The following is a 60,948-nucleotide window of genomic DNA, read 5'->3' on the forward strand; positions in this document are numbered from 1 at the left end:
GTTTCAGTGTAAACAGTTGTAGTTTTTTGTTGTCCATTTTTCCATTACTTGGACACCTTTTGTTATAATAAACTTTTTGTTACGAATTGCTTGTTCTCTGCATTGGAATTCAGTTCACAGCGGTGCCGTTCCTTAACAGAACAATCTGGCCATTTACATGGATTCCGCGGAGTTCGAGCATTTCCGCTTCGCTTTATCTCATCAGGGGCAAATGCAATCTCTGAAGGAGATAAAAGCGTCACTGGCTGCGCTATCAACCAGTGTACCCGCTATTAGCGGGGTTAACTTGGCTTAAGTTACATAACCCCAGTATTGACTGGAGAAGTAGTCAGGTAATTAGTTGGGGTACCTTTTGCTATCAGAGTTGTTTACGGTCAGCGGTACCTCAGGGGTCAGCGGTGCAGCCACCCACTGAAAGGATTGACTTATCCAGAGTTCCTGAAGTATACCATGATTTGCAGAGTGTTCAGCAAGGATAGAGCACAGAGCCTTCCGCCCCATCGACCATATGACTGCTACTGCTATCAAGCTGCTACCGGAGGCACCTCTGCCTAACGCTAAATTATACAATGTGTCAGGTCCGGAACAGCAGGCTATGAAGGATTATATTACCTCAGCACTTGCAGCAGGTCTTATCGTCGCCACTAGGGGCAGGATTTTTTTTCGTGGACAAGAAGGACGGGTCCTTACGACCCTGTATAGATTATTGTTGGTTAAATGACATTACTGTTAAGAACCGCTACCCTTTACCATTGATGGACTCTACATTTTCCTCTTTACAGTCTGCTAAATTCTTTTCGAAACTCGACCTGAGAAACGCTTACCATTAGGTTCGCATTAAGGAGGGGGACGAGTGGAAGACGGCATTCAATATGCCTTTGGGTCACTTTGAGTACCTTGTGATGCCATTTGGGCTTACTAACGCGCCAGCTGTTTTTCAGTGTCTTATAAATTATGTTCTTAAAGATATGATTAATACTTTTGGCTTTGTGTATTTAGATGATATTCGACTGTATTTTTTTCCTACTATCTGCAGGTACACATACAACACGTGCGTCAAGTTCTCCAGCAACTTTTGGAGAACCGGCTATTTGTGAAAGCTGAAAAATCTGAGTTCCACGCCTCTTCAGTCACCTTTTTGGGGTACATTGTGGAGAAGGACAAACTTAGAGCCGATCCCGCTAAGATTCAGGCGGTGGTCGATTGGCCTACTCTGACAACAAGAAAGCACTTGTAGAGGTTTCTGGGCTTTGCGAATTTCTACAGGAGATTCATTCGCAATTATAGCATTAAAGTTGAACCTCTGACAAGGCTGACATCTATTAAAGTTCCGTTCAAATGGACCCCAGAGGCTGAAAAGGCTTTTACTAAACTGAAAGTATTATTTACCACAGCACCTGTTCTTACTCATCCTGACCCTTCATTACAACTTGTTGTAGAAGTTGACGCATCAGATACAGGAGTGGGGGCCATCCTGTCTCAGAGATCCCCGATCAACCAGAAACTTCACCCATGTGCTTTTTTCTCTCGACGCCTCACCCCTGCCGAGGGAAATTATAACGTGGGAAATCGGGAATTGCTGGCCATCGTCCTGGCGCTGTGGGAGTGGAGACGTTGGCTGGAGGGCACCTCACATCCATTCATCGTCATGACTGACCATAAGAACCTGGCATACATCCGTTCAGCCCAGAGACTCAATTCCAGACAAGCACGTTGGGCATTATTCCTGACGCATTTCGATTTCTCTATTACTTACAGACCCGTATCTCGGAGCACCAAGCCCGACGCTTTGTCTGGAGTTTTGGCCCGGCGGAGAGAGAGAGAGAAGTCTGGAGTGCATTGTACCTGTAGCCAGAGTGCTGGGGGCGCTCCAGTGGAAGGTGGAGAGGAGAGTCACTGAAGCTACGACTGGTGTGGACCCTCCAGAGGGATTCCCCGAGGGCAGGCTTTTCGTGGTGCCACGGGAGCCGGGAGCCCGTCATACACAGTTCCTGGTGTCACAGAGATTCTGGTGGCTTACACTCACAGCGGACGTTAAGGAGTTCGTAGCAGCCTGCTCTGTGTGCGCCAGGAGTAAGTCCTCCCATCGCCCTCCGTCTGGACTACTACACCCGCTCCCGATACCATCCCGCCCTTGGTCACACATTGCACTGGATTTCATTACTGGACTACCTTCATCACATTGTGGACAGATTTTTCAAGATGACTCATTTCGTGGCTTTACCCAAACTACCATCCTCTTTAGAGACTGCTCGGCTGTTAGTCCGACATATTTTTCGCCTTCACGACATCCCGTCCGACATATCCGTGTTGGATAGAGGACCTCAATTTTCCTCTCAAGAGATTCAAGAGTTTTATTGTCATATGCATAGTAAAAAAGGCAGTTATACTAAGCAATGAAATTCTTATTCTATTCATTCTCCCAAGAAAAAGAATAAGAACATAAGAAACATAAATAACAATAAATTAAGCAACAACAACAGAAGAGACATTAATACAGATAAATAATACAAATAAATAAATAAATAAATTGCTATGAGTGTGTGCATGTGCGGTGTGTGTGAGTGCTTCGTTGAGAAGCCTGATGGCCTGTGGGTAAAAGCTGTTTGCCAGCCTTGTAGTCCTGGACTTCAAACTCCTGTAGCGTCTGCCTGACGGTAGGAGTTGAATGAGTTCTATGCCTGCTTTGACACCCAAACTCCTGATGAGCAGAGAGGGTGGCTGAACCTGGGGAGCACACAGGACTCACCTCTCATGGTGACATCAGCTGATGTGCGCAGGGTTCTGAACAAAACAAACCCACGAAAAGCAGCAGGGCCAGACAACATCTCAGGACGTGCACTTCGGGTTTGCTCATCAGAGCTAGCTGATGTGCTTGCTGACATATTTAACCTGTCGCTTGCACAAGCATCTGTACCGACCTGCTTTAAGTCCACCACCATAGTGCCCGTACCCAAGAAGAGCAACGTGACCTGCTTGAATGACTATCGCCCTATAGCACTCACTCCTATTGTTATGAAGTGCTTTGAAAGAATAGTCATGACCCACATCAAAAAGAGCATCCCGGCGGCAACTGTGGACCCTCTACAGTTTGCATATCGCCAGAACCGGTCCACGGATGATGCAGTCAACACTGCCATCCACACAGCCCTTTCTCACCTACAGGGCCAGGACACATTTGTCAGAATGCTATTTATAGACTATAGCTCTGCTTTTAATACAGTCAGCCCCCACAAACTCACAGATAAGCTCCTCACACTTGGCCTGTCTCCCTCCCTCTGTAACTGGGTGTTTAACTTTCTAACAGGCAGGCCCCAGTCAGTCAGAGTCCACAATCGCACATCCAGCTCAAGAATTGTGAGCACTGGGACCCCACAGGGGTGTGTGCTGAGTCCGCTCCTCTACACGCTCTTCACCTACGATTGCGTGGCCTCCCAGAACAACACCAGCATCATTAAATTTGCGGATGACACTACAGTCATTGGACTGATCACTGGTGGTGTTAAAACATCATACAGAAGAAAGGTGGCGGACCTCATATCTTGGTGTCGTGATAACAATCTCCTTCTCAATACAGATAAAACTAAAGAGATGATCATCGACCCAAGAACAAGGGAAAAGGAGCCGCATAGACCCCTGTTTATTGATGAGACTGAGGTGGAGAGGGTGAAAACCTTCAAGTTCCTTGGCACACACATCAGCGAGGACCTCAACTGGTCTCACAACACCCAACAAATTATGAAGAAGTCCCAAAGGAGACTGTACTTCCTGAGAAGACTGAGGAAATTTGGCATGTCCATCACAATCCTGAGTTGCTTCTACAGATGCACTATCGAAAGTGTTCTTACTGCCTCCATCACTGTTTGGTACGGTAACTGTACAACACGTGATAGGAAGGCACTCCAGCGGGTGATCAAGACCTCACAGAACATTGTTGGGGCAGCCCTCCCCTCACTGCAAGACATTTATAAATCTAGAGTCCTACGCAGAACACACAACCTCATCATGGACAGCACACATCCACAACACTCATTATTCACACTCCTACCGTCAGGCAGACGCTACAGGAGTTTGAAGTCCAGGACCACAAGGCTGGCAAACAGCTTTTACCCACAGGCCATCAGGCTTCTCAACGAAGCACTCACACACGCCGCACGCAACACGCAATTTATTTATTTATTTACTTATTTATTTGTATATTTATTTGTATTAATGTCTCTTCTTTTGTTGTTGCTTAATTTATTGGTATATATGTTTATGTTTCTTATGTTGTTATTCTTATTCTTTCTTGTGTTTTCTTTCTTTTCTTGGGAGAATGAACAGAATAAGATTTTCATTGCATAGTATAACTGCTGTTTTACCATGCACATGACAATAAAACTCTCTTGAATCTTGAATCTTGAGTGTGAATAATGAGTGTTGTGGGTGTGTGCTGTCCTTGATGAGGTTGTGTGTTCTTCGTAGGACTCTAGATTTATAAATGTCTTGCAGTGAGGGGAGGGCTGCCCCAACAATGTTCTGTGAGGTCTTGATCACCCGCTGGAGTGCCTTCCTATCACGTGTTGTGCAGTTACCGTACCAAACAGTGATGGAGGCTGTAAGGACACTTTCGATCGTGTTTGGAAGTGTTTTTGTAGGGCGTTGGGAGCGACGGCAAGCCTGTCATCCGGCTACCACCCTCAGTCAAACGGCCAGACAGAGCGGGCCAACCAGGACTTGGAGGCACCTCTACGGTGCGTCTGTCATCGACATCCTTCCGCTTGGTCCATCCACCTCCCCTGGATCGAATACGCCCACAACTCACTCCTTTGTTCGGCTACAGGTATGTCACCATTTAAAGCTGCATATGCGTACCGGCCTCCGCTTTTTCCCTCTCAGGAGTCCGAGGTCGACATCCGGAGAGAAACCCTTTCATTGCTCAGTTTGTGGTAAAGTGTTCTCTGAAAGGTCCAACATGGTGTCATGTTCCTGTGGTTTCCCCTCAGACAAGGGGGAAACCCTTCATGTATTCACAAGGAAGGGTTTCCCCTCAGACAAGGGGGAAACCTCTCCTGTATTCACAAGGAAGGGTTTCCCCTCAGACCCATTGTCTGTAGCATTGACTCTACCACGTACAATGTAGCTAAATATGTAAAAACAGTCTTATCCCATTGGTAGGCAACACTGATCATCATATAGAGAACACAAAAGGGTTTGTGGCGAGCATCAAAGACCTCAGATTGGAGCCAGAGGAAACGTTGGTGTCTTATGATGTGACTTCACTTTTCACATCTGTCCCCACCTCAGCAGCAGTCTCGGTGGTGAGGAAGAGACTGCTCGAGGACTCAACTCTGCATCGGAGAACAAAACTTAGTGCTGACCACATCTGCCAATTATTGGAAATTTGCCTTAACACTACATATTTTCAGTATAGAGAGAAATTTTACAGACAAATTCATGGTTGTGCTATGGGCTAACCAGTCTCACCCATAGTGGCGAATCTGTACATGGAAGAGATGGAGAAACAGGCTCTCACATCCTTCTCAGGGACAAAACCAAGGCACTGGTTTAGACAGGTGGATGACACCTTTGTCATAATCAAAAAACAAGAAATTCAGTCTTTCACAGATCACATCAATGCGGTGGACACCAATATCAAATTTACTCGCGAGGACACTAAAGAGAACCTACTAGCCTTCTTAGACTGCAAGGTAATTATAGGAGAGGACAGACAGCTACTTACAGAGGTCTTTAGAAAGGCCACACACACTGACCAATACCTGCTTTTTGAATCAAACCATCCACTACAACATAAACTAGGGGTTATTAGGACCCTCCAACATAGAGCGGAACAAATACCAACCAGTGCTGAGGGAAAGAAAAAGGAGACACAACATGTCCAGAGAGCGCTCCCAACCTGTGGGTACCCACGGTGGGCTTTTAACAAATGTCAAAAGAAGAGAGTAGGGAAAGAAACCCAAAAGCCCACAGAAGCAAAAAGGAGAGGAGTGGTAGTCCCTTATGTAGCGGGGGTCTCCGAAAAACTCCAGAGGATCTTATGGCAACACAAAATTCCTACCTATTTCAAACCAGTAAATACCCTGAGACAAAAATTAGTGCATCGTAAAGACAAGGCTCCAAACCAAAAACAGAGCAATGTGGTCTATTCCATCCACTGTAAAGATGAGGAATGCAAAGAGCACTACATTGGGGAAACTAAGCAAATGCTCCAAAAAAGGCTTTATCAACATCGCAGGGACAATTCTAGTGGTCCTCAATCAGCAGTACATCTACACCTTAAAGCAACCAATCACTCTTTTGAGGACAGCGAGGTAAAGATTTTGGCCAAAGAAAACAGATGGTTTGAAAGAGGAGTAAAGGAAGCTATTTTTGTCAAACAACAGAACCCATCATTGAATCGGAATGGTAGTTTGAGGTTTAATTTGGACCCTGTGTTCAGCAGGTTACTGAGACCAAAACCCACAGCTCTTAGTCTTGCAAATGAGGTGAAGCCAGGGCCGAGCCAGAACAATAGATGCTAACGAGCCAGTATCAGAGTCGTTCATACCCAACTCAGGGAGCGACACTTCCCTTTTATCGGAGGTGTTAATAGCAGGAAAGGATTATACCACTACTCCGCCCAGGCTTAGTGTAAGGAACCAATAGGAGGAGGGTGTTGGCACACCATTTCCGCCCACTCTTACTGTATTTAAGGCCTAGGCTACCAGCACTTATTAGTTCGCTGACGAAGCTCTTCGGATGAGGAGCGAAACGTCCGACACTTTCTTCACAGAAGTACAGATGACGTCTCAAGAAGCCTTTTCCTCGATGGACAACTCCTTTACGACTGAGAGCCTACACAGACGCGTTTCATTTGGGAATCAAGGTCCAAGGGTTTGGAGGAAGACGGGTGAGGAACAGAACCCAAGCTGCCTGAGGTCCAGTGTGAAATATCCACAGTCCATCATGATTTGGGGTGCAATGTCCGGTGCAGGTGTTGGTAAACTCTGCTTTCTTAAATCCAAGGTTACCGCAACAGTCTACCAGAATGTTTTAGAGGACTTCATGATTCCTTCTGCTGAGGATCTGTATGGAGATGCAGATTTCATCCTCCAGCAGGACCTGGCCCCTGCCCATACCGCCAGAAGCACCAAAACCTGGTTTGATGCCCATGCCATCACAGTGCTTGACTGGCCAGCCAACTCACCGGACCTAAACCCCATTGAGAATCTATGGGGTATTCTCAAGAGGAAAATGAGGGGCACCAGACCCAACAACAAAGAAGAGCTGACAGCAAGCATCAAGGAAATCTGGGCTTCCATAACTCCCAGGCAATGCCACAGGCTGATTGCCTCAATGCTACGTCGCATCGAGGCAGTGATTAAGGCAAAGGGATTCCCAACCAAGTATTGAAGATTGACATATTGTTTTGAAAGTACCATATTTTGATTGATTTTATGTGATCCTAATTTCTTTCTTTTTTTTTCCTGCAAAAACAGAGAAGTAAATGGTGATTTCTTCACAGTATTCTAATTTTTCGAATTCCTGTTTTTGTGGGTTTTATGAGCTGGAAGCCCAAATTACGTAAAAATAAACAAATAAACACTTCAAATCATTAAAATTGTGGGCCCTGAATCTATAATCTATGAAAGTTTAACTTTTTGAATGCAATTATGGAAATTAAACAACTTTTCCAGACATTCAAATTTTTTGGAAAGGGTCTGTACTGTATGTGCCCTGCGATTGGCTGGCGTCCAGTCCAGGGTGTACCCCGCTTGTCGCCTGAAGTCAGCTGGGATAGGCTCCAGCATACCCCCGTGACCCTAATGAGGAGAAAGCGGTATAGAAAATGGATGGATGGAACTTATTGAATGATTACAAGTAGTTTATAGAAATAATGCTTTATTAAATAATTAGCGGACTAGGTGAACAGCCGTTTAAGGTTAAACATGTCACGGCTGGCTTTAGCCAAAGTGCTGGATTCCAATAAGCAGAGAGGAGAAAAAGTCTACGCAAAAAGGTTTAATAACAAAAGGAGGCTCACAGGGAGTGCAATACAAAAACAGAACACAAAAGGCAAAAGTACAACAAAAAAATCCTCCGGGCAAGCCACGGGAAAAAATACAAAAACGAAGCGCTGCTAGCACAGATAGCAGGAAACTGTGATACAACACAACAAAAAACCACACTGCTGGAATTGCCAAGCAGGAGAGAAATACTCACAGGATGTAACAAAAGAACACTGCTGGAAATAACCAAGCAGGAAACACGAGGCACGAGATGACCAGAAGGTATGGCGATACGGGAGGTACGAGAAGCCAGCAAGAACATGGAACTAGAGAGTTGCATGAAACAATCTGGCAACGAAGGACAGAGTGTGCTGTGTGTGCTGCTTATAAGGTGGCCTGGGGAATTAGCTTGCAGGTGTGCGTGAATGGCTCCTCCCAGGCCAGCCGGTCTTGCACTGAAACCAAAACACAAATAGGGGACAGCATAGCAGCACCACAGATCATGACAAAACAACCAGAGACAAAACTCCCTTGACATAGGAAAAGAATGTTTTGTTTATGTCAACAACTACAGTAAGTCTTATCGGGGCAGCGAAGAAGCCAGCTATGATCTGCCGGCGTCACAAGCTTTGTCAAGTTATCTTTGGAAGGACTGCACCAATGGTCTGAGCAAACAAGTATAAAAATGACTATGGGACGATCGGGGGCGACTCTCTTTCTTTTTCAGACAGGAGATGGGTACAGGTGAAATGAAACGGGGGTCCAGTTACCTGTAGACTGCGGAAACTCTCCTGTCTGACTTATCTGTCAATGATTATGTCTGACTTATTCTTCAATACATTTGAAAAAAATCAAATGTTTTGGCAGAGTCTTTCTTCCTTCTCATAACTGGAGATGAAAGGGCACCCACGGGGGATATGAAATTGGCTCAATTAATTTTCCAAAGTGGTCCTTTGACCTTTAGGAGGTTGTGGAGAATTTCATCTCCAACAAAGTCCAGTCTGGGGGCCTTAGGATGTGGTCTCTGCTAATTGCAGACAATTTGGTCCTGATGGCCTCATCGGGCTGTGACTGGGGCGGTTTGGCATCTGAGTGTGAAGCTTCTGGGATGAGACTCAGCACCTCCAAATCTGAGGCCATGGTTCTCAGTCGGAAAAGGGTGGGTGGATTGCTCCTTCCGGGTTGGGAATGAGGACCTACCCCAGGTGGAGGAGTTCAAGTATCTCGGGATCTTGTTCACGAGTGACTGAAGGTTGGAGCGTGAGGTCGATAGGCATATCGGCTCAGCGTCTGCAGTCATGTGTTCGCTGTACCAGACCGTCGTGGTGAGGACATAGCTGAGCAGGAAGACAAAGCTCTCAGTTTACCCCCCCCCCATCTGTGTTCCCACCCTCACCTATGGTCATGAGCTTTGGGTCGTGACCAAAATAAGGAGATGGCGGATACAAGCGGCTGAAAGGAATTTCCTCTGTAGGGTGGCTGTACTCACCCCCCTAAGAGATAGGGTGAGGAGCTCGCTCATCCCAGAGGGGCTCAGAGTAGAGCCGCTGCTCCTTCACATCGAGAGGAGCCAGTTGAGGTGGCTCGAGCATCTAGTCCGGATGCCTCCCGGGCGCCTCCCTAGTGAGGTGTTCCGGGCATGCCCGACCGGGAGAAGGCCCCGGAACAGACCTAGGACACGCTGAAGGGATTATGTCTCACAGATGGCCTGGGAATGCCTCGGTGTCCTTCTGGTGGAGCTGGAAGAAGTGGCGGAGGACCAGGAAGTCTGGACTTCCCTACTGAGACTGCTGCTCCCACGACCTGGACACGGATAAACGGAAGAAAATGGAATGGCAGCTAAAATAAATAGACAATATTTTTTCCTCATAATATTACAACTTTATTCTTGTAAAATTACTGCTGATTTTTCCATTTTTGCCGTTTTTTTAAGTTGTCTTGTTAAATTTTTTAAATCAACATCAGTCTTTGTTCTTTTTTTGTCCCCATTTTTGCTGTTGTGTTTTTTTTTTTCCAAATATTTAAACTTTCTCCTCCAATAATCTTTGTGTCATATTTTGTCTTTATTCCCATAATATTAGAACTTTTCCCCAACCTAATTTTCAAAAAATGATAACTTTAATTTGTTTAGTTTGTTTCTCGTAATATTACGACTTTAGAAAAATTATGTATTTTTTCTTTAGTATTTCAACTAAAATTATGTTATTTCCATCCATCCATCCATTGTTTTTCATTGTATGTGTGTTATATTTAATATATATTTTACATTTCAGTCAGCCTGGGAAAGGCCGTGTTTGCCACTTCTCCAGAGCCATGCTTATGAGTGAGTGAGGTGTTTGTCATGTCATTAAAGAAATATCGATCCAGATGATGTTGTAGTGTAGAGGTTTGGCGTTAATAGTTATTTTTGTTGTAGTAATAATTGCATTTATGGCAAATTATGTAATGCCATAATGGTTGTTTGTCTATATGTGCCCTGTGATTGGCTGGCGACCAGCCAGGGGCGTACCCCGCCTCCCGCCGGTAGTCCAAATAAAAAAATGCTGCAATCAGATTTTTTTTTTTAATACAAAAGAAAAATTCTGCAAATGCCCAAAACACACACAAACCGACAAAACACATGCGAGTGAAATGCTCCAACTTGCACTATCAAACAGCATTATTAGCATTATTAGCATTACAGTGAATGACGCGAATTCCAGGAGCTCTTCTTTCGTCACCGCCGCTTTTACTTGAGCCGTCTTCCACATCGCCGCAAGATGGCAGCAGTGTAACGTCATGGCTGCGCCTAAAACGTCCATAGAAGAAGAAGAATGCGGAAGTTAGCATCGTTCCAAGGCAGACAAGGGCCGAGGGAGAAGAAGTGTCATCGAGGTGGGAAGCATTAAAAAAATGCTGAAAGAGTTGGTGAAGGAGCGACTCATGGCGGCGGCTGATGAAATATTGGCGCTGTTTGAAAGAACGATAGCGTCCTACGAGGAGGAACTTTTCCGAACGAGAGAGCAGAACGAGCGACTTCGGCAACAACTGGAAGCTGTTAGCAAGAATGGAGTTTTGCTGCAACTTGAAGGTATTTTCTCCTTTATAGGGCAGTATAACAAGCTAGAAAAAGCTTTGCGCGGAGGAAAATGTCGTTTTTGGTGACATTGGCTGCGGTTTCAGTCATCTCGCTGACTGGCCCTCGGCACTATTTTGTCGTTTTATCCAGTCAAACAAAACATGGATTTCAAATAAAAGATTTGAAAACAAAACGATTTTTACCAAAATTATATATATATATATATCAAATGTTGAAAGTATATATTTTGTTAACCTTTCCGGAAGTCATGTTTGCGTTTGAGCTTCACTGTAGTGGGCGGGGCCTTCGCCGAATGACGTGAGAAACCTTTCTATTGGTCAGTGTGGAATGCCCGGCTGATAGCTTTTGCCCTCTGAGTTGCACCACTGATTTGTATTATATATCTGGATAGCTCATTGGCGATGACTTGTGAAGCCACACGGCCGCCATATTGCCACTCGCAAGAAACGCTTCTCGACAAGCTTTTGCATTCGTGGTGAACTTCTTTTATTAATTCGGATTGGACACACAAATATTGCCTTAAGATGCCTGCATGTGCAGCTATTAACCGCCCAAATCGCCAGTTCAAAGGTTGTGGACGAACATTTCACCTGTAAGTTTGATTGAAATGTAGATTTATGATTGATCATTTAAGGGTTTTGCACTGTCGATCTCTCAGATATTTTCGATCGTGTAAAATTCCTCTGATTAAATGTATGTCCACAATTGATACGTTTATATAGCTCTATAATAGCTAAGAGGAAATGTACGTACTTTTTTGTTATATCATGATATATGTATTTCTTTAAGGGACGAAGGTTGCGTTACTTGAAGGAATGGGAGAATCTCAGTGCTTCCATGATGCTTACCAGGCATTGTATACAGTGCAGTTAGCAAGCCAGTTTGCATACAATTGACCCGGCATGACCCTTCATTTGGATAAACAATCTTTTTTTTGTTGATGCTGAATGACTGACCAGGATTCATTCATATGATATGTTCTGGAAAATAATATTACTGAACATGCATACCGTATGTTTGAGATTGCAAACAAAGTATTGTCTTACCCAAAGCATATGGTTGTGTTTTAGTGTATTTTTTTTCTGTGTGTGTGTGTGTGTGTGTTTATGGTTATTACACATTATGGTTATCACATATTATTCCTGTGGTTTTTGTTCAAATATATTTCTACATCAGAAAAGAAATTATTTCTATTTCATAACACAAACAATCAGAAAAAAATCATCAAAATGTTAAATGATTTTAAAACTTGTCCAAAGTGACTCTCTTTTATGATTCATATTTTGTACAGAAGAGAGCATAGTGAATTGTATGAAAGTGAGAATAAAAAGTAAAGGATCATGACCATGGATTTTAGTGTAAAAAAGGGATGGGATATGCAGTTCAAATGAAAATCTCTTTCTAGAGGAGTAAAACTATCATTGCTATAGGGGAGTGCTGAGCCAGGGTGCACAGTAGAATTTTGTCCCAAAGGCAATGAGAATTGGAAGGGGAAAAGTACATTTAATATAGCCAAAAGATAGAGAATAACGTATCAAATGGTTTTTAAGGGACGAAGGTTGCGTTACTTGAAGGAATGGGAGAATCTCCCCGCTTTTTAATGTAAAATATAGATGTTCTGCTAGCCTCTTCATCTGCTTTGTACACTATGTACGCTGTGCCAATGTAGTCGAGATGTGAGTGGTAAGATGGCGTCTCTTTGGCTTCAGTGGCTTGCACGGCGGGTGAGACGTATGAGCTATCCAGATATACAGTATTATACAGATCAGTAGAGTTGCACACCTTGGGAAATCTTTCAATATGGCGGCGTCACACGGGGAGGAAAGACCGACTGTAAAATGTAAGGATAACTTTTATAAGAAATAGAAATAATGTATAAGAATTTGTAAATTAGTCATTTCATGAGAATAATTTTTCAGAATAAAGGTTGTGGCAAGCACAAAAATCCTTTTAGCAAAATCTTTTCCCTAAAATACACATTGAGGCTGTAAATCTGAGCTGCTTTTTAAATGGCGCTCTGCACATTCTAAAAATAAAATAAAACTGGACAACTAAACAAATATGGAAGAAATGGGCAGTCGTTTTAAGAAAATAGCGCCAAAATATCCATCCATCCATTTTCCTCCGCTTATCCGGGTCCAGGTCAGGGGGGCAGCAGTCCCAACAGGGAAGCCCAGACTTCCCGGTCCCCAGCCACTTTCTCCAGCCCCACCAGGAGGACACCAAGGTGTTCCCAGGCCAGCTGTGAGACATAATCCCTCCAGCGTGTCCTCCAGGGAGGCCCCCAGGAGGCATCCGAACTAGATGCCCAAGCCACCTCAACTAGCTCCTCTCGATGTGAAGGAGCAGCGGCTCTACTCTGAGCTCCTCCCGGATGACCGAGCTCATCACCCTATCTCTTAGGTTGAGTACAGCTGCTCTACAGAGGAAACTCATTTCAGCCGCTTGTATCCGCGATCTCGTTCTTTCGGTCACAACCCAATATTAGGAGAGTCAAAATATTAAGAGAGTGAAGTGGTTAGGAGTAATATTATGAGGGGAAAGGTTCTTTTAGAAGCATAATGTTAGAACATTAAAGGGACAAAATGAAAGATTATTTAATTTTTTAAAAAGTTGTAATATTGTGAGGAAAAAAATGCAACAAATAAATTATGTTGTAATGTTGTATTTGCGTCAGATGAGGTTGGCGCATTTGGAATGAGCCCTGAAAGCAGTTTTGGACGGCTGTGCACAGGCTCCACGAGTTCCACTGACATCAACGCAACCCAGACTTCCTTATATGGGCATGCCCAGCACCCCCACTCTGCTTTGCTCTGTTGACCGTGTTAGCATGTATGGCTGGTTTGTTGGTGGGTGCCTAAAGAAGCAAGCATCAGGCAGAAGTGGTTGGAGTTGCTGATTCCCGGCCAGCAAGACAAAAATATGCTCATCTGTCAACTGCACTTCACACGGGACTGTTTTGTGCACATGTGCACACTTAGCGCTTGGGAGTGTGACTAATCACAGTGGAGCGGGCTCGGCAGGAGACAACACTTGGACAAGGGGACACGCTTCCTACCTGTAGCGCTGAGATATCAAAAGCAGCAAAAAAGACGGCGCAGCTGATGCAGTCATTTTGCGCCTAAGGCACGGGGGTACGCGCATGTTGCTTTAAGGTGATGTCAATGTAATATGAAATAGTACAGGCAGGTGGTCACATATTTCCTTTTTGCAAACATTTAGACCATGAGACAAAACTCCATCTACGGTGTGACCCTTCTCACGGGTCGGGCCAAAAATAATGTGAAAAGAATCTAAAACAGATAATAATTCCTTGACCAGGGGCTTAGTGGGGTAGCACACAGAATTTTAAAGTCACCAATGCTTTAAAAAATGGTCAAAGTTGAGAGCAATGTCCGCCACAAAATCCGCAAAGTCCTGAATGAAGTCGTTGTTGGACTTTGGAGGACGATAGATGGATCAGATCATTCAGATCATCAAACAAATGTAAATATTAGTCAGTGACACAACTAATGACACAACTAACCATAAACCCTAAAACAACTGAAAATTTTATGCAGTTTTTGAACTGTTCCATGTTTTGGCCATTTGTGGATAGTGGCTCTCAACGTGGTCGGCTGGAGTCCCAAAGCTTTAGAAATGGCTTTATAACCTTCTCCACACTGACAGATCTCACTTCATCTCAGCTATGTTTTAACAGGGGGGCAGTCACTTTTTCACACAGGGCCATGTCGCTTTGGATTATTTTCTCTCCCATAATAATAAAAACAGAGAAATCAGGCAGGGGGCAAACACTTTTTTTCACCACTGTAAGCTTTCTGAAGGGCCTCCCACCGTCCCTAAAACTATACGTATGCTTGCATGTACACCCTCCCATCCATCAGTCATCACAGCATATATTGGCCGCCATCAACAGAGAAGTCACTAAGACCTCTCGTATGTACTGTAATATCTGACGTGTCTGAGTACACAAGAAAGTGTGTACCAAGACCCAGGAGAAACATCTCAAGGATAAAGTGTGTTTGTGTCCTGCAGACGTCCAGCAGATGATCGGTCGTCAAGAAGAACATCCCTCTCAGACACAGAGGGTGAGCTCTACTTTGAAGCAGGAGGGTCCCCAGTCCCCCCACGTTAAAGAGGAAGAGGAGGAACTCTGGATCACTCAGGAGGGAGAGGAGGCCGATCTCACCAAGTTGCCACTGACTGTCATCTCTGTGAAGACTGAAGACCATGAAGATGAACCACAAGCAGACAAGCTCTTATCTCCGCTATCAGATAGTAAGAACACAACATCACACTCTCCTGAGGGTGAAGACAGGGACCACACCCAAGAAGCTCTGAGCAGCGATACAGACAGTGAAGGTGATGTGAGGACTCACGCTGACAACAAACACTCTGAATGCTCGATAAAGAAGACAGGTAAAACACTTTTCACCTGCTCCGTTTGTGCTAAAAGCTTTTCTTTTAAGAGCCTTTTGACTCAGCACATGAGAGGACACACTGGAGAAAAACCTTTTAGCTGCTCAGTATGTGATGAACAGTTCTCTAGAAAGTCATATTTGGCATCACACATGACAACACACACTGGAGAAAAACCTTTTATTTGTTCTGTTTGTGGGAAAGGGTTCTCTCATAGGTCTAATATGGCATCACATATGAGAACGCACACAGGAGAAAAACCTTTTAGTTGCTCAGTTTGTGGGAAGGGGTTCTCTCAACGGTCCAACATGGCATCACACATGATAACCCACACAGGGGAAAAACCTTTTAGTTGCTCAGCTTGTGGGAAGGGGTTCTCTCAGCGGTCCAACATGGCATCACACATGATAACCCACACGGGAGAAAAACCTTTTAGCTGCTCAGCTTGTGGTAAAGGATTCTCTCAAAAGTCAACGATGGCATCACACATGAGAACGCACACTGGAGAGAAACCTTTTTGTTGCTCAGTTTGCGGCGAACGATTCTCTCGAAGGTCATACATGGTATCCCACATGAGACGACACAGAGGAGAACAAGAAGGGTTTGGCTCACCCTCAGATAAGAATAAGATCAATGACGATGTTTGAACTTCAACAAGCAGTCTGCCGTGACATGACTGGAACTTCCAGTGGTCTTTCTGACGTTCAAGCATCCCATAATGCAATCAATATCATGTATTGTTTATGTGGTGATATGAAATGTGATAATTGAATGTTTCAAAGTATCATAATGTCCGGGATGTTTGTACAATAATGAATGACACGAGAAGGGAAACTTTAAATGTACTATTTCATGTACTCCCCCCAAAAATGTTTTCTCTGGAATAAAAACTCTACCTGACTTCTACCTGACCTCCCTTCAGTTATTATTAGATTTATTAAACAATTTTTTTTGGGGGGGGGGGTTGCGACCTGATAGCCACTTCGAATTTTTTCCAGAAAGAGCAAGGGCTAGTTCCACACTTACTTAGCTCTCTCTCTCTCTCGGCCTTCAACATCAATGAGGGTTACCAACTCCCTAAATTGAGAGCTTTGCCTTTAGAACGCACCGATGCAGAGTCCGCATCACTGCAGACGCCGCACCAATCCGCCTGTCCATCATGCGTTCCATCCTTCCCTCACTCGTGATCAAGACCTCTAGGTACTTCAACTCCTCCACTTGGGGCAGGATCTCATCCACAACTCAGAGATGGCGCGCCACCCTTTACCGGGCAAGAGCCATTGACTTGGTTCTGTTCTGGTACATTTTGTTCTTGTACAACCGCAGTACAAGTGTGATTTGCATTGCCAGCAATAAGTAAATCAAGTCTGTTACAGGTGAACACTGGCCTCCACTAAGGCTCAGTTGGAAAAGAGTGGATTGCACACTTTGGCTTGGTAGTGAGGTCTTGCTCCAGGTGGAGGAGTACAAGTATCTCGGGGTCTTGTTCACTCGTGAAGGAAGGTTGGAGCGTGGGATGGACAGGTGGGTTGGCGCAGCGTCTGCAGTAATGTGGTTGCTGTAAAGCAAAGCTCTCGATTTACTGGTATGTCTGGTCTATGTTCCCAAACTCGCCAATGGACTTCCCTATTGACTCTACTGACCCCGCGACTTGGACCCAGATAAGCAGAAGATGGATGGATGGATGGATGGTTTGCTGTGTTTATTTCCCTGAGTGTGATATTTTGTTGCTTTACTTTGAGTATTTGCCATCCTGCACAACTATTTTAATGTATTTTACTATTTTAATGGGCTAATGGTGTTTTACGATTATTTTAAAAATAAAGTCTGAATGTCTCTATTTGGTGTCCAGACATGCGGTCCTAACTTCAGTTGGTATTGGTTCTGGGAACAGTCTCCCTCGTGGTGTTGTCCGTGTTTTCGCTATTTATACTTGTTCAATTTACACGCCCTCGACACATCTTACATGTTTTTCTAGACAAATATTGAACACCTCCATTGCAGCCTTTCTTTCTTCGTCGGCTCTTCATCTTGCGCATTGTTCAATGCAGTGGCAAGATGGCAGCGCTGTGACGTCACGGAGCCTTTACGGCTTAGCTGCCGTAAAACCTCCATCGAAGTCGGAAAAGACGAAAGTTAGCACATCACCAAGAGGACCACAGGCGAAGCGCAAATGATCCAGTCGCCTAATCGCTACAATAAAACAAAATGCTGAAGGAGTTGGTGAAGGAGCGACTAATGGCTGCAGCTGATGAAATATCGGCGATGTCTGAAAGAACGATAGCGTCGTACGAGGAGGAACTTTCCCGAACGAGAGAGAAGAAGGACCGACTTCGACAACAACTGGAAGCTGGAGTTCTGCAAGAATGGAGTTCTGCTACAGCTTGGAGGTATTTTCACTGTCCTGCTGCTTTATTTTCCTGGTAAGTCATCACAGTGGGCGAATATGTCGCTTTTAGTGACTTTTAGTGACAAGAATTATCCCGGTTCTGTCCACCCCTGCTTTGTGAGTCGGGGCTTGCAAGGTGGTGGGAAGCAGTGCCTCGCCTTTCGTACGTACTGTGTAGTGGACACCAAGCCTGGGACGACAATAAAAAAATTAATGAGTTGCACAATCAATGAAAATGAGGTGGATAATCAACATATTGCCATGTGCACGTGTGTCTGTTTCCCCCGTCTCTCACCTCCAAACAGGCAGGAAGATGATTCACTTCCCTTTTGTTAGTCATTCAGTCTCCGTGTCTCGATGGGTAGAAGGGGGGCCGCTAGCATACACACAGAGTGCAGAAGAGTGTAACGTAGTAGAAATAATATTAGTAGATTACACCATATTTTTTATCATTTTTCATTGTGCTAACATGTCTGAGTGCCTGAGAACACATGAACGTGTGCATTGAGTTCCAGGAGAAACATCTCAAGGATCACGTCTGAGCTAACATGTGTTTGTGTTGTTTGTGTCCTGCAGACGTCCAGCAGCTGTTCGGTCATCAAGAACAACATTCCCCTCAACCAAAGGAGGGGGGCTCCACTCTGAAGCAGGAGGAGCCCCAGGCTCTCCACGTTAAAGAGGAGGAGGAGGAACTTCAGATAACTTAGGAGGGAGAGTGTCTCCTTAAACCGGAGGAGGCTGATCTCACCAAGTTGCCACCGACTGGTGTCTCCTTGAAGACTGAAGACCAGGAAGAAAATCCACCCGAGCCCTTATGTTTATGTCCTTCAGATGTCCAGCAGATGATTGGTCGTCAAGAAGAACTGCAGAGGGGGAGCTCCACTTTCAAGCAGGAAGATCCCCAGCCCCCCCACGTTAAAGAGGAAGAAGAGGAGCTCTGGATCTCACAGGAGGGAGAGGAGGCCGATCCCACCAAGATGCCACTGACTGGTGTCTCCGTGAAGAATGAAGACCAGGAAGACAAGCTCTCAGCTCCGATATAGTCGGATGGTGGAAGGAAAACTTTGAGGCCCTTCTCAATCCCACTGACATACCTTCCATGGAGGAAGCGGAGGCTGAGGACACAAACGCGGACAGTTCCATCTGTCTCTGGGGTCGTCAAAACGCTCCCCAGTGGCAAAGCTCCAGGGGTGGATGAATTTCACCCTGAAATCCTTAAGGATCTGGATGTTGAGGGACTGTCTTGGCTGACACGTCTCTTCAATATTGCGTGGAAGTGGGGAACAGTACCTCTGTATTGGCAGACGGGGGTGGTGGTCCCTCTTTTCGAGAAGGGTGAGTAGAGGCTGTCTTCCAACTATAAGGGGATCACACTCCTCAGCCTCCCTGGGAAAGTCTTCTCCAGGGTGCTGGAGAGAAGTGTACAACCTCAGCGACAGGACGTGCAATGTGGTTTTTGTCCCAGTTGCAGAACACTGGACCAGCTCTACACCCTTGCAAGGGTACATGGAAGTTTTCCCAACCGGTCTACATGTGCTTTGTGGACTTGAAAAAGGCACTTGATCGTGTCAATGTATATCAGGGACAGTGGTGGAGCCACAAATGTTTCATTGGGGTGGCCAAGGTGAGACCATTACTCTCATAGAGGTGGCAATAAGTTGGTACCTGAATTGTCTAGATGGCCAGTGGGGTGCCCGGGAAGTGACCAGGGGTGGTCAACCCCGTAGCTCTACCACTGCTTTTGGAGCGTCTATTAGAACGATCTTCTGAGGACGTGTTTTCAATGCATAATTTCTGGATTCTGCTCACCATCATGGTGGCCAAACCCGCGCAGGGCATAATACGGAAGTGGATGCCGATCGGCACTCCTACTTTGGTTTACATGCCCACTCACGCTGCTACAGAGAGCTTCCGTTGTTAACAGATTCATGTGCTGAGTCACGCTTCACAATTGACGTCAAAGTCATCATCGTGAAGGAACTTGAGCGGAACCGACCAAAGTAATCATGGAAAACTTAACTGCCGCTTGCAGTTCATGCAAGGTAGGCTTTTATTGACAGCAAAATAGGCAGCGCTCTTCTGTTGTGTGCTGCAGCGAAATGCGTCCAAGCGGAAACGGCGGTTAGGCTGAACTACCACAGAGCCGCGTTTGTCAAAATTGTCCCCCAGCCGTGGGCGTGGCCACCCTGTAGTTCCGTCACTGATGAGGGGTGCACACACTTTTTCAGCATGCAAGCTGCAAGTCGACACGATCTAAGTCTTACGATAAAATATACACGATACATCTGAACTCCATCTTCTTTATGCTTATCCGAGGTGGGGTCGCGGGGGCAGCAGCCTAAGCAGGGAGGCCCAGACTTCCCTCTTCGCAGCGACTTCGTCCAGCTCCTCCTGGCAGATCTCGAGGCGTTCCCAGGCCAGTTGAGAGCCATAGTCTCTCCAACATGTCCTGGATCTTCCCCGAGGCCTCCTAGCGGTCAGACGTGCCCTGAACACCTCCCCAGGGAGGCATTCCGGGCAAGATACCCTCATCAGCAGCGGTTCTACTCTGAGTTTTTCCCGGATGACAGTGCTTCTCACTAGAGCCCGACCGGTATGGGATTTTTGAAAAAGCGGATATCTATAACCGATATATTGGCCGATATGTGAAAAAAGAGCATTGATCTACACAGGATATGTATACTGTACATGAACATAAATTGGTTAAATACCCAAAATACAATCCATTGCAAAGAAGCAGAAGACTACTGCATGAAAATAAGGACGTTGAATGAGAAAGACATACGGACACGCCTCTTTGTCATTGACTTTTAGGTGTTGTCACAAATGAGTAGTGTTGTTTGCTTTGCTGGTGCTGGAGCCCTGCTAACTTTTTTATTTAGCTAGTTTTCAAAACGGGAAAAGATTAAAAAAGTATCGGGCATGTCTCGGCATACATGATGTTTTTCAGCAGGTTCCTGCTCTGCAGAACGTAAACACATACATCACTACCACATCAGCCTGCATAGGACAAAACACAGGCAAAGCAAACATACAGAAAATTGGAAAAAGAAGTGAACAGGAGGAATCTACTGAGATAATCTCAGTGAGTGACTGTCCATCAGATGACGGGCTTGGGACTTTAAAATGTCTCAGAGTTGAAATGGTCTTTAGGTGCAGTGGGACCTCATTCCAAGCCTTTGTAAAAACATAAAAGAAACAAATGAGGTTGGTTTTGTGCACTACATATTATTGATATGTGTTCAGTTTACTTAAAATAGAATCTTTGTTAAGTTGAAATATTTTGTTTTTGCAGTGAAGTTGAAAATGGCTTGTCTTCATTTTTGGACTTGAGAGAGGTAGGAAGACATTGTTTATCCATATCTCTTGCAGTATTTTCATATTGAGCATGATTTGATTGTTTACTTGTGATACAACACTTCTTCTACATCACCAAAGTGTGCGTGTTTCAGACAGAAGTCATGTCGGTCAAGGACGGGGGTGTAATTTGGCGACTAAAATAAAGCACCAGTGGCATTTGCAAAGGGTAAATTGTCACCAGCAACAGGAGCCTTTAGTGTTTTGTTGTAAGGAGTAGTAGAGCCGTTGTGTTTTGCTGGGAAGCACGTGTGAGCGGCCGATGCTACCGTGAGCTGAAGTTAGCATCGAGCTAGCTCATGACAACGGCTCTCGTGCCTGTTACCAGTCGAGGCTTAATGACTGCCATATATCGGTCTGCGGCTCCAGGGTTTCACTTCGACTGTGCTTCTTTTACTTTGGGGTCCTGCCGCTGAGAGAGAGAGTAGTCCTCCTACTTTGCAAGTCTAGCATTGAGACCACAAAATGTGGATTGAATGTCATTTTCTGTCAGGTATTCACATCGTCATGATCTCTTGATGGCAAAGGCAAAAAAAAAAAAAGCTGCATTAGCAAGGCCTCTCTCTCGCAACTGTTGGAGATGAAATTCTCCACAACCTCCCAAAGGTCAAAGGACCACTTTGGATAATTTGTTTTCCAGTGGCCAATGTCACCTCCCCCTTGGGTGTATTTTAATCCCCAGTTATGAGAAGTAAAAAAGGCTCTCACAACAAATTAGATTTTTTCCAAATGTATTGAAGGATAAGTGAGACATAATAATTGAGAGATAAATAAGACATAATCATTGAAAAATAAGTCAGACAGGACAGTTTCCGCAGTCTATAGTTACCTGGCTGAAAATGAAAGAGCGCTCCCTCCCGATTGTCCCATGGTCATTTTTATACGTGTTTGCTCAAACCATTGGCGTCAGTCTCCAAAGATAATTTTCTGCAGTTGATAGCTGGCTGCTTCGCTGTCCCGATAACACTTTTAGTGTTATCGTGTTATCGGAACATAACTGGCATCAAGCATGCCCAAAGCCATTTTTCACCTCATGATGGCACAGGGTCATTGTTTTAACACATTTTGTTTCTATTTTAGGGGGATTTGGGATTTTTTTTTCAGCTGTGGTCTTAAAGTTAAACTAAGCTGATTTCACTTTCATGCTTGTTAGCAATAAATTGCTTACTTGTTTTGTTTTTTTGTCTCACTCCCATTTCTTCTTTTTGCATTTTGAAGCTCAACTTAGAACCTCCTTAAGATCCAACAGTGCAAAATGTACATTCTTGCCATTTTTCCAACTGGTTTCAACATTTTGATTAGGAGTGTCCATCGATGCCTGCCTTTTTTTTGTTATTGTTAGGTACCGTTAGGTACCGAATATCGAACTTTTCCCTCTGCTAGCCGTGTCAATTCTTGGCGGAACTGACGCCGGCATATCGATAAGTCAGGTAGTAGGAGTCAGGTGTGGAGATACCGTACTTCGTATTTGAGGCGGATGAATGCGGCGCAATTAGAAACTCTCAAAAATCGACATGCAAACGGTGCCGCAGAAGTTTTCAAACCGAAGGAGGAAACACTTGAAAGACGTGCACCTCGACTTGTTTAAAGGATTCAAGGTGAGTAAGTGTCCGTTTACTATCGCTTGTCATGTTATTCATGGCCCACATCTAACTTGTGTTATTTGGGCTTGAGGTCCCACTTGCTGTGTTTGTAGAGGCACAGGCTTCAAATACTCGCTCCCTCACATGAACAGAGATGATTAACTAATAATGTAACCGAAGTATTCTTTGTTTCTACAGTATGTACCTTAGAGCAGGGGTGTCAAACTCGTGCCATGGAGGGCCGAGACACTGCAGGTTTTCTTTCCAGCCAGTCACTAAAGCAGGTGATTTTAATGATCAACACCTTCAGTTTGAGGGAAGGAGCTCATCAATTAAATCACTTGCTGAAGAAACTGGTTGGAGAGAAAACCCGCAGCGTCTCGGCCCTCCAGGGCACGAGTTTGACACATGTGCCTTAGAGGCTATAGACCACTGCAGTTTTTGTATGTGTAGTTATCTTGTATTGACAAAAGTGTTGAAATTCACAGGTATTGGTATTTAGCGACTGAAATTCTGCTATGGTGACAATTAACCCTACGTTACTTTGTATTCTAATGGTTGGGAAATTCTTATGATGTTTAAGTTTTCAGTCTTTCCACTTGCAGTCCTCAGCTGCAGCCAAGGCTGCCCTGGAGTCTGGGAACCTCGAAGAGGCTTAGCGGCTTGCAGCTGAGGAAAGGAGGTCCCTCAAGAACGTGGACCAGGTCTCAACTAGCAATCGGCGCAGCAGCAAGCGGCAACGAGGGTCTCAGGAAGAGGCGGAGGACTGGTTCCTCGAGGTCCTGCGCAAGGAACTTGCTGAGTCCCGTAAACGACTGATTGCCCTGCAGGAGAGGGAGCCTGACGACGAAGAAATATGCGAGTACATACATTTTTATGTATAAACCATTGAGATTAATTAATTTAATTATATTATTAAACATGTCAGGGCTGTGAACACATCACGTCTTTGTCCTATTGTTCCATTTTCTGTCTTTCCAGCTTAGCAAGGTAGTCTTGCAAGACTCCTGAGGATGCCTTTGAAGACTTTCAGAGGGTCGTCATGGACTGGAAAGCCAGGTGGAAGGCCCAGAGACAGCCGCAGCAATATCAGCAGCACACCACGCAGCATCAATGATACCCAGGGTCGTCCAAGTCCGCCCAGTGGCAGCCACCACCCCACCAGTGGAGACAGCCCACCCCACAGATGCAAACCGCTTTCGTATGGGGAAATCCCTGTCCGTCCGGATCCACCCGCGCTCTAACGCTCGAGTACAGCCGCGTCCACGGCCACATCACCGACGGACAAAGCTTCGACATCAACCTCCACTTTATCAGCGCTTGGGACAGAAAAAAGGAAAACTTGAATTTAAATAAATGCTTTGTGTTTCTTGTTTGTAACAAATGAAAGAAAACAATCCTAAATTGAAACAAATTAGTTTGCATTAAAAATCGCAATTATTTTTTTTAAAAATTCTAGATATTTTAGAGGGGAAAACACCATTTTTCACAATTTAGAAGTCGGTCCTTTAAATCATGGCATCCTGACATGGCAGTTTTCCGAGTTGATGCAGTGTTTCAGGAGACTGCGCAGCTCCTTGCGCTCCTTGTTGGCTGTGTTGGGACACTGGACAGTCACGTAGTCTTCCATTTGGCGGCCCCATGTCCCCGCTCCGGGGATGACCTGGTGGTGGATCGAGTGCAAAGAACCAGAGGTTTTTTTGTTTTTTTTTTTGTAGGAAGTTTAAATGATGGAACACAAGCAGGTCTCCTCAAAAAATATACCATTCTATCATTGTTTATACACAGAAAATACACAGAACTTAATTATGTTGTAGTCTAGTTGTTAAAACTATGATTGTTATTTTTTTTATTATTATTATTGTCTGCAAATACGGTATACACTAGGTCCCCAACTTACGAACACCCGACTAGCGAACATTCGTGGATACGAACACAAGCCGACTGGTCTATATTTTATTTTATTTTGCCTTGTATTCGCTCAATCAGTATTTATACTGCTACTGTACATGCTTGACCAGTAGAGGGCACTGTGACACTGCTAATGGGACCAACAGAGGCAGTTAGACACTGGGGAGATAAAGCTAAATGATACAACCCAGACAGAGCGTGTGATTAAAGTTTATGAAGAGTTAATAGGCCTGCTTAATTCTACACCACCCACAGAACACTACCTCTTTTAGAAGAGTCTAACGACGACGACGATTTGTCCTTTTTTTCAATATCTCCTCCTCCAACTCCACCACAAGCAACGACGTATGCTCGACCACTCCTCTTCAAAGGTAAATAACATTTATCATTACGTATTATTATATCACTTTTATTATTGTTTTTTTCATTAATTATCCTCGTTTAATATTACTACTGCATCCAAACTCATATTTACATACATACACATATACTGTATATGTATACATGTACATGTAGTACCTATATCATTGGTAATATTACCTTTTCCCTACTTAAGAACAATTCGACTTAAGAACGGTCGTCTGGAACAAATTGTGTTCGTAAGTTGGGGACCTGGTTTTATTTCTGCATAATCTTCCGTTCCATACCGAGTCCAGTAGGGGGCGGTAATGTGTCTAATACCTGGTTTGCCAACCGCCAATAAGAACAAAAGAAGACAAATGCAGACGTCAACGCAGCAGGAAGACTGCAAATGGCGATGGCGACAAAGAAATCTACAAAGTCATCCTGTACGTTTATACGATTGAAAAGTTAATAAAGAAGTGACAGGTCGTGGGTGTTGACCACTGATCTGTATTATATATCTGGATAGATCATTGGCGATGACTTGTGAAGCCACACGGCCGCCATATTGCCACTCGCAAGAAACACTTCTCGACAAGCTTTTGCATTCGTGGTCAACTTCTTTTATTAATTCGGATTGGACACAAATTTTGCCTTAAGATGCCTGCATGTGCAGCTATTAACTGCACAAATCGCCAGTTCAAAGGTTGTGGACGAACATTTCACCTGTAAGTATGATTGAAATGTAGATTTATGATTGATAGTTTAAGGGGTTGCACTGTCGATCTCTCAGATATTTTCGATCGTGTAAAATTCCTCTGATTAAATGTATGTCCAGAATTGATACGTTTCTATAGCTCTATAATAGCTAAGAGGAAATGTACGTACTTTTTTGTTATATCATGATATATGTATTTCTTTAAGGGACGAAGGTTACGTTACTTGAAGGAATGGGAGAATCTCAGTGCTTCCATGATGCTTACCAGGCATTGTATACAGTGCAGTTAGCAAGCCAGTTTGTATACAATTGACCCGGCATGACCCTTCATTTGGATAAACAACATTTTTTTTGCTGCTGAATGACTGACAAGGATTCATTCATATGATATGTTCTGGAAAATAATATTACTGAACATGCATACCGTATGTTTGAGATTGCAAACAAAGTATTGTCTTACCCAAAGCATATGGTTGTGTTTCAGTGTTGATGTTTTTTTCTGTGTGTGTGTGTGTGTGTGTGTGTGTTTATGGTTATTACACATTATGGTTATCACATATTATTCCTGTGGTTTTTGTTCAAATATATTTCTATATCAGAAAAGAGCTTATTTCTATTTCATAACACAAACAAAAAAAATCATCAAAATGTTAAATGATTTTAAAACATGTCCAAAGTCACTCTCTTTTATGATTCATATTTTGTACAGATGAGAGCATAGTGAATTGTATGAAAGTAAGAATAAAAAGTAAAGGATCATGACCATGGATTTTAGTGGAAAAAAGGGATGGGATATGCAGTTCAAATGAAAATCTCTTTCTAGAGGAGTAAAACTATCATTGCTATAGGGGAGTGCTGAGCCAGGGTGCACAGTAGAATTTTGTCCCAAAGGCAATGAGAATTGGAAGGGAAAAAGTACATTTAATATAGCAAAAGATAGAGAATAACGTATCAAATGGTTTTTAAGGGACGAAGGTTGCGTTACTTGAAGGAATGGGAGAATCTCCCCGCTTTTTAATGTAAAATATAGATGTTCTGTTAGCCTCTTCATCTGCTTTGTACACTATGTACGCTGTGCCAATGTAGTCGACATGTGAGTAGTAAGATGGCGTCTCTTTGGCTTCAGCGGCTTGCACTGCGGCGTGTGACGTATGAGCTATCCTGATATATTATATAGATCAGTAGAGATGATGCAATTTCTAGGCTGTTTGAACGCCACTGGCAACCTAGCACATTCTGAAAAATATGTGTGCTAATCATAGACCGTCTTCAACCACATGACAGCATGATTTATTAAGTGATATTTCAAAAAAAAAAACGTGATTAGAGTGAAGCCACAAACTTCAAACCGCGAAGTGCGGCGTGATGACTTGTACTGTAAATCCAAAATGGCAGCAAATGTACACATGTACAGTGGTGATGTGTAGCAGATTGGGTACCACATACAGTACCACTCGGCACATTTGACTGCTATTGCCAGTTTGACGTTTTTCAATGCTATAGTCTGTGTCTTGCAGATGTCGAGCAGCTCGGCCCTCAGCTGCAGGGAGGGGGCGCCACTTTGAAGCAGGATGACCCACAGACCCCTCACGCCAAAGAGGAAGAGGAGGAACTCTGGACCACTCCAGAGGGAGATTGTCTTGTGGGGCCGGAGGAGGCTGATCTCACCAAGTTTCCACTGGCTGGTGTGTCTGTGAAGACTGAAGACCATGAAGACACACCACCTGAGTCCTTACAGCTTCATCACAGTCCACGTGAGGAGAATACGATGTTTTTCAACAGATTTTCATTCATTTTGACTAAGATCAATGGTACACTTTCTTTCTTACTTTCCCCAAAAGTAAGTGAATCATAATAATCATGGAATTACTCCTCCATGAATGGAATATTACCATATATTATAAATACAGTCGTTTATGGTGGTTCATTGGTTCCAGACTCGACCGCGATAAGTGAATTTAAGTGAAGTAGGATTCAAGATTAATAAATGGAATATTTTTGTAGTCATGGCATAGAAAACCTGTTTACCTTTTAACATCATTAGAGTCCTCTAGACATGAAATAACACCCCTATAGTCACCTTTACATTTGTATTACTCAATATAATAGATATAATCAGAGAAAATACAACATATCAGACAGAAATAAGATAACAGACTCACACCTTTAGCAGTTTCTTGGGTTTTTTCTGGACGGCGTACTTCCTGCGGTGGCTATTGTGTCATCAATGTATGGTAATGGCGGCTTCAAATGGTTTTCCACTCCTATTAGCCAATATCGTAGACACAATAAGAGTAAATAAGCCATTTACGACGTGAATAAAACTCCTGCTCGTGTGTGTCACAGTAAATGTGTTCCCTAGCGGACCTTAGCGGAGGGCGGACGGATGTGTGGAGGACAGGAAGTGACATCGGAGGTTCAGGGTTGAGTTTTAGCTTGAGGTGGGTTATGGCCCCAACAGTAGCCCGCGTTGTTATTGTGATTATTATGCTGTGCCTGTTGTGAGATCATTTAAACTTGCAATAAATGCCTTTTCTGCCGATCACATCTGGCCCTTGTCTCACCGAACACCCACACCCAGTGGCCAATGTAGAACACCACATTCACATTTAGAATGCTGCTTCTGCCGTGGATTTGTATTTTAGTTCATTTAGTTGGTTCATGTAGCCATTTTTATGCTTGAAAATGATTCATTTAGGCCAAGAACAAGTACAATTTTCCTACATATGCATATTTCTTTGACTGATAATAGGCCGTATTCAACCACGAAAAATATATATATGTATAAATATTGTGAATATGTATATTACCATGCAAAGCAATTATTGCATTACTTTCTTGAGAACGCTTCAAACTTGTTAAGTCAATAAATCCTATTTAACAATAATTCCTGCTTGTCCTGCAGATGTCCAGCAACTGATTGGTCATCAAGTAGAACGTGCCCTTCAGCCGCAGCAGAGAAGCTCCGCTTTGAAGCAGGAGGAGCAGGAGTCCCTCCTTCATGTTAAAGAGGAAGAGGAGGAAGCCTGGACCGCTCGGGACGGAGCGTGTTTTCTCGGGCCGGAGGAGGCTGATCTCACCCAGTTGCCGCTGGCTGGTGTCCCTGTGTGGACTGAATACTACGAAGACAAACCATGGCTTCTTCCTGAGGCTGAACACGGGGACTACACCCAAGAAACTTTGAGCGACGATATAGATTGTGAAGGCGATAAGAGATCTCGCAGCGACGGCAAACACACGGAGTGCTCTAAAAAGAAGACGACAGGTAAGGACAGTTTTACCATAAAGGCTTTCCTAAAATCACCCCATTTAAACTTACACATGAGAAATACACACATTGAAACTTGAGCAACAGAAAAGTTTCTCTCGCATCAACTAGGATATCACACGACACGATTCCAGAGAAAAAACAGTTTGAGTTGCTCAGATTGTGGTGGAAGACTTTCCTTTGACTCGACACATGAAAAAAACACCTTTAATTTGTTTATTATGTGTGTGTTTGTGTTCCTTGGCTCGTAGGTCCTCTGTGCAAAACGCACACCGGGGAGGAAACCCTTTAGTTGCTCAACTTGTACTGGCAGATTAGCTGATTTACTCCAGTTGATTGCACTAAAGAGTAGCGATGTCCCGGTCCCATCTTCAGGATGGGGATCGGCTGCCGATCCGCTGTATTTGTAAAGGTCGGATCATATCGGCTTCCGCCACGAAAATTGGGAGGAGCGCAGAGCGGGAATTTTTAGCATGATAATGGCCGCTCGAGGGGTTGTGGGTGCGAAAATTTGTCATTTGTCTGCATGGACCTCGCGGACCCGTAAAGCATAAAAACAGGATTAACTCCAACACTGTATGTGTATGTGTGTGTGTGTGTGTGCGCACGCATGAATCAGGCGGGATGAGTGTATTTTCACCGTGTTGTGTTTTACTGCTTTAAGGGAAGGAGCATTCTACAGTACCCACTGACCACGTGCAGGTTCTGGGTGAAAAAAGACCAGAAGCACGTTTATTCTCGCACCCGGCGCGTATCAATGGTCAATTGCCATTCTCGACACACAACACACTCCGACCTTCAAAATAACAGCGTTCTTCACATCTGTCTAATTGTGTAAACAAAATAAGGGCGTCATTAAAATATCTTCCATTAGTAAGGCGATTGGAATGACATCTGTGACTGCATCTTCCTTCATCACAAGCACGGGCATTACGGTTTGTTGAAGGTTTAGTAACAAAATGTGCTGAGGCTGACTTCCCATTAGAAAAGTTAGCTAGGCTAAGCTACATCCATTTCTCAATGACTGGACCGCATGGGCCAATGATGGATTGCGTCAATAAAAGGAAGGATTTTTGCATTTTATTCACCAACCCAAATCGCACACACTCTATGCTGGTCAAATAAGTGGAAAAGGGAGAAAACTGAAATAAACGGAATTTGGGGGAAAAAACAAAACAAATTTCATAGGGCGTGAAGAGAGTTTGTTAAAAAAATGTCATATATTCTAAATCACACCACAAATTGATCTATAACCATGTCAAATGTTTAGTCCTCCCCGAAAAGTATTTTACACGCCCATTTTTTCCAGTTTTATCTTCTATTGGCTCTTTTATCGGATTAGGGAGTTTTGTTCCAAAAGCCAAACAAGATTGTTGGTCATGCTGTGGAATTAAAAAAAAGTACATTCATAAATACTTTGCTTGCATTATTTTTAGTGCTGTGAAGATCTATTTTCATAACCATATTCAATTCTACGAACTCGTGTTTGTAACAAAAGATTATTATTATTATTTAAAAAACTAACAAAAAAAAAACATCGGTGTCGGATCGGCAAGACTGTAAAAAAAAAAAATCGTATGAGAAGCCAAAAAATGTGGATCAGGACATCCCTATTAAAGAACACTCATGCTGAAGAAAAACCTTTTACTTGCTCAAGTCACGGTCATGGTCACTCCGGTGAAGTGGTATCACACAGGAGAAAAACCTTTAGCTGCTCCAATATGCTCATTTTGTCTTCTTATCGAATATACGACATGTTTAGTTTCTTATTTTCAGACTTGAGACTCCAGTTTGTTTAATTTATTAGGTGGTGTTTTGCCTGTTAACCACAAAAGCTGCAGTGACAAGCTCTCGGCGAATCAGAGCGCTCCCTAACAAGTGGGAACCTGCATCCCTTGTTCTCCTCCAACAAGATATCGACGATGTTGTTGGCCTCTCGTCCAAGTTCCCATATGTCTCTTTGATGTGCGTGTTGCAAAGTAGGTCGTAGGCTAACCGTCATGTTTTCCTGGATCTATTACAGAAGAAAAAGGTAGGCTGGCATCATGTGCCATGGCTGAACAATGACCTAAAAAAAGGACTCGGAAATCGCAAAGATTTCTCGACCGCTATGGGGAGAGATGGCCTTGCCTCATCGTTTCCAGGCTGCCTTATCACGCGTTCTGCACCGTGTGCAAGACAGACATTAACATCAGTCACCAAGGGGCAACAGGTAATGAGCACAGTCCCATACAAAAAATACTCCTCCATAGCTTGCTATCATTCCAATCACATCAGTAACATTACCCGGTCGGCATGTTTCCATCCACCCAACATTGATCGCAGATGAACACAGATGAACAAAAGGTGTAATAATGTCTCGAACTGGAAATGCCCAAATTGGTCCAAAAAAGAGGAGTAGGTCGCTACCACTCTTTCAGTTTCATCCCAAAATGAACAATAAGAATGCGCAACAGTATCCAGAGAAAAAAGTAAAAGACAAAAGTAATCCTCTCCAAAATCCACTGCTGGGGGGAAAATCCTTATCCCAAAGGTGGGAATCATCGATGTACGGTCGATGAATCCTCCTTGGTCTCCCTCAAGGCTGTAGGTTGCACATGGAACAAGGAGAGCAGGAGAGCTGCAGCTCTAAAACTTGCCAAAAAAAGCTAGAATGTTCTCCGTGACGGGCCCTGACAGTGTGTTTCCACAAGGACGTTACACACCGGGGAACTCTCTCCCAGCCGACAGCCGTATCATAAACTCTTCTCAAATCCAGGCTCAAAACCCACTTATTCAGGACATCTTACTCTGTAGTTTACCACGCATTTTATTTGATTCTATTTTATGTGTGCGTTGCTTTTATCCGTGTCCGTGTACAACTTCATGTAAAAAAATCCAAACTATCCCGTTAAAAGCTAACATTGTCTATCCAGGGGAGTCCAAACTTTTTCCTTTTTTCCCCACATTTTTGCTGCTGGTTCCTTCTCAAATAATCTTCTCATAATATTATGACTTTATTGCCATAAAAATCCTTTTTTTCCCCCAAGCTAATTTTCCAAAAATGGCAACTTTATTTTATTTTGTATTTGTATCAGACTTGTAATAATATTTGTATCATATAATTATTTTCTTGAATATTTTCACTCAATGCTGCTAGAATGACATAATTTTTCCTCATAATATTACGACTTTATTCTCATAAAACTGGAACTTTTTTCTTGTTAGAATACAAACTTTTTTTATTTATATTATATATATATAAATATTTGGGTATTCTTGTAAAATTACAGCAGCATTTTAAGATTTTTTCTGGATTTTTTCAATTTCTTTTTGTAAATGTTCTTGCCATAATTCTAACTTTATTTACCAAAGTTTGTTTTTCATAATATTACAACTTTGAACGTCTTTCTTGATTTCAACTTTATGCTCCTAAAATGATGTTATTTTTCCTCAAATTGTGATGATGACCTCATAAAATTCAGACCTTTTCATGATAAATTACAACTTTTCGCTGAATAGTTAGACTTTGTTCTCTCGCTGATTTTTCCGTTTTTGCTTCTGTTTTTTTTTTTTTTTAGTTTTCAAACATCTGCTCTACTCAGATGGCCCCCAGGCCGCTTTTTGAACACCCCTGGGCTAACCCATGTTAATTAGCCTGTAATAAATATTACAGTAGTTACTTAAAGCCAATGTAAGGTTGGACTAATGCTACTATTTCCCTTCATAATAATGGGTTAACCTGCTTTGCCTCATCTTTAACACTGAAGTGCGTAGGCCTATTTATTAGCTCACTCTGCTTCCTAACAAATTTGGTCACCATATTTTGGGCAGGATTTAAGATAGTATTTGTGTACTTTCACCGTAAATTAAAATCAAAGTTAAAACATTTTTGGAACTTAAAAATGTGAAATGGAGCCACCTGGAAGAACGATCCTCGGAGGGCTTGGCAGTGAGGCTGGTTAGCTAGTTTGCTAGCTCCTAGCAGCCTGGAAATAGTGTGAGCCCAAGGTCATGTGCTTGAAACCCAGCAATAAATTGTGTGTATCTAGTTCTCTCTAGGTGTGCATGTTGAGATGTGTGTGTTTCATGTAAATCATAATGTGTAACACACACACACACACACACACGCATATATACAGTATATATAACATAATCTCCCCCCTCTCCAACTACATTTTCAGATTGCAGACGCCACGTAGAAGGAGCGAAACACAAAAAATTTGAAAGGGCCTTGCCCTTTGTCCCGAAGATCACCCCGACATTTTCTGCCGATCCGGATCTACGGACTATCCGGGCAGAAACACTGTTCACCAACTTTATAGCAGAGCACAATTTGCCAGTGGCTGTCGCTGACCATGCAGGGCCGTTATTTAAGAAGATGTTTCCAGACAGTCAGATTGCCCAACATTACGGCTGTGCCAGAACTAAAACAACTGCTATACTGAACACAATTTCTTCAAATGACGAGCAGGTCATCACTGACCTAATGTGCTGCTTCCCTTTCAGCATAGCTACTGACGGCAGCGCATCAGACATGGACGGTGTGAAATTGCATCCTTTAGTTGTCCGTGTGTACGAGCCCAGTGTTGGGAAAACAGCAGTAGTGCTGCTGAAAGTTGTTGAGTGTCGGGACTCTACCAGCGAAGGGATATACAATCTCATGGACCAGGAACTAAACAAAAGGAAAATACCGTGGGGTAATTGCGTAAGCTTTGCCGCTGACAATGCCTCTGTCATGCAGGGGGCGAGAAGAGGTGTCGCGGCATTCATAAAATCCCGGAATCCGCACATTTACATAGTTGGTTGTGCGTGCCACCTCATGCATACGGCCGCGGAAAAGTCTTCCTCGAGTTTGAGCATTGACATTGAGGACATGCTGATTGTGATCTACTACTACCTTGACAAGAGTAGCAAGAGGAAAGCGTTGGTGCGCGAGCTTCAAATGCTGTGCGACACTGATGTCAGGAAGATTTTGAAACTATCCTCCACCAAATGGCTGGCTCTGGGCAAATGTGTCCAACGACTCCTCCAGCAGTGGGAACCGCTGACTCGTTTTTTTGCAGAAGAGGCAGCAGGGAAGGAGGAAGCTAAACCTCTTGCATCGTCGGCTCATCTCTCGCTGAAGAACGCAGCTGCCTGGAAGCCCTCAACTCTCACGTCTACCTCTGGGAAGTCCTCCAAATTCTGTCTCAGAAAGTCCAAGATGGGCCCGAGTTGCACACAGCGACAGGCAGCGCCGAGCGCTTCGCCCAAAGGGGTTGACCACTTTATGTGTCTGCAAAAACAAACGGGCGAGAATCAGAAGGATCTGTCCGAAAAGGCAGAGACCGCAGCAGTCAGAAAACCGCAAAGGGTCTATGCGTTCCTGACTGACCCGCAGGCCAAGCTGTATGCTCTCTTCTTGAAAAGAGCTGTGCCGTTATTTGAAACGGCAAATCAGATCCTGCAGAAAGAGGAGCCGTGCGTGCACACATTGCTGCAGACGTTGGAGCTGCAGTTACAAAAATTGTTGCTGGCCTTCTGCAAACCTGAGTGCGTGGTAGAAATGATGGAAGAAGTCAAGGGAGGACACCAACCCACTCTGTACCAATCCAGCGAGCACCAGCTGCCTGATGAGGAGCTGTGTATCGGACATGACACGCAGATATTTATCAAAAGCCAAGGTGAATTACCTCTTGGAGCTTTCTTCAGGGATGTGAGGAAATATTTCACAGTAGCTGTTGATTACTTGCTATCTTCATTCCCCTATGGGGACGAACTGCTGCATCACGCCGCCGTAGCTGACATCAGCAGACGGCAAACGGCCAAATTCTCCTCGCTGACGTACTTTATAGACAGGTTCCCCTGCTTGTTGGGGAATGGCGTCACGGTGGATAAAGTGGACGATGAGTTTCGGCTCTTTCAGTCCACCGCCTTGGATGATGATATTCTTACCAAACGGGTGGATGAGGCTTGGGTAGAAATAGGAGCGATGGAATCGGGAGGGACCAAGCTGTTTTCAAACCTCTCCGCAGTCATGCTCGGTGTGTGTGTGATTTTTCACAGCAATGCGGACTGCGAAAGGATCTTCAGCTTGGTCACTAAAAACAAGACGGCACGTCGTGCTTGCCTGAGTACAGAGGTGCTCAGTTCTCTGGTGACGAGAAAAGTCATGATCGCCTCCAAAGGCAGCGCTTGTTACAAAGAGACTTTCACTGATGCGCTACTTAAAAAAGCCAAATCGGCGACTTACAATAAGTTTAACAAAGCCAATGTTTGAACATTACGTTTGGTCATTTTGAATATTTTTTGGCGTTTGTTCACAGCACACTGACTGAAATGGATAACTCCTGATTTAGGGGTGTAACGGTACTACTTCCTCGCGGTTCAATACACACTTTTTGGTATTAAGGCTAACGGTTTGGTTCATTTTTGGGACTGCTTAGCTCCGGGGTCACCAACCCAGTCGATCACGATCGACCGGTCGATCTTTGGGATTTTTTCCCTACTTATAATTCCCTAATTCCTAATGAGGACGGACTTCATGATTTTCTTTAATGCATGGCACCTTGCAGGGCAGCTAAGGGTCCTTCTTAGGACCAATGGCACATTCTAGCCTAGCCATCCGCGCAGCTGCTGTTGAAATGCGTGTATATGTTTACGTCTGTGTTGGTGATAAGAGAGAGACAATGCATCAATGTCAAATCAGCACAGCTGGATGAAGCTGGATGCCAAAGACACACAGTGAGGAAGCAATAGCGATTTATTAATTTGGACAGATTAAGAACAGAATTCTCATTCATCTTATCAAATTAATTCATTAATTCATTCTTTATTAATACATTTGTCCAACCTGTACTTGTAGTGTGCCACCTCCCCCGTACTCCCACAGCACCCTGCACAGGACACCACAAGGGACACGGTCGAATGCCTTTTTCAAGTCCTCTAGTACTCTTGCAGGGGTGGAGAGCTGGTCCAGTGTTCTGGGACCAGGATGAAAAGCACATTGCATCTTCTTTGGTCAAACACATGAGAACGCACACAGGAGAAAAACCTTTCAGTTGCTCAGTTTGTGGCAAAGCATTGTCTGTAAAGGTATCATGTTTAAATACACATACAGTATGAAAACGCACAAAGAAGAAAAACCTTTAAGTTGTCCAATGTGTGGTAAAACACTCCATGATAAGCACAGTTTGGTAAAACACATGAGAACGCACGCGGGCGAAAAGCCTTTCAGTTGTTTACTTTGCAGTAAAAAAAAAATCTCTCAGAAGATAACTGCTGACACACATGAGAAGACACACTGGAGAAAAACCTTTTAGTTTCCCAGACTGTGATAAAAGTGTCATGTTCTGTGTGCTGCTCTGCTGCCCTCTGTATGCCATCTGTTGCAGCACACCTCCTGAGCACCTGAGAGGAGTTGATTGAACACACCTGATCTCCATTAGAGCTTCTACTTAGCTGTGTGCAGACTGTTCTCCAACGCCAGATTGTACTCCCTGCTCCTTACCCGGCTCTCTGGCTCACCTGTACCTGCCTGCTTAGTATTGTGATCTGCTCCTGTAAGGTTTGCCTTCAGTGATTTTTTTTGTTGTATTATATTTTTTTCCCTAACATCCTTTTGATGTTAGTCGAGGAAAAGGCTTCTTGAGACGTCATCTGTACTTCTGTGAAGAAGGTGTTGGACGTTTCGCTCCTCATCCGAAGAGCTTCGTCAGCGAACTAATAAGTGCTGGTAGCTTAGGCCTTAAATACAGTAAGAGTGGGCGGAATTGGTGTGCCAACACCCTCCTCCTATTGGTTCGTTACACTAAGCCTGTTGATGTTAGTGTTTTTTTGTTACTACTTACCATTACTGGATTTTCCTTGTTTGTACTTTGTATCGTTGGACTCTTTTTGTATATTGAATTTTTCCTTTTTGTATTTTGCACCACACTCTTTTGTCTGCTTTGGGATCCTAACCAGTCACCATGTTCCACGGCAAATCCTGACAAAAAGCTTCTCTTTAAAAAAAACAACAAAAAAAAAACCAACCCTTTTGTTCATAGGCATCGCCCATTTCCCGGTCTCAACGTATACCACCGTATGAAAAAGTCAGGGTTTCAAAACCACTAATATTGTCGTAACGTTCATGCGGTGTGGGAGAAAGCAAAGGTCCAGCTCGGCAAGTATGTGGAAATGCTTTGTCATGCCCTGTATTATTCCTTGCTGTTGGAACTGGGCTACTATGTGCAGAAACCACTAGTGTGACTTGTGCTCCTGAAAGTCGGGCACCTTAACCACAGCGACGCTAGCTGCCTCGTTAGCATCAAGCGGCAGATGTGTGCCCCAGGTTTGCATGCCATAGTGTGTGGATTTCATCAGGTTTTCCAGCTCTGAAGCTAATGTGTAAGCATATCACACAATTTAAGTATGTTTTCGACATTAACGTGACTATCATAATCCAGGGTTTCCGCTACATGGAATTGATCATGGCGATGCGCCACTACAAAATAACAGCTGCCACACCGTAAAAATGAGGGGTGTTTTTAAACTTAAACAATTTTAGGCCGTAAAATGTGTAGTGAACTGACGACAGCTTGTCACATGCTAAGCCTATCTATGCCAGCGTGTGTGATCGCTCACGTTACAATCTCATTCAACTTTCTGGCATTTTTGTTTACATACAATATGCCTGGCTGGCGGCATCTAGCTAGCTCGGAGCTACAAGTGGCTATTACGTTCCTGGGATACATCGATCGTCCATCATCACAACTTACTTTTTTAAGGCGTCACAATCTTGCTGTCTTGTTGTCATTATAAAACGTATGGCTTATCTTCAAAATACTAGTTGTGTGTTGAAGTTGTGCAACAGAAACACATATTGTGTACAGCTTTAGGCAGTGATACTATCACAAGACCGTCTCCAACAGGTAGGTCCTACGCTAGCAGTAGCGAACCAGCTGATGTTGAGTGGTTCACCAAAGAATATTTGCTTCAGTGTTTTTATAAGTGTTCAGTTCAAACATGATACCTGTATTTAATGACAGATGAGCACACTGAGTGGAGATGTGCTTTCTAAAGAAAAGGCAATTTAAATGTTGGCTGTGCTCTCAGCAACTTTGCCATTAAATTAACAATTTTGCAATGTTATTGGTTCATGTTCTGCTAGTTGTTGAAAAATGTTAAATAAGTTAATAAATAAGTCATAATAAAAATAGGTATTTGTCATAAAAAAAAAACAACATTAAGTAAGGCTGGACTCCCGTGCAGTCCACCACCACAGCTTCAGAAATTCCTAGGGGAAACCCTGTGACCTGCACAGTCACATGTCATCTGCATAGTCATATGAAATGTTTTTGTGCCGTATGTGTGCTCTGATTCTAGCATGTCATTACAGTTTGTAATACCATTCAAATGTACTTGGGTCCAAGTAGGGTATTGTCTGAGTACCATGAGTGTGACAAGCAATTGGTTAGCCTCTGCGCTGCTTCGCACTGCTCGCACCGGGGCGAGAAACACGTGACCTTCACAATGGGAGGCGAGAGCACTGACCACGCGGCCACAATCGCGGACTGTCGAACGCGGTTTACACTTGCGCAGCCTAACTGGCTGGCATCCGTTACACGTGTAACTTCTTAGCATTTTGCTTTATAAAATATCAAAACCTTGCATCCTTTCATATTTCTGTATTTTTCACAAGCTGGAAAAAGTTTGGACACCTCTGGTTTAGATGAAGCTGTATGAAGAAATGGCGAACCTGCGGACAAGACGAAAACGCTGAGTATGTGAGTTGACCGAGCCGCCACAGCTTGACCACGAACTGAAACATCATAAATATGAAACAAATCAAGGCAGCCAGTGTGCGCATGTGCACATTGGGTTACACATCCATTACCTGCCCTCGTTGGTGACGGTGTGTAAGCACGTCCAAACATTTGACTGGTATTGTAAATGTAAAACTACAGTATAGCGCCACACCGAAAACTATTGGTGGAACCATGGCTGCTTGGGCTGAAAGAAACAAGAAGTTGTTTGAAATTGATCACTTCCACTCCTCGCAAGTCTGCACTGCATCTACAGGGCGATTTACAGCGCTATTGGAATCCAGCCTTTCCGGATGTGGACGCGTTTTGCACATGCGCAGAACGGAGTTTATTTCCGGCTCGATAAGGGACACGAGGCGAATGCCAAAGGCGCCTAAGTAATCTCATGGAAAAACATTCAAACCCATGAAAGAGTGGAGTTGATAAAGAAGAGATGATTTGCGACTACTGACGAAATTTCTGGGCTGTTTGAAAGGATGGCGTCGGGCGAGGAGGAACATTCTCGAACAGGAGAGGAGAACGAGCGACAACAACAACCCGAGTTTTGCAGGACTTACGTTGTGCTACAAGTTCATGGTATGTTTACATGTTGTATTTAAACATTTAGCACGCTTTCTATGTTTCATATAAATAGTCAATGAGCCTGCATGAACGAGTTTTGTCCAGCTGTGGCGGCTGGGTCAACTCATCTTTTTGTTCATTTCCTTATACATCTGAATGCTGTGGCCAATTATTTAATAAACACGACAAAATATCCCATCAAGACGCCAAAGCATTGTCTGTTGCAAAACATAAAATGGAAAAGCTACTGTATGTCAAAAGAGGGGGAATTGCTGGGTTGCAACCACGTGACCCAGGGGTAACGTGCATCACTTCCGGTGTTCAGAAGGGCGCAAACAATTCAATATGGCCACATACGCTCCTGCTCAAAATGTTCAGACCAGTTGGAAAGGAAAGTAGCGAGAATGTACATTTTACGCTGTTGGATCCTAAGGAGGTTCTAGGTATAGTTGCAAAATGCAAAAAGAAGACGTGGGAGTGAGACAAAAAATGACTGAAACATTGCTTTGGGCGTGCTTGATGCCAGTGTTTCCAGGAGGCGAGAGGAAATGTTGCTCCAGGTGGTGAAGAAGGCTTCACGGAGGGCATCCACTGTCTGGAAGCCATGTCCATTTTTGTAAACTACCCTTGCCATCTGTACCCAAATGTTCTCATTTGGATTTGGATCAGAGGAAAACGCAGGATGGTCCAAAAAAGTGAGCTTATTCCTCTTTGTCAGGCGGGCATTTTGAACTGCAGCCTTGTCCTGTTGAAAAAGCCAGTCATTACCACACAGACGGGGGCCTTCAGTCATGATGATCTCCACATAGCCATCTGCGGGTTTGACGCCCCTGCACAACCTGGAGCTCCATTGTTCCACCGACGGATCATGATGGCGCCTCCTCCACTCTGCCACTCCGCTGCGTGGGAAAACATCTCAGGTGGGATCTCCCAGTCATGCCAGTAATGTCCATCAGGACCGTGAAGGTTCCATTTTTTTCGTTTCTTTTTCGTTTCTTCCATCCTTTCAATGTCCCATGTTTGGTGCGTTCCTGCAAATTCCAAACCTTAAAGGAGACCAGGCCTTTGAATAGGTTTTTTTCTTCTCGAAAGCCTTCTCTCGCAGATGCCGTATGATGGCCATTGGACCGCACTCGGCCCGGTGACATTTTTTTGGGTCTACCAATTGAATTTTAACAAATTAATAATCGTCAATGTCCGCATGGCGATGCATCTAAGAATCGATGATTCCCCCCACCGCTAGTATCAATTGGAGTTATTGATATTTCAGTATCGATCCACACACACATCAGGAGGAGAGAGCTGTCACTGTGCTTGCATACAATCCAGCACAAAGCGTTCACTTCCTGTTCACCGGATTTCAATAAATAAAACTCAAGTCTCTTACGGGAAGTAAGGCATTTTCAAAGTACTGTAATTACCATGAGCTGGTTTCTCAACATTTCACTGAAAATAATATTTATGTAGCCTCTTTTATGTAAACCATAACTGAATAGGCATTTCATGCTTTTTTTTTTAATGCTTAACTCAAAATAGCCGCAGCTGGACCAGTCGAATGGAAATATTGTAAACATGAACTCCAAGATGGCAGCCGATGTGCACGTGACCAGTATTGGTGTGTAGCAGATTGGGTTGCCATATACATAGCAATGTGGAAGCACATTCCACAGTCCAAACATTTGACTGGTACTGTAAATCCTACATACAAATCTTTTGTGTCCTGCAGACGTCCAGCAGCTGACTGGTTGTCAAGAAGAACGTCCCCCTCAGCCGCTGGGGGGGAGCTCCACTTTGAAGCAGGATGATCCACAACCCCCCCACGTTAAAGAGGAAGAGGAGGAACTTGGGATCACTCAGGAAACAGAGTGTCTTCTTGGGCGTGAGGAGTACGATCTCATCAAGTTGCCACTGACTGGCGTCTCGGTGAAGACTGAAGACCATGAAGACCAACCACGTGAGTCCTCACAGCTTCATCACTGTCCACGTGAGCAGAAGATAACCTCTACTACGTTGTTTGTATATCGCTGGGTTGCATGAGACGTCACATCCGGTTGCTGTCATCACGGGCTAAAGCAGATGGGTGGCAAGCCAGCGTATTTGTAGTTAGAAATCAGGGAAAGTCGGAGCAAAAATGTGGCATACATACACAGTTCTCGCACGTGGAACTCGTTTAAATAGGGATTTCAGAAAATGTTATTACAAAGATAGTCCATCATAAAAACCTCATAGTAAAAATTAAAGGATGCAAGGGCCACTTTGATCGTTTGTAAAGCAACACGTAGATTCAGTGGTGCCCCCTTCCTGATTTCTTATTTTTGTCCATGTTTTCCACACTTAAATGTTTTAGATCATCAAGCAAATGTGTGTATTAGTCAATGACAACACAAAATGACGACAAAAATCCAATGCTGCATGGCCGTGTGGAAAAAGTGGTTGCCCCCAGAACCTAATAACTGGTTAGGCCACCCTTAGCAACAACAGCTGCAATCAAGCGTTTGTGATAACCTGCCATGAGTCTCTTACAGCACTGTGGAGGAATTTTGCAGAATTTTTGTTATTCAGCAACATTGGAGGATTTTCCAGCATGAAGCGCCGTTTTAAGGTCAAGCCACAGCATCTCAATAGGATTCAGGTCAGGACTTGGACTAGGCCACTCCAAAGTCTTCAGCCATTCAGAGGTGTACTTGCTGGTGTGTTTTGGATCATTGTCCTGCTGCAGAACCAGAGTTGGTTTCAGCTTGAGGTCACCAACAGATGGTCGGACATTCTCCTTCAGCACAATTCATGCTTCCGTTTATCACAGCAAGTCTTCCAGGTCCTGAAGACCACCACACTACCACCACCATATTTTACTGTTGCTACAATGTTCTTTTTCTGAAATGCCAGATGTAATGGAACACACACTTTCCAAAAAGTTCAACTGTTGAGTATTTTCCCTAAGGTCATCAAGATGTTTTCTGGCAAAACTGAGACGAGCCTTACTTAATGTTGTTTTGGTTCACCAGTGGTTTTGATCTTGGAATAGAATAGATGGAATAGATCTCAATTCATCTCAGTTAAGTTATGTTTTAACATTGTGGGCGCAATCACTTTTTCAAACAGGGCCATGTTGCTTTGGATTTTTTTCTCCCTTAATAATAAAAAGTTTCATTTAAAAACTGCATTTTGTGTTGAGTTGTGTTGTCATTGACTAATATTTACATTTGTTTGATGGTCTGAAACATTGAAGTGTGACAAATATGCAAAAAATAAGAAATCAGGAAGGGGGCAAACACTTTTTCCCACCACTGTATTCTAAGAACTTATATATACACTTAAAAAAAAAATTTAATTCTGTAATAATTCACCTCCATGCTACTAAAATCTGGTTATTTTTCCTCCTATTTCAACAAGAAATATGAGGAAATTTCCTGTTATTTCCAAGGCCAGCAAGGAGGAGAAGCCAGATGGCGTGTCATAAAAAGACCAGCCCCTGCATGGCATCTACCACCCACAAATTGAAGAAGTGGCTGACATCGAAAAAACATACCAGTGGCTGGAAAAGGCTGAAACTGAAACTGAAAGACAGCACAGAGGCACTAATTATGGCAGCACAAGAACAGGTCCTAACTATGAGATCAGCAGAGGCCGGGGTCTACCACATCAGACAGGAGCCCAGGCGCAGACTGTGCAAAGAAGCCCCAGAGACACTGGTAGGAAGGGCATCCATGGAGCGCCACAACCAGGTAGCAGGACTAGTGTACTGCAACATCTGTACCAAATATGGGCTGCAGGGCCCAGAGGCAAGATGGCAGATGCCGTGGGACTTCCAGATCCAGACTGACAAACTGGTGATGCATGTGATTGCACATTGCATTGTGGGCCACGGGTGCCATTTTGATAGCAACAACATTTGTTTATATCAGAGTTGCTGCTGCCAGAGAGAGAAATACAATGTAAGATCTCTGAACTTCAGTCTGGAATCTCTTCTGCATTGAGCATTCGCTGTTGTTTACCTATGTAGCTACCTGCGTATTAATTGAACTAAAATCATGAGATAAAATTCCATAAAAAAAGATAACATAGTTTCAGTTGTCATATTCACATTTGAATAGAAGTGTTTTCCGCATGGATTTGAACGTCACCAAAGTTGAGGATTTTTGCACATCTTCTGAAAGACTCTTCCAGATTTTGGCAGCATAAAACTGAAACGCAACCTCACCGTCTTTAGTCCTGACTATGTGCACCCGCAGAGATAGAGACCGAGATGGCGCAAGCCCATGAAAAGGCTTGTACACATGTTTCCTGGTTCTAGTCAGGACGTGAGCAGCAGCATTCTGCAGCTGTTTTACTGCTAGTTTAGAGAGCCTGGTGAGAAGGCCGTTCCAGTACTCCAGCCTGCTGGAGACAAAGGCATGGATTAGTCTCTCTAAATCTGGTTTAGACACTATTCCCTTGATGTTTTTCAGGTGGTAAAAAGCTGATGATGTTATTGATTTCGTGTGGCTGTTAAGAGTTCAGATCTGAGTTACGGCCGGGCGATATGCACCAAAAGTGTCCTGCTTATATATTTCTGTTGAATATTGATATACGATATATATCCCCATATTTTCTGAGTCTGAGGTTGTTTCATTAAAATACACTAGGTCCCCAACTTACGAACACTCGACTAGCGAACATTCGCGGATACGAACACAAGCCGACTGGTCTATATTTTATTTTATTTTGCCTTGTAGTCAGTCGCTCAATCAGTTTTTATACTGCTACTGTACATGCTTGACCAGTAGAGGGCACTGTGACACTGCTAATGGGACATAGGCAGCGTTAGAGCTAATGGGACCAACAGAGGAAGAGTTAGACATTGGGGAGATAAAGCTAAATTGAAAGCTAAATGATACAACCCGGACAGAGCGTGTGATTAAAGATTATGAAGAGTTAATAGGCCTGCTTAATTCTACACCACCCACAGAACACTACCTCTTTTAGAAGAGTCTAACGACGACGACGACTTGTCCTTTTTTTCAATATCTCCTTCTCTCCTCCACAACGACGTATGCTCGACCACTCCTCTTCAAAGGTAAATAACATTTATCATTACGTATTATATCATTTTTATTATTGTTTTTTCATTAATTATCCTCGTTTAATATTACTACTACATCCAAACTCATATTTACATACATACGCATATACTGTATATGTATACACGTACATGTAGTACCTATATCGTTGGTAATATTACCTTTTCCCCTACTTAAGAACGATTCAACATAAGAACAGTCGTCTGGAACAAATTGTGTTCGTAAGTTGGGGACCTAGTGTAAAATAAAAAATAGCAGCTAAAATAAAAAATAGTTTATTCTTTTTGTGAAATAAATATAGAAAAACTGAAATATAATCATCAATCTTCTTCATAACAAACCTTCAGCTACGCTCAAATCCTCTGCTGGTACCAATAGTACAAAAGAACAACATATGAAATAAAGTGCCCCGTTTAAGAGGGCGTTTTTAAATGTCAGCAGCAACTCAAAAATACTTTAATTTGAAACAGTATTTTTTTAGGAAGCAGAATATCATAAGAGAGACAAAACCGTGAATAAAATCACCTTAATTACGTTTAGAACTGCAAATAAACTTCATTCATAGTTTTTTTAATTACAAATTTATATAGTTATTTATTCATCAAAATAAAATAACTGTAATATTTTATCTTGGCTAGCGCCTCTCAAAGTCTAGACATCATAATAATTACATCCGGACTCGCCTCCAGCCTCCACATTTGATCTTGTAGTTCTTCCATACACGGACAGGTAAGTGACCGACTCTCAGTGAGGCTTGAGTGTGGTGAGTAGTCATTTAATGAAGCATTTTTGTTTGAGAGCCCGCTCTGTAAAACAGGACGAGCTCCACTCCGGTGACATCATGCCTCGAGGATGCGTGCCTCTGCACTGCAAAGTTGTTTCACATCCACACATTGATCTGTTTTATGCAGTGACGTGACAGTAAATCTGCAGCACCATGTTTGCCTGCCGTCAGTGACACGTAGACAAGTAGAGCGTCATCTGCATAGTTTTGGTAGGACACATTGCAGCTGCGTATTAGCTGGCCTAAAGGACGCACGTACATATTGAACAATAGGGGTCCCAGGATTGGCCCCAGGGGTACCCCACAGGTCATAGCCATTTGGTCTGAGACACAGTTACCAATTCCAACAAAGTACTTCCTGTCCTCCAGATAGGAGTTGAACCAGTCTAGAGCAGTACCGAGTCAGCTCCAGGTGTTGTTTTGAGACAACATGAGTGACTCATACAAAGTTAGACATTCACTGAGAGGTTGCACTTCTGTTTCCGTGTCTGTTGCCAGTTGACTTGAGCTGGAGATAACTTTAATACAAACTTGTTAAACCAGTGATCATATTCCACAATAATTCCTCCTTGTCCTGCAGACGTCCATCAGTTTATTGGCTGTCAAGAACATCCCCGTCATCCGCAGGGGGTGATTGCCACTTTGAAGCAGGAGGATCCCCAGCCCGTCCATGTCAAAGAGGAAGAGGAGGAACTCTTGGCCAGTCAGGAGGGAGAGTGTCTTCTAAGGAAGGAGGAGGCTGAGATCACCAAGTTGCCACTTGATGGTGTCTCTGTGAAGACTGAAGACCTCGAAGACAAACCATCCGAGTCCTCACAGCTTCATCACAGTCCACGTGAGCAGAACAGAAGAGTGGAGCTTCCAAGCGGCAGGTCACCACAACACATGACAGAAGCTGATGGAGACCACCATGGAGGATCACAAGCAGACAACCTCTTAGGTCCGCTATCAGATAGTGACCACACAACGTCACACTCTCCAGAGGATGGAGACAGTGACCACACCCAAGAAGCTTCGAGCAGCGATACAGACTGTGAAGGTGATATGAGGACTCACACTGACAACAAACATTCTGGATGCCCTAAAAAGAAGACAGGTAAAAAACGTTTCACCTGCGTAGTTTGCTCTAAAACCTTTTTTTATCAGAGCTATTTAGCTCAACACGTGCAGAAACACACGCAACAAAAACCTTTTAGTTGCTCAGTTTGTTGTCAAGGATTTTCTGTGAAGTCACATATGTTATCACACATGAAAACACATATAGGAGAAAGACCTTTTAGTTGCTCAGTTTGTGGCAGCACATTTTCTCAGATGTGGTCTTTAAATAGACATTTGAGAACACACACAGGAGAAAAACCTTTTAGTTGCTCAGTTTGTGGAGACACATTTTCTCAGACATCGTCTTTAAATACGCACATGAGAAAACACACAGGAGAAAAACCTTTTAGTTGTTCAAACTGTGGTAAAAGCTTTGCCAAAAAGATAAATATGATATCACATATGAGAACACACACTGGAGAAAAACCTTTCACGTGCACAGTATGTGGTCAAGGATTCTCTCACAAGTCAACCATGGTATCACACATGAGAACACACACAGGAGAAAAACCTTTTAGTTGCTCAGTTTGCGGTGACACATTTTCTCAGACGTCATCTTTAAATACGCACATGAGAACGCACACAGGAGAAAAACCTTTTAGTTGCTCAGTTTGCGGCGACACATTTTCTCAGACTTCGTCTTTAAATACACACTTGAGAACGCACACAGGAGAAAAACCTTTTAGTTGTTCAAACTGTGGTAAAAGCTTTGCGAAAAAGGTAAATATGGTGTCACATATGAGAACACACACCCGAGAAAAACCTTTCACGTGCGCAGTATGTGGTCAAGGATTCTCTCACAAGTCAACCATGGTATCGCATGAGAACACACACAGGAGAAAAACTTTTTAGATGTTCAAACTGGCAAAAGCTTTGCGAAAGAGGGAAATGTGGCTTCACGTGTGACAACGCACTCGGGAGAAAAACCTTTCAGTTGCTCAGTTTGTAGCGATCCATTTTCTCATGTATCAAGACACACATGAGAGCGCACACAGGACAAAAACCTTTTAGTTGCCCAGACAGCAATAAAAGCTTCACTCAAAAGGCTCACGTGCTGTGTCACACATGAGAACACACTCAGGAGAAACCCATTTTAGTGATTCAGACTGTGCTAAAATCTTGGCTTGGCTTGATAACTGTGCAACTCCTTCCTGGTCTGAGCTGTGGAGTCAGCATGTCACACGCTCACACAGTATGTGAGCACTCCACAGAGGAGTGACAGAAGACCAGTAGCAGTTTTCTTTCCAGGTTGCTGCTGGGCCGTCTTCACTATGGCCATGATGATGTGTGTCCAGGAGAGGTCCTCAGAGATGTGGGTACCCAGGAACCTGAAAGTGGTCACAGTCGCCGCACGTTCTCCGTTGAGGAGGGGCAAGTGGTCTTGTCTGTGCTTCCGGAAAGTCCACAAAAAGTTATTTTGCCCTGCAGATGTTCAGAGGCGGGTTATTTACCAGGTACCAGAGGGACAGTGTTTCTCCCTCCACTCTGTACACTGACTCGTCCTCATTGTCAATGAACCCAACCACAGTAGTATCATCCCTAATACATAAAGATGCTGTTGGTTGGGTGGAGTGGAGTACAGTCGTGCATGCATGGGGCGTACAGTAGGGACTTGGTACACAGCCTGAGAAGACCCTGTGCTAAGAGAGTGTGGAGGAGAGATAATGATGATAACGAATGTTAGACTAGTCACCATCTGCTGTGGCACGGTAGCCAATCCATTTCTCATAGAAATTGGTATCAAAGTGAAATGTTATCTGAGAAGTCAGAAGTTTGGGAAACATTCCAAAGCATGTGGTCGCAGCATAAAAAGGAAACATGGAAAATTCAATTCCAAAACGCACGTCATGTTTGACCCTCGGCCTACACCGTAGTTTCAGGAAGCAGCAGTGACTATGGAGCCACTAGCGGTAACAAATACAGAGCAGAAATGGACAAAGGAAAGGGTGTTTTGATTAACTTCAAAGCCATGTTAGATGGTTTTCAGAGAGGCTGTGTACCAAACAAATGGTGAAAGAGGTGAAAGAAAAAGGGTCAAAATTCAGTATGGCAGCCTATCTGTACAGCGTGGGACAAAGTGGACAAAACGCCGCTCGCACTGAACATGCAAAAACCAGGAGGTTTCTTTAAATGTATATTATTTGTTGTAGAAAATGGCCCATATTTTCAAAATTGATATCCCTTTACATAAAATTTGATGGAGTTATCATAGCTGCATGTCAAATCGTTTACCACAAAGAGATGTACATACCTACTTAGTATACATAACAACTTATGATTAAATGTGATTAATCATCAGTTAACTAATGACAAGATGTGATTAATTGGAATCAAATATTTAAATCGATTGACAGCTCTAATTTTAATACAAAATTCAGTTTTTTCTATTTTGGCATGACTTGTGTGATCAAGCGACCAGTCCAGTGTGTACCCTGCCTTTCGCCCAAAGTTAGCTGGGATAGGCTAATGAGGACAATCAGCGTAGAAAATGGATGGATGGATTTTATGATCAAGAGCACCTACAAATAATTCCATTTTGATGAAAAAAAAAAATTCCTGAGCAGTAGTAGTTTGTTGAACTTAGGCCTGTGACAATAATCAATATGTGGATTAATGGCACGATCTATAAAAATGAAGCTGATAATTTTGCCGGCCTTGATAAATTTATTAAACAGGCTGGATGACAATCATGGATGTTGGTCCTATAGTGGAATGAGCAGAGAGAGTGAGCCCCCCTCTCAGCTATTCAGCGTCTTTGTCCCAGTATGCGAAGGCAGGGCTACTAGTCTGTGGATACACAGAGTACTAGCAGCAAGTTAACATCATAAGCAAGCAAACATGAAGGCACAAAGGCGATGGCTGCAAAGCCGAATGCCACAAAACCTACCGACGGAGGTGGAAAGGAGCCTTCGTCTCTACGGTCAACGCTTCCTGAGGCGTTTGGTCAGCAAAGTAAGCATAAACAAAACAACGCAGAATGGTGCGTGCTCGCAAACAGTGTCACTCACTGCATTGCGAAAGAAATGTGACCTTTCATTACAGTTCAACAGCCAACATTTGGGGAAATGTTTGACAGACAAGAACAAGAACGTACATGCACGTGTCACAAACGGTACAATCAAGTGAAAGAAGTGTTGACATCAGAAATTTTACTCCACCACCACAGATGCGTGGTCCAGCTCAAATATGACCCCCTCCATTTCTTTAACCATGCATTACATAACTCCATGTGTGTGTGCTTTTTATTGGAGTGTATTTTTTTTCTTAACAGAGACGTTTTTTTTGTTTTGTTTTTGGTTGTGATTTTTATTGAAGTGCAATTTTTGCTGAAAGATACTGAGTTAATTTTATTTTCATTGAGTATTTTGTCTTTGTTTGTTTAGTTTATGATGCTGTTTGTTTAATTTAATCATAAGCTGTTGACATTCCAATTACAATGTCACTCTTGAGAAATTATAGTTTATTGTTTTGATATGATGTACTCGCCTTATGCCATATAATTCATGATAAAATGTTCTCAAAAATGTTGTCAATAATATCGATTATCGACAATCATTTGCAGGACAATTATCGTCCAGCAAAAGTTTGTTATGGCGACAGGCGTTGGTGAACTCTAACATTGGATATCCGTTCCCTTAACTCGGGAAGGACAATTTTCATGCATTTTGCACACATTCCACAATAAATATGCATTTCTCATTCTTAAAATGAATCTCATTTGAGTCAACACTTTCATACAATTTAAAATCCTTATATTTAAATTCCTTATTTGTCTTTGACCCATATATATATATATATACATATATATATACACTGGTCACAAAAATTAAAGGAGCACTTTAAAGAAACACATTAGGTACATCAGATCTCAATATGAAGTTGGATATCTATACAAATAACGACAGGGCAGTGTCTTAGGAACAAAAGGATGCCAAGTCTTTTAATGGAAATAAAAGTGTTCAGCCTACAGAGGGCTCAATTGTGTAGACACCATAAAATCAGAGTGAAATGAAGATGTGGCAGGCTAGTCCATTTTTTCCAAAACTTAATTTCTGCAACTCAAAATGCTTTTCAGTATCTTGTGTGGCCCCCACGAGCTTGTATGCATGCTTGACAACGTCACGGCATGCTCCTAATGAGACGACGGATGGTGTCTTGTGGCATTTCCTCCCAGATCTGTGTGAGGGCATCCCTGAGCTGTTGTACAGTCTGAGGAGCAACCTGGCGGCGCCTAATGGACCGAAACATAATGTCCCAGAGATGTTCTATTGGGTTTAAGTCAGGGGATCGTGAAGGCCATTCAACTGTTTCAATTCCTTCATCCTCCAGGTACTGCCTGCATACACTAGCCACGTGAGGTCGGGCATTGTCGTGCATTAGGAGGAAACCAGGACCTACTGCACCAGCGTAGGTTCTGACAATGGGTCCAAGGATTTCATCCCGATACCTAATAGCAGTCAGGGTGCCATAATCTAACCTGTAGAGGTCTGTACGTCCTTCCAGGGATATGCCTCCCCAGACCATCACGGACCCACCACCAAACCTGTCATGTTGAACGACGTTGCAGGCAGCATAACGTTCTCCTTGTCTTCTCCAGACCCTTTCACGTCTATCACAGGTGCTCAGGGTGAATCTGCTCTCGTCTGTGAAAAGTACAGGGCGCCAGTGGCGGACTTGCCAATTCTGGTGGTCTATGGCAAATGCCAATCGAGCTCTACGGTGCTGGGCAGTGAGCACAGGGCCCACTACAGGACGTCGGGCCCTCAGGCCACCCTCATGGAGCCTGTTTCTGATTGTTTGGTCAGAAACATTCACACCAGTGGCCTGCTGGAGGTCATTTTGTAGGGCTCTGGCAGTGCTCATCCTGTTCCTCTTTGCACAAAGGAGCAGATACCGATCCTGCTGAGGGTTGAAGGACCTTCTTTGGCCCTGTCCAGCTCTCCTGGAGTAACTACCTGTCTCCTGGAATCTCCTCCCTGCGTCCAGGTACCGCAGTGATGCCCTGGTCCAGATCTGGGAGGAGATCCCCCAGGACACCATCCGTAGTCTCATTAGGAGCATGCCCCGACGTTGTCAGGCATGCGTACAAGCACGTGGGGGCCACACAAACTACTGAATCATTTTGAGTTGCTACAATGATATTTTAGCTAAATGGACCAGTCTGCTGCATCATTTTTTCACTTTCATTTTTGGGGTGTCTTTGATTTCCCCCCTCTATAGGGTGATCATTTTCATTTCTATAAAATGATGTGGCATCATTTTGTTACTAATACATCACCCACTTATTATCAAGAAAGATATTCAAGATCATTTTCCCCCCAGTTTAGATCTGATGTGTTTTTGAAGTGTTCCTTTTTTTTAGCAGTGTATATACACACATATGTGTGTGTGTGTGTGTGTGTGTGTGTGTGTTAGTGCGTAAATACAGTATATATTTTTTCTAATGTCCCCTTCCATACGTCAGTCCAATAGGGGGCGATATTGCATCTAATAGCTGGTTTGCCAACCGTCAACAAACAAAAAGAAGAACAAAAGGCGGAAGTTAACGCAGCAGTCAGACGACACGAAGCAAACGGCGAAGGCCCCAAAGTAATCTCATTGAAAAACATTAAAATCCGTGAAGGGGTTTGATCAAGAAGAGACAAATTGCGACTTTCTGAGTTTTTTGAAAGAACGATGGCGTCGGGCGAGGAGGAAGTTTCTCGAACACGAGAGGAGAGCGAGCGACAACCGGAGGTTTGCACAACTTACATTGTGCTCCATAACCAAGGTATGTTTACGCGTATTTAATCATTTAACACACTTTCTATCTTTAATATAAGGAGTCAGTCAGACTACATGAACGAGTTTTGTCGAGCTGTGGCAGCAGGGCCAACTCATCTCTTTGTTCATGACAGTGCATTTCCTCTTAGCTGCTCCAACTGTTCTAAGTGCCCAATTATTTAATAAACATGATAAATATCCCGCCAAGATTACAAAGCCTCGTCAGTTGCAAAAAACACAAAGTGGAAACGCCGTGCGAAAAGATGGGAAATTGCTGTGTTGCAACCACGTGACCTCGAGGGAATCTGCATCACTTCCGGTGTTCAGAAGGGCGCAAATGTTCGATATGACCACATACACTCCTGATCAAAATGTTCAGACCAGTTGAATGTACATTTCGCACTGTTGACCTTAAAGGGATAGTTGGGATGTTTTGACATGAAGTCCTACGACGTCCCGATCAGCAGTGTTTAGTCCATTAACAGCGACTTACCACCCACCTGCAGTTCTGGTCAAATTTCTCTGATGAAGAACGTAGCTCCACTTAGCTACTGGGGACAATTAGGTAAAGAGTTTGGCTTCCCAAAACCATATGCGTTCAAAAGATGCCTTCTCAATGTTATATTTGTTTCCCACCGTACCCCTGCGCAATGTCCGTGTGCACGTGACGAAGACCGCATCTTAAGCTGTGGAACACGTGCGTAAACCAGATGGCCGCGATGCTCCGCCGCAGTGCGGGGCCGTGACATTTTTGTGTGTGTGCCGCTTGACTTTTTTTGTTGTGTAACGTGGACTGTCTTAGTACGTCCAACCTCAGCAGCAGTGCCACCCTGCCAGAAGCCTTGCTAATGCAGCTCAACAATCCCACCGCGTTCAAAGAGAGAAAGCTTTCTTGCCTTTGCCGTCAACACATCACGACAGTGTGAATACATTGCTTCAACGTTCAGCTCCCCCCCAGGCAAAAGTAAAAGTAGTTCCCACCGACCACGTACAATATAGACCAGTGATCCCAAACCCCCGGGCCGCGGGTCATTTGGTACTGGGCCAAAAGAAAGAAAAAATAATTTCCATTATTTTTTTTATTTTTTGAGGTTTTATTTTGAACAGTGGCATCCGTCTGTTACATCCGTGTCACTTGACGCATGTCCATTGTGCGTGTGCTAACTTTCTCTCGCCGCACAGATAGACTACTACTGTATTTTTAGCATTTTTCTTTCACCTCATATATGGTCTCAAATGCTGATACTATGCGGGAATCCATAAAGGTAAATTTTGATGACTTATTGAGTGCTAATGTGCACATTTGTCTCAAGTTAATTCATGCTAGCACACTGCCTTTTACCACACACGTCAAACAGCGATGTAATAATCTCTCAGGAAAAACTCCAGGCTTGAACAAGTGGATGGTGGGTCGGCATTCATTTTGTGCTTTTAATTTGATGTTATTCATGTCTTACACAATACATAATATATAAGATAAGATCGCTATAGATCGCTATAATGTACGAACCCCCGCACCCACTGGTCCGCGGGAGATTTTGGGGAACACAAGCCGGTCCGTGGGTCAAAAAAGGTTGGGGACCACTGATTTAGACAACATCTCAATCACTGAGTTACTTTCCACTGTCTTCCTGTTAATGGTATACTGTATGTCACCTCAAATGACTCAAGTATCATGGTATCGATATTTTGATTTGAGAATCCGTTTTTGATCGTAAAGACCTGGTATCGGAGTTATTGATATTTCAGTATCAATCCACACATCACAAGGAGAGTTTGTGGCTTTGTCACTGTACTTGCATACAATCAAGTCCCAATCAGAACATACAGTATTCACTTCCTGTTAACCGGTTTCCAAAATAAAAGTTACAGGAAGTAAGGTGGAAAATTCAAAATATTGTCGTTACTTATAACATTGCACTGAAAATAATAGCCTCTTTAATGGTCACCATAACTAAATAATCATTTCATGCCTTTTTAATGCTTCACTCAAAATAGTCACATTGTGAATATGAAATCCAAGATGGCAGCCAATGTGCACATGTGCAGTGTCGATGTGTAGCAGATTGGGTTACACATACGTCCACACTTTAGACTGGTATTGTAAATTTAACCACAATTTTTAGCATAAAAATCTTTTGTGTCCTGCAGACGTCCGGCCACTGTTTGGTCATCAAGAAGGACGTCCCCCTCAGCCGCTGAAGGGGAGCTCCACTTTAAAGCAGGAGGATCCACAGCCCCACCACATTAAAGAAGAGGAGGAGGAACTCCGGATCACTCATGAGTGTCTTCAAGGGTGGGAGGAGGCTAATCTCGGCAAGTTGCCACTGACCGGTGTCTCTGTGAAGACCGAAGACCATGAAGACAAACCACGTGAGCCCTCACAGCTTCATCACAGTCCACGTGAGCAAAAGAGCCGGATAACCTCTAATATGACGTTTTTATATTGCTGGGTTGCAGGTGACGGAGAACAGATGGGGGGCAAGCAAGCGTATTTGTAATTAGAAATCAGGGAAAGTCGGAGCAAATATGTGGCATACATGCGTTATTCTCATGTGGAAGAAGCTTTATTGTCATTGCAAGCGAGTAGAATGAAATTTTGCAGTATGTTCTGGTCATCAAATATAAGTCATTAAATATACAGTAATGTAAAAATGTAAATATAATATAAAATACAAATAGTAAAATATTATTAGTATTGAGGTTCCTGCAACAGTCTCTTCACAGCCATGGGGAAGAAGCTGTGTTGCATGTTGCAGTCTGTTGGAGCGGGGTCTCATGACTCTGAGTCTGCCAGAGGGAAGGCTGGTGACTAGCGAATGCCCAAGGTGGTCACAGTCATCCCGGATCTTGATGTGCCGTCGGAGGAGACGGCTGGAGTAGAAGTGGGGAGAAGTGGGGAGCCGATGATCCATCTTGATGACGCGCTGCAGTGCTTTATTTTCAGGTGCAGTGCAGCTGGCAAACCATACCGTGCATCCACAGGTGAGGACACTCTCTACTGCGCAGTGGTAGAAGTTTGTCAGCAGAGGTGGTGGGAGTTTGTTCCTCCTCAGCATTCCCAAAAAGAAGAGACATTGCTGGGCCTTTTTCACGATGTGGATAGTGTTCACAGTCCAGCCCAGATCCTCAAAAATGTGCAGGCCAGGGAACTTCAAGCTGAATCTCTTCGAAGCCGTCCTGAAGTCATTCTCCACGGCTTCCCCAGACGTCTGAGTTTTTGCCTCGGCGACTGCCCAAGATGCAAACCGCTTGGGCTGTCAGCTGCCTCTGGAGTCTCATGGGCCAAAAAGGCCCGATAGGACTCCTTCGGCTTAATGGCATCCCTCACCGCTGATATTAACGAATTCATTAGTTTTAGTTCAACCGTGATAGACAGAGGGAGCAATGCTTGAACCGCATTGTAGCGAGGAACGACGGTATTTTAAAAAGCCAAACAGGATTCTATGCTGTAACTATGAAAATATTCCGTTTATTACTACTGAATCCTACTTTGCGGAAATTGGCCTATCGCGGTCAGGTCTGGAACCAATTAGGCACAATACTGTAAACGAGGGACGACTGGAATGGGCAGCCCTGACCAAGAGGTTGCACTTCTGTTTCCGTGTTACTGCATGTGTGTGCCAGTTGAGTTGAGCTGTAGCTAACTTTAATACAAACTTGTTAAATGATCATATTCCACAATCGTTCTTATTTATCCTGCAGATGTCCAGCAGATGATGGATCACCAAGAAGAACATCTCCGTCAGCCGCAGTGGGGGATCTCCACTTTGAAGCAGGAGTATCCACAGCCCCCCCGCATTAAAGAGGAAGAGGAGGAACTCTGGATCACTCTGGATGGAGACTATCTTCTCGGGAAGGAGGAGGCTGATGTCAGCAAGTTGCCACTGACTGGTGTCTCTGTGAAGACTGAATACAATGAAGATAAACCACCTGTGTCCTCACATCTTCATTGCATTTCAAATGAGGAGAACGGAGGGACGGAGCCTCCGAGCAGCAGCTCTCCACAACACATGACAACAGAAGCCGCTGGAGACCACCGTGGAGGATCACAAGCAGACATCTTAGCTCCACGATCAGATAGTGATGACACAACATCACATTCTCCTGAGGATGAAGACGGGGACGACACCCAAGAACCTTTGAGCAGCGATCCAGACTGGGAAGGTGATATGGGCACTCACACTGACAGCAAACGCTCTGAAAAGAAGACTGGTAAAAAACGTTTCACTTGCTCTGTCTGTGCTAAAAGCTTTATTTATAGGAGCTATTTGACGCAACACATGAGAACACACACAGGAGAAAAACCCTTTAGTTGCACATACTGTGATAAAAGCTTTGCTAAAAAAGCAGTTATGGTAATTCATATGAGAACACACACAGGAGAAAAACCTTTTAGTTGCTCATTCTGTGGTAGAAGCTTTGCTCAAAAAGTAGATATGGTAAATCACATGAGAGTACACACAGGAGAAAGACCTTTCAGTTGCACAGTCTGTGGCGATGCATTTTCTCGAGTCACAACTCTAAACATTCATATGAGAAGCCACACAGGGGAAAAACCTTTTATTTGCTCATGTTGCGATAAAAGCTTTACTCAAAAGGCAAACATGCGGTCACACATGAGAACACACTCAGAAGAAAAGGGAACACACGCAGTAGAAACCTATTATAGTTGTTCAGACTGTGGTAAAATCTTTGCCAAAAAAGTACATTTAATATCCCATATGAGGACACACACAGAAGACAAACCCATTAGCTGCTCAGTATGTGGCCACACGTTTGCTCTGACTTCCTCTTTGTATAGACACATGAGAACACACCGCATGTCCTCTGTGAATCATGGTGAGCGGTCCAGGGTGTCGTCTTATATCGACTGATATGCACCATTTATAACGGACGTGAATTTAGAACAATTAGAATGGAATAGAATAGGCTTTATTGTATTTACAGTATGACACAACAAAACTGTGGGGGTATTCCTCCACGGCAGTGCACACTTATAAAATACATGAGGAAATGCAAGGGGAAAAAGTACACATATTTAAATAGACCTACAAATGTGAATGTGAAGCTAGTGTTTTGTTGTAGAAGGGATCATATTTAGGGGTGTGTGGTTGTGTGTTTGCAGTCCTTATGGCCCAGGGGAAGAAACTTGACCTGTGGCTTATACAGTGTTCCCTCGCTTATTGCGGGGGATATATTCCCAAAATAGCCCACAATTAAGTGAAATCTGCAAGGTAGCCAACTGTGTTTTTTTTTCACAATTATTATGTTTTAAGTCTGTAAAACCCCTCACCATACACTTTACACACTTTTCTCAGACAGGCATTAACATCTTCTCACATTTTTGTCTTGTTTAAAGACTATCAAAAAAGTTCAAACTTTTGTTGAACCTGAATGGTCAACCTACAAGGTTGGACACAAGAAATTAGGAAGTGAATCACACGTATTTCACTCCTCTGACTGTGCCTCTTCGTCCTGGCGCCGGTCCAGTGTACCGTTGCGTTGTATTTTCCTCCTCCTCCTCCTCCTTGTCCTCCTTGAACCAAAGAATAATTTATTACGTAATGGCGCCCTACAGCCGCAACTTCTACCTTCCTTCAGCATGTCCAGAAGTCCAACTTTTTGTACGATGATTGAGTTCCTCTGCCTTTTGGGTGCAGAACGTTTGGTCGACGTTGTGGGTTTTGTTGGCGAGAAAACGTGCAAACATACAGAGTTGAGAGTCACTGCAAGCTGTTTGCTAGCGATCACACAACAGGAAACACGGCAGTGCGGCACGAATGAGATTGATTGACAGTGGTGTGAATCAGGAAACAGGAGAGAATGAGCGATGCAGACACGAGAGAGAGACAGCCACAGAATGACAACACTCAATTTCCCGCAATGCAATTCTTCTTAAAGGGCCAGGCTCGGCCTGAAACAGCGTTCATACCCTGTAAAATAATAAACAGCGAGGGTGAACCACGATGGAGCGAGGGAACACTACTGCTAAAGTGGCTCAACAAATGTGGGCTTAGAGTTCATGATGCAGCTCAACAATACCTAAATTCTCCAAACAAACTTAAACGGTACCGTGACGGTGGTTCCCAACTTACTTAGTCAAGTCTGGTTCTCGTCTTTGTGCTCAGTGCGCGGTCACATCAAAGGGGGTGTTTGACGTCATATTATTCTACTTCCACACAAAAATGGGGCGATCCCGGCGGGTGTATTTTCCGCAAAATGAGCAAGTAATTATTCCGGAGCGTTAGGAGGAGTTGGAAAAGCAACACTGTCGCCGAGGGAGCGAGGGAGGATAACTGTCTTTGTTTCACTTTTGAATGATGGCTATATTTTCCTACTTTACAGATCTCAATTACACCATGAGTGTTTTTTTTGCTTTTTTTATTGAAAGCGAGGCGACCCTAGTGAGGACAGAAGCGGCACAAAAGACGGATGAATGGATGAAAGCGAGGCTGAGCGTGTGGATGCGTATGGTTTCATTTATTTCCAGCATGCATCAGTTTACATTGAAATGCTTCATTCGCAATTCCACAAAAAGGAGTAGGAAGAAGCAGAGCTTATGTAATCCTACGCCCTCTCCGTTTCACATCAATTGCAATACATTTGTTCACGTCCTGTATTCAACATGCACTAATTCACTATTTACATTATTCTTCCATACACTACAAGCATTTTTTTAAACAAAAAAACAAAACAAGAAAGTTCTTCCTTCGTAGTCTGGGTATTTTCCACTTCCAGGTCTTCCTGTCCTGCCATCTTTCGTGTTGTACTGTGAATGTCATTGAATGTAAATGCATGGGTTCCTAATTCCAGCCTTGTCAGATGCTCATTCATGCAGACGTTTGTACCTTTCAGCTCCTTTCTCTGTTTCAGCAGTGCAGTCTGGAATTCCCTATTGGTGAATTTAACCATGATGATGGGTGTGGTGGCGTTTCTGCCATACAGTGGGATCGATGGTGTCGATATCTGCAGTACATCCACCTCTTTTGATTGTAGGAAATTGGCAATGTATTGCTTTGTTGAAGGAACGTCCGTTTCATCTCGCTCTCCTCTGTTCTGGATGTCCTGGCTGTTGACCTGGGGGTAATTCAGAGCCCTTTGCTTCGTTCCCTTCCTCAAGAGTGGTGCGCAAGGCAGCGTTATCTTCCAATTGTGCCTTGAGATCATCCTGTAAAACCTTTATATCATTGCATAGTGCTCTATTTTCCTCCAGGCTATAAATGTTGAGTTTTTTTTTTTTTACTGTGTCAGGATAAACACGGGAATCAACTGTCTATACAATGACTATACAATTGGGCTTACACTGCCCTATATGTAAAACACTGATCCCTTTATTCATGGCCATATCAAGGTGAAATCATTCTACTCCCTATCTGTGACAAATAAGTACCGGTACTAGGTTGACTGAGTTGCATCAGTGTGCTCATGACACATTCTGTACCACGTGGTGCCCACTAGGTGGCAGTGTTGACATGTTTTGTGGCGAGATTTCCCATTGTAATTCCCAAATTTTTCTTCTTTGTTGGAATAAAGTGTCTTATCCCATTTGATTGATGCCTCGGAGTGCTTATTCCTCCAGCAAATATTGTAATACAGGGTCAGGCAAAATGATCTGACACATTTGTTTTGGTTTGGTTTAGTTTATTTGAACATGAAGGTTCCAATGGAATACATCTCATGAGAGCCTGAATACATACAGTATGTCACAAAAGTGAGTACACCCTTCACATTTCTGCAAATATTTTATGATATCTTTTCATGGGACAACACTGAAGAAATGAAACTTTGCTACAATGTAAAGTAGTCAGTGTACAGCTTGTATAACAGTGTAAATTTACTGTTCCCTTCAAAATAACTCAATACACAGACCTTAATGTCTAAACTGCAGGCAACAAAAGTGAATACACCCCAAGTGAAAATGTCCAAATTGGGCCAAAAGTGTCAATATTTTGTGTGGCCACCATTATTTTCCAGCACTGCCTTAACCCTCTTGGGCATGGAGTTCACCAGAGCTTCACAGGTTGCCACTGGAATCCTCTTCCACTCCTCCATGACGACATCACGGAGCTGGTGGATGTTAGAGACCTTGTGCTCCTTCACCTTCAGTTTGAGGATGCCCCACAGATGCTCGATAGGATTTAGGTCCGGAGACATGCTTGGCCAGTCCATCACATTCACCCTTAACTTCTTTAGCAAAGCAGTGGTTGTCTTGGAGGTGTGTTTGGGGTCGTTGTCATGTTGGAATACTGCCCTGCGGCCCAGTTTCCGAAGGGAGGGGATCATGCTCTGCTTCAGGATGTCACAGTACATGTTGGCATTCATGGTTCCCTCAATGAACTGTAGCTCCCCAGTGCCGGCAGCACTCATGCAGCCCCAGACCATGACACTCCCACCACCATGTTTGACTGTAGGTAAAACACACTCGTCTTTGTACTCCTCACCTGGTTTCCGCCACACACGCTTGACACCATCTGAACCAAATAAGTTTATCTTGGTCTCATCAGACCACAGGACATGGTTCCAGTAATCCATGTCTTTAGTCTGCTTATCTTCAGCAAACTGTTTGCGGGCTTTCTTATGCATCATCTTTAGAAGAGGCTTCTTTCTGGGATGACAGCCATGCAGACCAATTTGATGCAGAGTGCGACGTATGGTCTGAGCACTGACAGGTTGACCACCCATCCCTTCAACCTCTGCAGCAATGCTGGCAGCACTCAGGCGTCTATTTTCCAAAGACAACCTCTGGATATGATGCTGGGCACGTGCACTCAACTTCTTTGGTCGACCATGGCGAGGCCTGTTCTGAGTGGAACCTGTGATGTTAAACTGCTGTATGGTCTTGGCCACCGTGCTGCTGC

The 60,948-nt window shown here is 43.6% G+C and overlaps 3 protein-coding genes across 9 annotated transcripts; all 3 read left to right on the top strand.

Moving 5' to 3' along the window:
- Positions 1–10,815: 10,815 nt before the first annotated feature.
- On the top strand, positions 10,816–16,374 carry LOC129179234 (oocyte zinc finger protein XlCOF22-like). The gene is made up of 2 exons (XM_054772208.1): positions 10,816–11,058; positions 15,103–16,374. The coding sequence occupies exons 1-2, from the start codon at positions 10,881–10,883 to the stop codon at positions 16,131–16,133; spliced, it is 1,209 nt and encodes a 402-aa protein (XP_054628183.1). The 5' UTR covers positions 10,816–10,880; the 3' UTR covers positions 16,134–16,374.
- Positions 16,375–17,620: 1,246 nt separating this feature from the next.
- Positions 17,621–50,098, top strand: LOC129179205 (uncharacterized). The gene is made up of 12 exons (XM_054772131.1): positions 17,621–17,909; positions 18,452–22,830; positions 23,421–23,677; positions 23,797–25,796; positions 27,304–27,540; positions 28,692–29,051; positions 31,078–31,266; positions 33,218–39,397; positions 39,909–40,302; positions 41,109–41,336; positions 45,807–46,322; positions 47,573–50,098. Exons 8-12 carry the CDS (start codon positions 39,395–39,397, stop codon positions 47,818–47,820), a joined length of 1,389 nt encoding a protein of 462 aa, XP_054628106.1. The 5' UTR covers positions 17,621–17,909; positions 18,452–22,830; positions 23,421–23,677; positions 23,797–25,796; positions 27,304–27,540; positions 28,692–29,051; positions 31,078–31,266; positions 33,218–39,394; the 3' UTR covers positions 47,821–50,098.
- Positions 50,099–51,850: 1,752 nt separating this feature from the next.
- On the top strand, positions 51,851–59,640 carry LOC129179228 (oocyte zinc finger protein XlCOF8.4-like). 7 transcript variants are annotated; one of them, XM_054772195.1, is made up of 4 exons: positions 51,851–52,094; positions 54,239–54,490; positions 55,793–56,302; positions 58,964–59,640. In XM_054772195.1, exons 1-4 carry the CDS (start codon positions 52,001–52,003, stop codon positions 58,990–58,992), a joined length of 885 nt encoding a protein of 294 aa, XP_054628170.1. In that variant the 5' UTR covers positions 51,851–52,000; the 3' UTR covers positions 58,993–59,640. The 7 variants fall into 7 exon arrangements, with proteins under 7 accessions (XP_054628170.1, XP_054628171.1, XP_054628172.1 ...); XM_054772196.1 differs by having other exon boundaries at positions 58,967–59,640; XM_054772197.1 differs by having other exon boundaries at positions 55,793–56,254; positions 58,967–59,640.
- The last annotated feature ends 1,308 nt before the right edge of the window (positions 59,641–60,948 follow it).

The sequence above is a fragment of the Dunckerocampus dactyliophorus genome, chromosome 4, assembly GCF_027744805.1.
Source record: "Dunckerocampus dactyliophorus isolate RoL2022-P2 chromosome 4, RoL_Ddac_1.1, whole genome shotgun sequence".
In the NCBI taxonomy this organism is placed as follows: domain Eukaryota; kingdom Metazoa; phylum Chordata; class Actinopteri; order Syngnathiformes; family Syngnathidae; genus Dunckerocampus; species Dunckerocampus dactyliophorus.

Bases quoted from the DNA above. Each gene is read 5' to 3' on its own strand.
- LOC129179234 (XM_054772208.1), top strand. From the start codon at position 10,881: ATGCTGAAAGAGTTGGTGAAGGAGCGACTCATGGCGGCGGCTGATGAA. The intron at 11,059-15,102 runs GTATTTTCTCCT...TGTGTCCTGCAG, and splicing joins AGTTTTGCTGCAACTTGAAG to ACGTCCAGCAGATGATCGGT.
- LOC129179205 (XM_054772131.1), top strand. The intron at 40,303-41,108 runs GTGGGATCTCCC...TGTGTCCTGCAG, and splicing joins TGCGTGGGAAAACATCTCAG to ACGTCCAGCAGCTGACTGGT. The intron at 46,323-47,572 runs GTAAAAAACGTT...TTTTCTTTCCAG, and splicing joins ATGCCCTAAAAAGAAGACAG to GTTGCTGCTGGGCCGTCTTC.
- LOC129179228 (XM_054772191.1), top strand. From the start codon at position 52,001: ATGGCGTCGGGCGAGGAGGAAGTTTCTCGAACACGAGAGGAGAGCGAG. The intron at 52,095-54,238 runs GTATGTTTACGC...TGTGTCCTGCAG, and splicing joins CATTGTGCTCCATAACCAAG to ACGTCCGGCCACTGTTTGGT. The intron at 54,491-55,792 runs GTGAGCAAAAGA...TTTATCCTGCAG, and splicing joins ACAGCTTCATCACAGTCCAC to ATGTCCAGCAGATGATGGAT.